The sequence below is a fragment of the Tenrec ecaudatus genome, chromosome 4 (genome assembly GCF_050624435.1).
Source record: "Tenrec ecaudatus isolate mTenEca1 chromosome 4, mTenEca1.hap1, whole genome shotgun sequence".
In the NCBI taxonomy this organism is placed as follows: domain Eukaryota; kingdom Metazoa; phylum Chordata; class Mammalia; order Afrosoricida; family Tenrecidae; genus Tenrec; species Tenrec ecaudatus.
The window spans coordinates 25,773,092-25,842,337 of record NC_134533.1 but is presented as its reverse complement, the minus strand read 5'-3'; the positions used below and the strand labels follow the sequence as shown (position 1 = coordinate 25,842,337).

Genomic DNA, 69,246 nt, shown 5'->3' with positions numbered 1-69,246 from the left:
GACCCCAATTCTACCTTACAAATACGACTGGACCAGAGCATGTACACGGGTACAGATAAGAGCTGGAAACACAGGGAATCCAGGACAGACAAACTCCTCGGGACCAATAACAAGAGTAGCGATACCAGGAGGGTAAGGGTAAGGTGGTGGGAGAAAGGGGGAACTGATCACAATGATCTACATATAACGCCCTCCCATGGGGATGGACAACAGAAAAGTGGGTGAAGGGTGACAGCGGTCAGTGTAAGACATGAAAAAATAATAATTTATAAATTATCAAGGGTTTGAACAATGTAAGATATGAAAATAATAAACTATAACTTATCAAGGGTTCGTGAGGGAGGGTAGATGGGAGGGAAGGGGAAAGAAATGGGGAGCTGATATCAGGGGCTCAAGTGGGAAGAAAATGCTTTGAAAATGCTGATGGCAGCATGTGTGCAAATGTGCTTGACACACTGAGTGAATGTATGGATTGTGGTCAAAGATGTATGAGCCCCCAATAAAATATTTAATAAAAAAATATCAAGGGTTCATGAGGGAAGGAGGGGAGGGAAGGGAAGGGAAAAAATGAGGAGCTGATACCAAGGGCTCAAGTAGAAAGAACATGTTTTGAGAATGATGATGGCGACAAATGTACGATGTGCTTGACACATGGACGGATGTATGGATTGTGATAAGAGCGGTATGAGCCCCCAATAAAATTATTTTTTAAAGGCTGTTATGTCTGGGCTTTTGGCAGCCCATGGCTACGGTTAAGACGGAAGATCCGCTAGGGTCACTGTGCAGGGGCCGGACTGGGCTTCAAACCCACGGGAGGCAGGCTTGTGGCCAGCCAATTGAGGGAAGGGCAAGGATAGGCGCTGGGGGGTGGGAACGAGAGGGAGCCCCGCCTGGCCAAAGTAGGGGGAGATGGCTGTTTGCCCATGCCTCCCACCTCGGGGAGGGAGGATAAGGCCCCAGTGCTTCCTGTCCCCACACCCCTCTGTGGGACAACAGCCAGCCCTTTCTTTGCTCTTTGTCCCTCATCTGAGTGAGTCCTACCCTGGAGGCTGGGAGAAGATCTGCCAACCCGTTTACAGAGAGAACAAAGAGTGGGGTCAAGGCTGATCCCGGACAGCACAGAGACACTGGCTCCAGAGGAGCCAACTGGGGGAGGTGGCAGGGGGCCCTGAGAATCAAGAAGGGTGTGCACCGAGACCCCAGCCTCGGTGCTGTAGAAGGAGCCCCTCTGGATTCTAGTGTCGCTTCCTCCCAGCCCCCAGAGAAGTTGAGATGAGACCCGTCTAGGTTTCCCCCACCCCACCCCATTTTCCATCTTCATCTTTAAAGTGAGGGAGGGCATTGAAGCCCGGCGGGCACAATCATGGAAGGCTTCATGGCTACAGGGCCATCGAGCAGGCCTTTGAAGGGTGAGAAGGAGTTCTCCAGGAAAACCAAGGCTGCCCGTTCAAGGTGGCAGCAAGCACACAGGCTGTGGTCCTCCTAAACTCATTTCTTTTAATAATATTGACAATGCATGTCCCTCATTTGTTTGTTTGTTTGTTTTTTAAATCAACACTTCCCCCAAATGCAGAAGGTAAAATACAACCATGCCTAGTCCCACTGCCAAGGGATGATGTCCGTTTATCTGTCACTCCCTATGTTAAGATCCGTTTCCCTCTCACTGCCTTCCTGTCGATCCCGACTCATGCAGACCCTGCAGAGCAGAGTCGAGGTTGGTGAAGCTGTCACTCTTTACAGAAGCGATGGCCTCACCTTTCTCCCAAGGAGCAGCTAGTGGGTTTGAACCACTGACCTTGAGGTTAGCATCTCGGGGCTTTTAGCCCTTTTTAATAAGATCTAGAAGGTGACCTTTCTGTTCTTTAATATGTGGAGACTCCCAATTCTGGCCCCAACCTTGCTGGCTGAAAGTGAGGAAGACTTGAAGCACTGGCCAAGGGAGATCAAGGATTGCAGCCTTCAGTGTGGATTTCAACTCAGTGTCAGGAAGACCAAAGTCCTCACCACTGGACCAGCAGGTACCATCATGGTCAATGGGGGGAAACAAGGTTGAAGTTGTCAAGGATTCGTCTTGCTTGGATGCACAATCAGTGCTCATGGAGACAGCAGTCAAGAGATCAAAAGATGACTTGCATTAGGTAAATCTGCTGCACAAGACCTCTTGAGAGTATTGAAGAGCAAGGTTGTTACTTTGAGGACTAAGGTGCCCCAGACCCATAGTATTCTCCATTGCCTCGCATGCATGTGAAAGGTGGACGTTAAATAAGAAAGACCGTAGAAGAATTGATGCATTTGGATCGGGGTGCTGGAGAAGAATATTGAAAGTACCCTGGGCTACTAAGAGAGCCCTGGTGGTGTAGTGGTTACGCAGGGGGCCTCAATCTGAATGGTCGGCAGTTCAAAATCACTAGCAGCTCAGAGGGAGAAAGACTGGGCTTTCTACTCCCGGTAACAGTTACAGTCTCGGAAACCTGCAGGGGGTTGGTCCCTATGCGTCAGCATTGACTCACTGACAGTGGGAGACAGACTGCTAGAAGGACAACATGATCTGTGTTGGAAAAAGTACAGCCAGAGAGCTCCTCAGAGGCAAGAATTAGAAGACTTGGCCCTACATACTTAGAACATACTGTTCAGAGAGACCGGTTCGTGGAGAAGGACATCATGTTTGGTAATGTGGAGGGCCATCGTAAGAGAGGAAGGGCCGTAAGGAGATGGACAGACACGGTGGCTGCGTCCTGGGCTCGGGCACAGGAATAATTGGGAGGCCAGCACAGGGCCCGACAGTGTTCTGTTCTGTGGTGCTGAAGGCCACTGTGGGTCGGAGTCGCCTGGATGGCCCTGAACACCACACCAGGAGCAGTCTCATTCTGGGTGGGCTAGGAGAAGAACTGTCTCTGGGCATGGAGCCAGTCCCTGGCCCTGGACAGACTGACTCCGTGTTCGTGGGCCTTCGTGCACAGGCCATGGAGACGGCATGCCCCAGACAGACGGCCCCCGAGCATGAAGCAGGGACTGCCAGGCCCCAAGGGAGACTCCAGCTACAGACGAGGGTGGGGGTTGGGGTGGGGGTGGCCTTTGTGAGTATGAAGGGCCCTTGTGGGAAGCTCCAGGCACCACTGCTTCTGGGAAGCCCATGGGCCTCTCAGCTGGCGAAAGTCGCCTGGCTGCCGCCACGGAGCAGCTGAGGAGGTTTCTGGAATGGTTTCCCAAGGCGTAAGACAGGACAGGCTGGGGGTGGGGCTGGGGTCTCCATTCTGAAGGCCCCACTGTTCTTGCCAGCTCTTCAGCACCACTGACCGTGTGCCCATCCTGGTGGTCTCGGGGCAGCAGATGGCGGACCCTGCGTGGAGTGGTCTGAGAGGAGAGGCCGGCGGCACAGGGTTCCATGACATCCATGCTCAAGGCCCCACTCAGGCCCTCTCCTCCTGTACTGGGCCCATTGCCTCTACTGCCACCTGGCCCAGCCCCGCACCCCACCCTCCCACCCGCCCCCGCCCCTAGCCCACGACACTGAGGATGCCCCCAGCCGCCCCCAGGCCTCCTCACCCAGCCAGGTGGCAGGAGCAGCCTGAGCTTCCCAGGCAGCACCTCTGTTAGGCCACCATCCTGGGCCTCTAGGCCTGGAGGCCATGGGACACCTGGAGCCATCCTCCCCCAGATGGGAAGCAGGCTGGCTGTGCCGTTTCCCTCGCGGTGGAGTCGGTTGTTGGCAATCATGAAGTCGTGGGAACTTCCAGTCCTCCTGATGAGTGTTCTTACGGGCTGGGCCAGCGCTCCGGAGAGCAGGTGCCTCTGTCCATCTGCAGGGCCCCCCACCCCCAGCCTCTGTGCCTGTTCTCTACACCAGTCCCCTCACCCCCATGGGACTGCCCTCTGCCTATAGGCCGATCCCCAGCTGTGACCATGCATGTGTCCCACCCTGGCCTATGTGTGCTTGCACGCACACACACACACCCCATTCACACTCACAAGCCATACACACACACATCAGGCGCACCCATAGTCTCTCTTACACCACATCTAAATGCCACACATATCACATCCCACACTCACACACTACTCACCTTCTATACCACACTCACACAGCACACTTATACACCACACACACGCACCATACTAACACACAGCATATGCCACACTCCCATGCCTTCACCCGCCAGTCATTTATTCACACACATCACACACCACACTCTCAACAGCATACCACTCATCACACACCACACTTGCACACACCCTGTGCCGCTCACCCACCCTCGCACTCATACCACACTCACCCACTCTCACACATCCCACTGTTGCACACCCCACTGTCACCGCACACCCCACTGTCACACACATACCACACACTCATACACCCCACTGTCACACACCACACACTCATACACTCCACTGTCACACACACTCCACAACGCACACGCTCCACACTCATACACACCACATTCCAGTCACACACACACACAGACCACATTCACACACACCTATAAGCCACATTCAATCCCTCTCACTCCACCACAAACACCACACCACACTCACACAGCACACACATACACAGTATACACCACCATCTCATACACCACTCACACATACAACACACACTCATACCACACTCATTCACCAGTCACACACATCATATGCCAGTCTCACATACTGGACTTACACACTCACTGCACTTTCTCTGACACACCACACTCACATGTACCAACCATCCTCACAGGCTGCACACCGCTTCCTCCCTCATGGAGTGCGCTCGTGCATGCACTCACACACATATCCACCTCCTGCACCCATTCCTAGCTCACCCTAGGCTCTGTCACTCCACCCCCCCACCTGCTCCTGCTTCTGGCTGGAGATGTTGGTTTGTAAAGCCAGCACCAAAAGCCAGCAGCTTCCAACCCGGCCCCCAGCCCCTGGCAACACTGCTAGAGGCTCCCCTCCCCCACAATGCCCGCACCCCAGAGACCCCAGTGCTCAGACCTCCCAAATTAGACTGAATTAACAGACCATTACGTGTTCCAATTAGTGCAGCAGCAGCGGGTGACCCTGGCTGCCTGAGCCCCATAACAAGGCACAGCTCTCCTGCTCCCAGCCTGAGCCCCTGAGCCAGGAGGGCCGGAGGCAGCCAGGCTCCCTCTGCCTCTGCAGGAACCCGGAGGCCCTTCGCTCCACCCTGCACCTCCAGTCTTCAGGTGCCCCAGGAGAGGTTTCCTTTGGGCCACAGGGAGGTTGGGAGTGAATGAAGACGCTTGACACCAGAGTCCATTATGTTCCGTCGGTTATTGTGTCTGCTAGACTCTGCTGCCTGACTGTGTGCTTTCCAAATGGAGCGATGGGTCCCTGCAGGGCCCTGGGACCACCCCACCCCCCATCCCCGCCCTGAGCCAGGGGACTCACACCATCACAGGGTCAGCGCTTCTCTGTCCAGCTTCCTTGTGGGACAGTCAGGTTTTCCTATCAAAACAGCTGGCGCTTGCATTTTGAAGTAGAAAGAAAATGCATGCCCAAGCAGGTGACAAAAACCAGAGACGTGATCAGGAAGTATGCCCTGGCCATTGTCTGCTCAGAGCTGGGTCTCTGATTCGGGGGGTGTCTGGGTACTACGCATCCTCCCGTGATCACTGCAGGAAGTGCGTAGAAGGACCAAGTCCCAGAGGAAGGACTGGCTCCTTCCCAGCTCTGTGGGGTTGGGGAAGCCCAGTGCTCCTCTCCGACCCTCCCATTGCTCAGCAGCAATAGTGCCGCCCCGGTCTTCGGTGCTGAACCACAGGGCCTGCTGCTCCTCGGAGCACGGCTGTTGCCATCTTGGGATTCTTCATCACATTGTTGTTGTTGCTTTCCACACACGGCGACACCACACACCACAGAACAAACCACCGCCCGGACCCGCGCCATCCTCACCACTGTGGCTGTGTGCGAGCCCATCGTGACAGCCCCCATGTCCATCCATCTTGCCGAGGGCCTTCCTTGTTTGGGCTGTCCATCTACTTTACCATGCGTGATGTCCTTCTCCAGGGACTGGTCTCTCCTGAAACCTGTCCAAAGAACACGAGAAAACATCTCACCACCCATGCCTCTAAGGAGCACGCAGACTGTGTTCTTTTAGCAGCCGGGCTGCATCCTCTTGCCGGACTTACTCGGTCCGCATGCTGAGCAAACCATCGGGGAAGCGGGAGGCTGTGAAGGGGAAGGCAGTTCAGGACCGGAGGAGGCTTCTTGACAACCTGCGGTGTGCAGATGACACACTTGTTAGACTCGAAGCCCTGGCTGATGACCATCAAGGACCTCCACACCCAGGATGGGTGACTGTTCATCACTCTGGACCACCAAAAGAGCCACCAAGTCAACCCGACTTATATGCCCCCCAGGACAGGGTAGAACTGCCCCTGTGGGCTTCTAAGACTCTGCGAGAGCAGAAAGCCTCATCTTTCTCCCCAGTGTGGCTTTGGTTTCCAACTGCGGACCTTGGGTTACGCCCCAGTATGAAGCCCAACACCACCCCCGCTCCTCTCATAATGACCCCAGACAGGCTTTCTGAGGTTGTACATCTTAATGGAAGCAGACAGCCTCATCTTTCTCCTAAGGAGCGATTAGTGGGCTCGAACTTGTAGTTAAGCAGCCCAGCATGGAGCCACCTACTCTCCTGAAGCATCATCTGGTACAGCCAGCCCTGGGTTGTGGTAGACTCCTTCTGTTGCCAGCTGTTCGCTCGGAAATGAGTCCTTGACGGGTGGGTCTTCTCCTTAGGAGCTAGCTGCGTAGCTGGAGGGGAACAAGGAGGCCACTGACTCCGGGAACCCCGGCCCCTGTGCCCCCATGTTGCTTCCCTGGAGGTCAGCCCCTCGAGGCGCAAGTAGCTGGGTGGCAGCTCCTTCCCAAGGCAGGAAGCACTGGGGAGAAGGGCTCTCTTTGAGCGTAGCTGATGCAGGGTCGCCACGGCCACCTTCAGAGGGCGGGCGGCAAGGCAGACGCCAAAGCAGCGACAGCACAAAGGCAGCGTCAGCAAGCCAGGTAGGGTTTCTCCATGCGGTGAGCTGGCAGGGAGCCGAAGGAACCCCCACCGCAGTAGCTGCCATCTGGAGCTGCCATTCCACATTTGAGAACTCCCCCATGGATGACCACTCATTCCTGGTCCCTACGTGGATAGTGTGGTGTCTGCTGGGTATGCCCAGCCCGGGCACAGAGGGTGGGTCGTTTGAGTCACTAGACACTCCCAGCTGTGGTGGAGCAAGGCACCCCAACACCTCTGCCTTCTTGTGTCAGCTCCCAGGCACTCAGCCGGTGTCCTTCCTTTCTGTGCCGGGCCATGCTGGTGTCCACGTGGGAAACCACGTCCGTCTTGGGTGAAGTCCAGCCAGGAGGCTCCTTGGAAGCCAGGACGATGAGATTTGGTCTCACATCCTTTGGACATGTGATCGGAAGGGGCCATTCCCAAAGGCCAGTGTCCCTAACCATGTGAAGGCTGGAAATCCACGCCTTAGACCAGCTTTGCCCGGTGCTGGGGACCACGAGTGCCACGCTCACGAATCAACACTGTACAGTAAATGTGGTTGGTCGGGGCTCTCGAGGTAGTTCGATGCCTGGCAACCCCACGTACCAAAGAACACTGCCCAGTCCGGCACCAGCCTCACGACTGTGAGGTTCTAGCCCATTCCTGCAGTCCCCGTGTCCATCTATCTCATTGGGGCCTTCCTCTTGTCCACGGCCCCTCCACTTGACCAAGCATGATGTCCTTCTCCTGGGTCTGGTCCCTGCTGATAACACATCTGAAGTACGTCTTTGCTTCTAAGAGGTATTCTGCCGGAGTTTCTTCCAAGAAAGATTGATTTATTCTCCTGGCTGTGAATGAGGTGTCCTAGACAGAGACAAGCAAGGTCATCATATATTGATCAGTGGGTGAAAATGTGGAGACCAGAGACTCAATAGGAGCCTAGCCTTACCGCTCAGAAAAACACCCACGGCCTTGGGGTCAATTCCAACTCCCAGCGACCTGCATGGGGTCTGTGGGGGTGTCCACTGCACTAGCGCAGCAATGGGCGAGCATTCACAGATTCATGACTGCGCAGGGGAAGGTGACTCTGCAGGACAGGACCAGGAGCCAGGTGTCGCCAGGTGTCACCAGGTCAATCCTGCCTCCTGGAACATGAGTCATGGTGACCCCATGGGTGAAAGAAGTGTTCTGCCACCTATCCACAGGGCACTGGCTGAAGGGAACCACCTCAATCTTCTTCAGGTGAGTCTTGTATCGGAGACTCGACCTTAGAGCCTGGTGTGACCTTGTCCACAGACTCTCACTTCAGTAAGACTCAGAATGACTCGCCCGACTCCTAGTCCCTTTTGTCACACTCCGTGCCGGTCAGTGGCTGGCTGCTCCTTGGGTGCTGCATCCCAGGGCCTGCCACAGTCACATGTGGACTGTGGGATTGGCTGAGACCGAACCTGGGGTAGCCTGCCCCCACTCCCAAGCCCTTCATATACACCCCTCCCCCCACCATGAGCACTGGTGAATAGGCGGCGTCTCCTGATTCTTAATGACCAGGCCGTCAGGGGGAAATGAAACACCTGCCAGATTCTTCCTTCTCCCAGCTGGGGGCTCCCGGGACCTGTGGCTCCCAGCAGGGACTCTGCCACCCCGAGGTCAGCTTGGACAAGCCAGCTTTGTACAAGGGATCACACCTGCAGAGCCTCCAAATTAAATGTGGCCGCCGCCAACTGGGGGTCACCCTCCCAGGGCAGGGCCAGGAGATTTACAACCCACCCCCCTCCGCCCCTGCAGAATGTGTTCCAGCTGAAATTAGCGGGTAGCCTCTCCCTGGTGGTGCAGGGGTTACATGTTAACCTGGAAGCTCAGCAGTTTGAAACCACCAGTGGGTCTGTGGGAGAAAGAGGAGGCTTTTTCTGTTCCTGTAAAGAGTTACAGTCCGGGGAAACCCACAAGGGATCGCCCTACCCTGTCCGATGGGGCCTCTAGAAGTCAGCATCTATTTGATGGCAGTGAGGGAGCTTCTCCAGGGAGAGAGAGAGAGTGTGTGTGTTCAGAGTGGGGAGAGCAGCAGGCAGCGGTAGAGACCCAACAGTGAGCGGGTGAGGGACAGAGGGAGAGCCTAACACACAGACCACAGGCAGAAATGGGAGCTGGCCACATGCGGCTCGCTGGGAACATTTATCCAGCCCGCTGGTGTTTTTGCCCCGTTTTGTTTTTTACTTCAAAATAAGATATGTGCAGTGTACACAGGAATTGTTCAGAGTTTTTTTTAAACTATAGTCTGACCCTCCAATGGGTCTGAGGGACAGTGAACTAGCCCCCTGTTTAAAAAGTTTGAGGACCCCTGGTTAAGGGTTTCCCTCACATCTACTGAACCTCCACCCCACCAAGCACGGAGTCCTTTTCTAGCCATTGATCTTTCCTGATGACCTGTCCTAACTCAAAGAGCTAACTCTAACCCTAACCCTAACCCTAACCCTAGTCCTAGCCCTAACCCTAACCCTCATCATCCTTGCCTCTAAGGATCATTCTGGTTGTATTTCTTCTAAATTTGGTTTGTCCAGTCTTTTAGCAGTCTGTGGCATATGCACCATGATCAAAGGCATCTTGTCTTTTGCTTTATATACATGGGAATTGAGGTAAAGGTACGAATTTCTCCCACACGAAGCTGGCCTGAAGGAGTCCTGGGGGCACAGTGGTTATATGCTGCTGACCTTGTGGGCATACGGTCAGCAGTTAAGACCAGCATCCTCTCTGCTCCTGGAGAGAAAGATGGGACTTTCTCTCCTGCAGAGTGGCAGTTTGAGAAACACTTGGGGGGAGTTCTACCCTATCCTAGGGAGTCTCTATGAGTCAGCACCAACACAACGGCAGTGAAATTGAGTTTAAAGATGTCCCAAAGTCCCTCTCCCAGTCCCCTTCCCAGCAACGCTTGTGCCTGCCACTCAGGGATTCACTTCCCTGGTCCCTGGCACCCTGGGTGCCCTGTGCCCCATGGAGAGGCTGGCTTGCACTCAAGTAGGGACGTGACCTTCCTTGCCAAGCTCAGACGCAGCCCCTGATAGTAGCTGCCATGGAAGAGTGACAGTCCCCAAGAGCTGTTCTTCTCAAAGGCGGGAAGCCTCCCTCCCCTTGGCTCCCCAGAGCTCATTTCACAAGGGCGTCTGACAACCCACCCACTTCATGGTGCTGGAAGGCTCAGCTTGGGCAGGATTTACGTTTTTAAGTGATGAGGGCGGCTCATCAAAGATTCTGAGTGCCAATTCCATGTCCAGAAGAATAATACCTGAGTCCTCTCCAGCCAGGCGTGGAGTTGCAGTGCCCAGAGGGTGCTGCCCTACCCACGGCCAGCCATGAAACTCACACCCGCTGGCCTGGGGTGCATGTGCCCATGGCGTGGCTTCCAAATGACCCTCAGGCTTCTAGAGAGTTTTCTGAGGGCCCTTGCGCCCCGGGATCTCACTCAGCATCATGGTTACAGCAAGTGAGAAGAGCCAAACTCCGCACCCCTTCAGCCCTGGTGCATCTGAAGCCCTTGAGCCCTCTCCATGCTGCCTCCCAAAGATGTCTATTGGGGGGGGGGGTGCATCGCTTCCCCGGCACCCAGAGGTTGGGTACTAGCAGAACAAGGACTAGCACCTGCCCACCCCACACGTCCTTATAATGCTCTTTCCAGTGGGCTTCCCATTCCAGAGTGTTCCGTGGTTGACCCCACCCCCAACTTCAGGGCATCATGTACATCCTTAGTGCCCGGTGACTGGAACAGGACTCTGGGTTCAAAAGCCAACTTAATCACTGTGTGACTTCAGACCACTTGCCACCCCGTGCCTCAGTTTCCCCACCTGTAAGTGGGCCCAGCCGTGATGGCCACTGCCCAGATGGCTGTGAGTAGTCACTGAGTTCAAAGAGGCACAGTGCCTGGCACGGCTACAGTTACACTATTCTCAGAGACACTGTCCCCACCCACCCCCACTCTTCCCCCAGGGGTGCCACTTCTTGCCAGCGCCCCAGCCAGCCGCCTCTCAGAGCCAGATCTGCCCACCCTGCCTGCCAGCCTCTTTGCTCTTGGCACTGCTGCTGGGCCTCAGCAGAGCAGGGGACTCAGAGGGCACGGCCCTGGCTTGCCGTATGCGCCGGAGAGGCCATTTGTCATCCGTTGCTGTCTCGGGGCAGGGGTGGAGGCCTTTAGCAAACAGGCCGACCAAGACTGCCCAGATGGGTCTCAGCCCAGCTGTTGTACATGCCAGACTCTGCAGGGTCCTTCTCCGAGCGTCCAGCCCTCCGTAACCCTGCAGCCACCTCCTGCTATCACGTGCGCCCACCAGGAGCCATGGTCCGGGAGAGCCTGCCAGGCCTCTTCCTATGTTCTCACAGGGCAGCAGGGCCAGACCTGTGGGAGATTGGCTCCAGCTCCCCTAGTGATGCCCTCTGGAAAGCGTTTCCTGGGCCCAGAGCCTCACCTCCTCGACTCCCCAGGGCTCTCCCTCCAGCCCAGCTCCTGCCCCCCTGGGGGTTGGACTAGTCACCAGGATCCCAGCCTTTGATGATCTCTTGGTTTTAAGGCATTTGCTCATTTTCTAGACATCCTCATCCTCTTTCTCTCCCTCCTCACCCCTCAAGCAATTCTTCGATGTCATCGTCTCAAGCAACCAGAGTTCTGGAAGTCCTCTGCTCCCGCTTTGACACGCCCCCCCCCATCCCCCACGCTCTCAGACAGGCGGTTCCTTCTAGCCCGCCTGCTCCACTGCCCTCCGCTGGGGATTGCCAACATTTAATTTATTTTCTCTTATTCTTGTTAAGAACATAGGAGCTCCGGTGGTGGAGTAGTTGTGCTTTGGGCTGCTCATTGCGAGGTTGGCAGTTTGAAATCACCGGCCGCTCTGAGGGAGAAACTTGGGGCTTTCTATTCCCATAGAGTTGCGGTCTCAGAAGCCGCCAGCGGCGGTTCTACCCTGTACTAGAGGGTCGCTATGAGTCGGATCGACTCCGTGGCAGTGAGCCTGTTTTCTCGGTTGGTTCTACTCCCATCAAGAGTTACAGTCTCGGAAGCTCCCAGGGGCATGTCGGCCCTGTTCTGTGGGGACATGAGTCAGGTTGACTCGGTGGCAGTGCGTTTGGCTGTGGTTGGTGTGGAGAATGTACACCTGTAGAAGACAGGTAACAATTTGACAACTTAGTGAGCTTGGGGGCGGTCACCCTCCCCTTCCAAGTTACCACCCCCGGCCCCCGTGAGCGTGAACTGGTTGTCCCTAAGGTCCCAGCATCCATTCGATGCCACGACAATGGAGCTCAAAAGCATTTCCTGTCCCTAGGGATGCGCAGCCCATCCCTGTGACGCCTGCCCCCACGCTGAGCGGAAGTGCTGTCCTGGTCCTCCTGGTCAAGACCAGGCTTCTGCGGCTCAGAGAGGGGCTGTACTTGGCAGCAGCTGCACAGCCTGCCTCGAAGAAGCTCAGGGACACCAGACGCCGTCTCTCCTCTCCTCTGCCCTGCAAATGGGGAAATGCATTTACTTCTAACTCTCTGCTTCTGCTCAGGGCTGCCGCATTGAGCCCCAGGTGGACCCCTACATAGTCCTCAAGGCCCAGGGATGGTGAACTCCCTCCCTTGGGCCCAGTCCTGCCTGATCTCGACTCATCGCCCTTTCAGGGAAAAAATGCCAGTCCTGCAGTAGATCTCACTCACTGCCACGGAGCCAGTGCCGACTCACAGGGGCCCTAGAGGACCGGCTGGAACTTGAGTTTCCAGGACTGTAACTCTTTATGGGAGTAGCGAGCTCCCTTGTTCTCCCGCGGAGCGGCTGGAGGCTTTGAACGGCTGGCAGTAAGCAGCCCAACATATAACCACTATGCCACCCGGGCTCCTCTGAGCTAGCTCAGTGCTTCAAAAACCCCATGTGTCCCCTGCATGCCCCTGCCCCTTCCTTTGGGTGCCCCTTTAGGGCTCGGCTCTGAGCCCAAGCCAAGCAGACAGAGGTGCCCCAGAAGATAGGGCTGGCGGTCTCCTTTCTAGGCTGGGCCACAGTCTTGAAGACCCTGTGGGGAGGTTCGACTCTGAGCATGTGGGGTCAGGATCCACTCAGCAGCAGTTACCAACACCAGCAACCACATCCCGCTGGGCCCCAGTCCCACAGGATGAGCAAGATGGGGGGTTTGTCTCCCTGAGACAGGTGGAGAAACTAAGATCCAGGGGAGCTGAGCTGTTATCAGCATTATCAACAGCCACCACTGTCTTCCCAAACAGACACCAAGCTCACGCATCATCGAGCCCATGCAGACCCACAGCAACCCAGTGAGAGAGGGTAGAACCGCCCTGCGGGTTCCTGAGAGGAGAAAGCCTCATCTTTCTCCCGTGGTTTTGAACCGCCGACCTTGTTGGTTGGCAGCCAAGTGCTTAACCACTATACCACCAGAGAAAGAGAGGTCCCCCCGGGACACGTTTTAAGTCCTGAGTCCATGCTCGTATCTGCGGTTTCCTGGAGGGATTCCCAGCATCCTCCTTGGCCTGGAAATCAATGATGTTTGGGTGGGATCGTGATGGGGCTTTAGTGAGGGATGAAACCCTGTCTGAGTCCTTGTGTCTGAGCTGCATGCCTGTCTCCTTCTAAGGCCAACCTTTCCCTACCCGCCCTGACACCCACCTTCCATGATGCCCCGAGGAGCAGCTGGAATGGTTTTTGTAGAGGAAGGAAGGGAAACAACGCCCCCAACCCCCGGCCCTGCCTGCCTGTCTGTCTGTCTAGGCAAGCCCAGACCCTAGACTTTTGATGCATTTCCTCCCAGACTTTGCTTCCGCAGGCAGGGTCCTGGTCACCGTCTCAGAGTCCTGTTGTTGGCCCACCATAACCTGAGCTCCCCATACCTAGAGCCCGGCCCCTCATGGGAGGGGGTGTGGCCTTCCTTAATGTGGGCCAGGTGACTGGAATCCATCCCAGTTGCCCCTTGAAGACCTCCTCTGTCTCCAATATTTATGGCCAAGCAAATGTGGGGGGGGGGGCAGGGGGGTGGGACAGCATTCCTGGGCTTGGTTTCTGCTCCTGATGGCAGTCTCCGGGCCTTGGCACAAAAAACGCCCTAAAAAGTAGATGATGCCTCACCGGTCGGTCTCTGGGGCTCTCACCCTTGGGTGAGGAGCTTCCTCGGAGCCCAAGTCCCTTGGGCTCTGAGAGGCTGTCCTTCCACTAGACCTCACCCGGGCAGGGGGAGCAGCGAGCCAGGTGACCCATCCATCCATCCCCAGAAGGGAACTTCAGAGAGGAGACAGCACGCAATTGATGGGACTTTGACAAACAGCCGATGCAGTTGAAGGCATGGTGAAGTCAGCCGTAAATTCCCAGGCAAAGGTGGTGCCCCCACCGTGAAGACCCTCAGACTCAAGTTACAAACAACGGACAGCTCTAATAGCTCACTGCCATCGAGTCAGTTCTGACTCACAGCGACCCGATAGGACAAGGCAGAACTGATCCCTGTGGTTTCTGAGACTGAAACTCTTCATGGGAGTAGACAGCCTCCTCTGTCTCCCAGGGAGCGGTTCATGGTTTCGAAGTGCTGATCTTGCAGTTAGCAGCCTAAGACGTAACCACTGCACCACCAGGGCTCCCAGACAGGTCTAATGAGAGAACAAGAAACCCCGTAGAACAGCCAACAGTTTGCGTCTCAAAGGTCAGTGCCTGCTCCCCGAGCAAGTTCAGGTTCAGAGGGCAGGAAGGCCCAGTAAGGGCACATGGACACCAGCAACTCAGGGAGGCCGTGAGTGGGTGCTTTGTACACGGCGGTGCGGCAGTCCACGGCAGGAGAGAAAGGGTTTATGAACTGTTGGTGGAAAGCGGGTGTGCTCCGCATTCCTTGGATTGCAGCCGCAGCTTCCTGTGGCCTCTCCCCCCATCTCCATGGTTCAGTCTCTCTTTCATAAGGACAGCGCTCAGATTGAATTCAGACCACCCTCATCCATATGACCGTCTGCTCCTTTGACCAGTACTGTACTCAAAGACTCTATTTCCAGTCAAGGTCATGGTCACAAGGACAGGGCATGTCAGTCGATCGGTGTTGTCCAGTCTGTTCCCCATGTACAATGGAGCTAAACACTGCCTGGCCCCGTACCAGTCTCACACATGTCATTCTGCCGGAGCCCCCTGTTGCGGCCACTGTGTCCATCCACCTCATGGGAGGTCTTCCTCTTTGTCACTGCCCCTACTTTACCAAGCCTGGTGTCCTTCTCCAGGGACTGGGCTCTTCTCACAACTTGTCCAGAGTGCGGGCAACGAAACCTCACCGTCCTTGCTGCTAAGCTGCACTCTGCCTGGGTTGTTTCTGTTTTCGTTCCCAAGGCCGAGGTGAGGCGCCCTCTGACAGCAGCCCTTCCTGGTGTTTTAAGTCACCTTCAGCAGCCCCGCAATGCGCAGGCATCCATGTCTGCTGGTCCTCCCCTCCCTCCTTCACAGTCTCGCTGTCCCCGCATCGGAGGGGATGGGAAATGCCACGGCTTGGGCCAGGCACATCTTAGCCCTCGGAGTGACTGCTCTCCCACATCCCTTGAAAGGAGGAAGGGGGGAGCACGTAATCACAGCAGCTCTGCCCAGTGCAAAATGACGTTTGCTTTCTCGCGGGGGAGGGGGGCTGCTTCCAAGAGCGCTCACCGTGGCTCCGTGTGAAATGAGCCCCTGACATCAGTCTTCCCGCTGGTCGCACGAAGACGCTCACTGGCCCAGTCGGGAGGACGTGGGCTGTCTTCCCGTTGAGTTGTGACCCCAGCCAGGGCTGCAGGCTTTGCTCTCCATCAGCAAGGGCGCCTGGTCCTCCTCACTCTCAGCCAGCAGGCTTGCATCGTCTACACGCCCCAGGTTGTCAATGAGTCTCCCTCCAACCCGATGCTGACAGGCCAGCTCCTGTGAGGACTTGCTCAGCATAGAGACTGGATACGCACCCCTCTCCTAGGCCCTAGTTCTCTTGGGTCCGTGCACGGGTTCTTTATGAGCACTGGGGTTGGAGCCAGATCTTTCTGCCGGCCACCAGGGGATCCGTGACAGCAGCCATGGTTTACAAAGTGGGCTTCCTTCATCCACTCACCAAAGAGGAATTTGTTCTGGTGGGCACGCCCCTGCCCCCACTCCCAGTCTGGGAGTCCTGTGTCTCACCCACAACCTCGGGTCCCCACATGCTATTTGACCTTGTTGTGTACTAACCAACACAGGTCCTATGCACCCGTGTGGCCCCTGAAGCCACCCTGGTGGCTGTCCTCTCCTGGCCAACCTCCCTGTGGGGCGTGCGGTGGCAGCCCTGGCTGGAGGCTCATGCTGACTCTGGCCCGTGCCCTCTCCCTCCTAGTTCCCAGGCTCCCTTAATACCCATGAAGCCATTAAATATTTAAATCCAAGCTGTGTGGTGGGCCAAGTTGCCCCAGCAACAGCTCAGCATGTTGGGGATGGATTTGCATATCTTTCCCTGGTGTGTCCTGCTTATAGTTCCAGGCCCCCGGGGTGGGGGGCAACCCAGCCAGCCCACACCACTGCCATTCGACTGTGCCAACTCAGAGTGACCCTGTGGCACCCGAGTGCACATAGGATCAGCACCATGTGTACCTGGGCAAGGCAGCTGGTAGTGGGGCCATGGGTCCATGTCAATGTGGGGTGGGATCAGAGATCCAGTCTGGTAGAAACTGCTGGGAATTAGGCGATGGAGCCTGAGGCTGGCTGGGGACTGTAGGGGGACAGTGGGTGGCAGAGTTGGTGTCCTATCAGTGTTGGGGTGGACAGGCATCATTTCCCGTTTGCCTAGAGAAAGATGGGATGAGATTCTCTGCTCCTGTAAAGAGTTACAGTCTTGGAAACCCGTAGCGGCAGTTCTGCTCAGTTCTATAAGGTCACTATGAGTCTGAAACAGCTCAGTGGCCGTGAACGAGTGGAGAGGAAGGTGAAGCTTTCTGCTCCCATAACGACTTAAACTCTCAGAAAGCCGAGCGCGCAGTGTTGCCCTGTCCCATAGGGTCGCCCTGAGTCAGAATCAACCGGATGGTAGTGGGTTGGGTTTGGGCTTGGGCCCAGAGCCCTAACCCCCCAGCGAGGCCCCAGAGGTCTTCTCAGTCTGAGTCTCTGGACCTGGTGCCGGGGTTCTCTGAGGAAAGGCTCTGGGGTCCCCCGCCTTGAGCCCACAGAGTTCAGATCTCAGGGTGGTGTCCAGGGATCTGGGTTCAACACCCCCCTGAGGGGTTCCAACACTGCTCTCCCCAAGCAGACAGCGCCCACAGTCACCCACAGAGGCTCCTCCCAGGTGCAGCCTCTCCCGCTGGGGGTCTCACCAGCCTTTTCACTGCCCCCACGCCCACTGCTCCACAGGCACAGGTTCCGCCTTTTGGCAGGGGTGGGGCTGAGGAGGACGGGTGACCTCTGTCTGGGGATACATGGGAATTGTTGGGGGGTGAGTTGCTCTGAGGCACAGATGGGGTGGGGGAGACTGACATCATTTCTAAAGCCAGAGTTCTCATCCCAGGCTCTACACACACCCCAGAACTCCTGGGGAGCAGGGAGCTTGCAGGGTGGGGAATGAAGTCTTTGACATCACTAATGGCTAACCGAAATTGAGCATTTTTTCTCCACGATGGAAAGAGGGTGTGTGTGTGTGTGTGTTTGTGTGTGTGTGTGTGTGTGTGTGTATGTGTGTGTGGTTGGTTTAGCAGTGCTAGAGGCTTTGGATGGATAGAGATCCACAGACATGGTCCCATCCCCTGAGAAGTGCTGTCGTTAGTCACCTGAACCATCCTGGCTTGTGGATGTGAGGACGGAGTTTCCGCAGGCCACATGCTGTCCCCTTCCTGAGTGCTCGCTGTTGCTAACAGCAAAGCAAGTTTCCACAAGAGGGGCAGGGGCTGTTGTCCCAGAGGCCTTTGCAAACAGGCCGTCTGAGCTCAGCATCCAGAGGCAAAAGCTGGACCCGTGGGCCTCTACCTGGGGTATGTCCAGTCCAGGTTCATGGTGGGAGTGGGGCAGGAATTATGGTGAGGGTCCCTCTGGGGAACAGTGTCCATGCCTCTGAGGACAGCCAGGGCCCAAAAGCACACATTTGGCTGCTAACTGCAAGGTCAGCAGTTCGAAACCACCGGCCACTCCACGGGAGAGAGGTAAGACTTTCTACTCCTGTAAAAAGTTACCGTCTTGAAAACCCAAGGGGGCAGTTCTACCCTAACAAGTCACTATGGATGGAAACCGATGAGATGGCAGGGAGTGAGTGAATGACAACCCCCGGGAGCCTCAGTTTCCCTAACAGTAAAGGGAAAACCCACCCCCAGGGGCTGGTGGAGACCGTCAATAAGGTAACCCATGTAGACATGCTTCCAAAGTCCTTGTCACTTCAGAGCTTTGTCTGAGTGGACTGCCGGCTAAGAGGTTGGACACCAGGCACTAGGCCTGCCCCCCACCTGCCTCCCACATTGCCCCCTGGACCATCACAGCCCTTGGGTAGGAGGCTATAATTGAGGCTCCAGCTGCCTCCAGTACAAGCTCTGCCCAGGGTGCCCACCCCCTAGGAGCCTAATTAGATGGTGTTCCTCGCAGCCGTGCCCACGTCTCTGCATCATAACGTCGCTGGCAGGTCAGGATTTGGGGGCAAATGCTGGTAGATGACTCTGCTGACGGGCCAGCAGGCACGGTGGCAGCTTTGTGCCCTGATGGCAAGGCCGCTGCTGCTTCTCCAGGCCCAGCTCTGTGCCCGGACACCTGGGGGGACCCTGCTCCATCCCTCAGGTCTGGGGTGCCTTAGCCCTCTGCGCCTCTGTTCTCCTTTCAATTAAAGGGAGCAGCGAACCTAGGCTATACATTATCATTGTTCTTCTGGCGGTTCGATCGTGACCGTAAGGAAACACTCCTAACCCCATGTCTCTCATGATCACAGGGCTCTGTTAGCTGGCCCCTCCCCTGCCCTGGCCCCAGCCCTCCCTGCCACTGACACCCAGACCTTGGTGTCTGGTTCTGCCCGGATGCCCCAGTGCTGTGTTAACACAGCTATTGACACTCCAACAGGAGCACTGGGCTTGCTGGCTCCCGCTAGACTGTGAATAAAGTTTCTGGTGGCGCCACAGTTAAGCCGTCAGGGGTGCCTCGGAAGACAGGCCTGGCCATCCCCTTCCGACAGATCACAGCCTTGGAAACACAAAGGAGCGGTTCTACTCTGGACTCCTGGGTGACTATGAGTCAGGGCTTAGTTGATAGCAGCCCACTCTGAGTGGTGGAGCTCTGGTGGTGTAGTGGTTACAGGTTGGGCTGTGATCCACATGATCAGCAGTTTAAAACCACTAAGAGCTCTGCTGGTAAAAGCCTAGGCTTTCTACTCCCATAAGCAGAGTTTCAGAAACCCACAGGGGCCACTGGGAGTCAGCATTGCCTTGATGGTTCTGTGTGAGTAAGTGGTTGAAGGGACAGTGGACCAGCCCAGGCTGAGAGGTGGAGGGACACTGGGACCTGGGTCAGGTTGAGTGTAGAGGGACAGTAGGGCCTGGCCAGGCTGGATGGTGGAGGGACAGTGGGGCCAGCCCAGGCTGAGTGGTGGAAAGAGAGTAGAGCAGGGGCCAGGCTGAGCAGTGGAGGGACAGTGGGGTCGAGCCTAGGCTGAGCAGTGGAGGGACAGTGGGGCCAGGGCCAGGCTGACACCAGCAGCTCTCGGTGAACAGAGGAGGGAGTGGAAAGTTCCACCTCCGCCCTGCTGTCTCCCTTGGTCCTCACTGTGAGGAGGCTGGGAACAAGGTCTGAGACAGGGGCGGGGTGGTGGTGGTGTGGCTGGCCCAGGCCTCCTCTTGGCCCTAGACCCCAGTGCCCTCACTGGCTGGGTGCCAGCCGCTCACCTCTGAGCACAGCCTGACACTGGCTCCCCCTGCCCATTTGTCTGGCTCTCTCTCCGCAAGGCCTGCCCAGGGCCTGGGGCAGTGGAGGTAGCGGTGATTTATGGTCTGTGCTATTCTTCTCTATCACAGGGCCCCTGTCAGGCCCCTTGGTACTGCAGATGGGGCTGTGCGCCCTGCCATCTGGGGCGGTGGGGAGGGGTGGGATGAATAAAGCTGTCTGGCCCTGGCTGGGGCCTGCTGAGAGACCCCTGAGGCTCTGCGTGACCCCCGCTCTGCCTCTGCCCCTCTCTGGGCCTCAAGGCTCCCATCTGTCAAAGGATGGGCAGGACGGGGGTCAGCTCCCAGGATCCTTGCACCAGGGAGACATCTAGAGGCTTACAGGACTCAGCCTGGTCTCCTATCCTGTCGTGCTTGGGGACAGGTGGCTTCTCTTCCCACACCCCCACCCCCATGTATGAGAGATGGCAGAAGAAATGCTTATCAGAGTCTGGCCCGTGGCAGATGTTTTGGCCACCTGGTTCCCTGTCTTTCCCGCCCATGGTGTTCTAAATTCTCACAATCACTTTTGGCTTCCAAACAGACCATCCCCTTTGCCAGGGGAAAACCCTGCCATCTGGGGGAGGGTCTGGTCTCGGGGGAGGTGCCCCTGGCTCCTGGGCCTTCTCTGCCACATGATGATGGGCGGTGGGGGCAAGCCAGGTTGTCCTCTCCCAGCTGCCCCTGAGGGCAGGTCCTCCTGGTACCAGAAAAACAAGAGGAGCCAAGCTTTGGGCTGGAGGCACGAAGGGGTGTGGAGGGTAGAGGTGGTAGAGGGTGGGGGAGGGGAGTATTCTATGGGGCCGCCAAGTCCCTCACCCAGAGCTAGTTGGCCTCCAACACTCAGGGAAACTGAGACGCTGGTAGGGGACTGGTCATGCTGGGGAGCAGAGGTGGGAAGGCACGGGATGACAGGGAGAGGAGGAATCCAGTAGCCGCCTCCTAATTGCCCTGGGCCTAGAGCAGGATGTGGGTACAGCCCCTGGCCGAGACCTTGGGGCTCCCACTCCAAGGCTGTAGGGACCCCAGCTCTCAGGAAGGTGTCTGAATCAGCGCCACCCCTAGACAAAGCTCCAGCCCCAAGTTCCTTGGACTTCGCCTGAACCCAGGGGCTTCTCCCTCAGCCCACTGGGCTCCACCTTGCTGGGAGCGTTCTACCCAGGGCAGAGAGGAGTCCATGGGGTTCTCCTCACCCCAGGGCAGATGACAGGGGAACCCTCACTGTGTGGGAGATGGAGCCTGGTACCTATGCATCCCCTCCCTGGCTCCCTCCCAGCTGAGTTCTCATCTGAAGGTGAAAAATGGGTTGGGCCTCTTGGGATGACTGCTCCCCAACACACACACACACACACACACACAAGGTTCCAAGCTCACCTTTCAGGTTGTGGTCAATTGGGTCCCATACACGACCACAATGTCTAAACAGCTCTCGTACACAGGGAAGCGGAACTGTTCACTTGTAAGACGACTGACTTCAAGAGGTGATGGTTTGGGTTCAAGGTTGCTCTCTCAAGGTTATCATTTCATAGAGTCTGGAGTCCATGAAAATGTGATCGGGGTTGATCTTTCAGAAGCTGATTATCAGACCTTTGTTTCAAGGTGCCTGTGGGTGGACGCTGGTCTCTTGGCTGTCAGCCAAGGGGCTAACCCTTTGCTCCACCCGATGGGCCTCTACCCAACAGTGAACCATGCTTAGTGTCTCCATTGCCTGGCACATAGGAGATGCTCAATATATGTCTCCTGAGTAAGGAGGGGGGTAGATATGGGAGTGGTTGGGTGGCTGGGTGAGTGGTTGGGTACTTGAGTAGATGAGTGAGTCTGTGAGTGGGTGGATAGGTGGATGGCTGGATGGATGGCTGGATGATAGATGGGTAGATGAAGAGGTGGGTGGTTGTGAGTGATTCGGAGTTGGGTGAATGGATGCATGAGCGGCTGAGTGGGTACAAGGAATCTTCACCCACCACCCCTTCACTAATCTGATAAGTAGAAATCTGGACAGACTCGGAGAACCTCCCCTTCCCTCCTTGTGGAATACCCATGCTCCCCTGGGCTCTGCAGTTACCTGGGCTGTGATGGAGCAGGAATCACCACACCACCTGTGCATGTTTGGCTTCTAGATCCAACCTCCATTCTGATGCTGGGAGCTGAACGTCCTGGTAATCTTTATGCAAAGCTAAGGAATTCTTTCCGGGATCAAATGTCTCTCTCCTGGGAAGTGGGGTTTCTGGGGAAAGGGTAAAGAGCCCTGGGACATCGTGTTACATGTTGGGCTGCCATGAGCAAGGTGAGCAGTTCAAAACCACCAGGCACTCTGAGGGAGGAAAAGGAGGCTTTCCATCCATAAGGAATTACAGTTTCAGAATCCCACAGGGGCAGTTTTACTTTCTCTCACAGGGTTACTATGGGTCAGAATCAATGGCAGCGAGTTTGGCAGGCTTTTTTTGAGGAGGGGGGTGGGGTGCAAAGGAGTGAGAGTTTGACCAAACAGACCCTAGTGACTCTTTTCCAGCTGAGCCATTCTTTCTGGGAACCCCGTAGCATCCAGATGTGTGTGCCACTCACCTCCACTGCTCCCTCCTAGCTCACCAGCCCCATCCAACAGCACAGCTTCCAGAAAGCCCATGCCCAATGGTGCAAATGTCTTACAGAAGCTGCAGTTCCCACTCAGCCCCAGAGAGGGCACCCAGGAACTACCAGCTGGGCAGAAGGTGGGCACCCCTGGCAGGCCGTCCCAGGCAGCATGGCCCCAGGTGCAGGGAGCTTTTCATTAGCACTAATGGGTCCCGGCCCAGCGAGACACTCGGGCTGACTGTGCGTCAGCGGAACGGGTTTTCATAAACAGCGTCTACATGGGGCTGCCCCGGTGGACTCCCTGTAGCCACTGGGCATTTTATAGGACATGCTGGGCCAATAAAAGAATATCCGAGAACCCCTCTGACCCATAGACCCCACGCTGCTGAGGCTCAACGAACCGCCCAGGTGAAAAGCAGACAATTGCCATCCTGTGTGTGGGCCCCTCCAGCCAGCCCGCTGAATCCACCCCTGCCAGCGTCTTTCTGGGCCTGTCTCTGGCTTCCTGAGTCATGGCTAGCTCCGTCTGTCTCCCCGCCTGCCTCCATCTTCCCACCCCTCCTGACCCTGCCTCATTTTACCCCCCTGGCCCGTGAGGCCCCTCTGACCTCATTTGACTGCACTCCAAGGACCTGTGCTCACTTCCTGTCCAGGTCGCACGCCGGAGGTTTCCTCGAAACGGCAGAGGCTTCGTCATGCTGCTGTACACTTGATCTCCCAAACCATGACTCACGCCATCCAGTCGATGTGGGCTCAGGGGACCCTACAGGACAGGGCACAGCTGCCCCATGGGTGCCCAAGACTGTAACCCAGCAGCCCACTGGAGGAAGAGGGGATTTAAAGGAAATGGACATTCAGGTCCCCGTGAGCTTTCTGAAGCCCCCTCCTCTGTCCGTAGGCTGGTTGTGGAGGTCCCAAGGCTGAGTCCTTGTCTCTGAGGTCAAATTCCAGCCGGTGCGACCCCCCCCACACACACACAGCCCCCACCCATCTGCCAGGAGATGTTCTCCCGCTGCCATGGGGCTGAGGAGGTTTCAGTAGAGCCTCCGGCCTAACATGCACTAGGAAGAAAGACTTGGTGATCTACTTCTGATAATAAGCCAGTGAAGAGTCCGTCACAAGGTCAGAAGTTCGAAACCAGCAACTGCTTCTCAGAGAGAGACATGGCCCTCTACTGCCACAAGGAGTTACCACCTCAGAAACCCACAGGGGCAGTGCTACAGCGTCCTCTGGGGTCGCTGTGAGCCAGAATCGAGCTAATGGCAGTAAGCTGGGTGGGGTTTTGGGGGTTGTTTTTCCAGCAATGTCCCCCCCCCAACTCCCCTCCCCCGGCCTCACGGTCAATTTGCTCCCCTAGAGAGAGATCTTAAAGAGCACCATGATGACAGCCCCCCAAACCTCTCACCCACAGCCATCGAGTCAATTCTGACTGCTAGTGAGCCAAGGAGGCAGAGCAGGACTGCACCTGTAGGGGTCTGCAGCTGGGGGTCTGTCTAGCAGCAGAGAGTCTCGTCTTTCAATGAAGAGCCCACTCCAACCCCAGGGCTCAAGGCCAGGGTTCTCTGCTGGTCAACCCAAACTGTGGCTTGGTGGAAAGAAGGCTTCCGCGGACATTTTGCATTTACAGTTTAAAGATGGTCTCAGGGCCATCAGTTTGGGGTTTCATCCAACCACCGTGGGGGTTCATCCTGAAGCCCTGGGGCCCATGACAGTGGGGCCTTCTGTTTGGCATTTTCAATGGCTACTAATTCATCTGAATAGAAGCCTCCCGGCAGCCTTTGAGAATAGATGTAGCAGCAGCCTGATGTGAGCAGGAAAAAAAACCCCAACTCCCCCATGCCCAACCCGCTCCCTGAACCCTTGGCTCTGAGCCCTGTCATAGAGGGTCTAAACCACCTGCTGGTGGAGCTAGCTGCCGCCCACCCCCTGGGGTGAGGCTGGGGAAGGGGGACAGGGATCGTTTCTTTGCGGGGGCCGCAGCAGGGCACCTGAGGCCGCCTTGCTCTTCCACAGGTGGAGAACCATGGAAGGTGACTGTCTGAGCTGCATGAAGTATCTGATGTTCGTCTTCAACTTCTTCATATTTGTGAGTATTCCTGGGGTGTGGGGCTGCACTGGAACAGAGCTAGGAGCAGATCTGTCCAGCAAGGGTGTCATGACGGGGAGCCCCTGTCCCCAAGTTCACCCTTTGACACCCCCCCCCCACACACATCCCATCATAGGAGAGGGTCTCTGCACACACAGACCCAGGCTGGCTCATCCCCCTGGCAATGGGGGGGGGGGCTCAGTTTCAGCCCCTGTTTTGGGATCTGACCCCCAATGGGGAGAAGGGAGGGGGGTCCCTAATGGAGCCACACACAGCCCTGGGCAATGGACACAGCAGTCAGAGGGGCTGAGCCAGCAAAGCCTCCTGCTGTGATTAGAACCACCTCTAGCACTGGGAGACCTGGGTTCAAATCCCAGCGCTGCCTCTTACCACCTATGAGATTTGAAAGTCGTTGCCTGTCCCCGAACTTCGGTGTCTATGTCCCTTAAATAACGAAGAAGCTTCAAAAAGTTCTTGGAAAAATTCCCCAATCGTTCAATTCCATTTCCCCACCAACTTTCTGAAGTCCCCGTGTATCAACCTGAGCAGGTTATTTGGAAAACCCCGCAGGTTTAGGTGACCAAGTGCCTGGAATGTGGCTGCCCCTCAGTAGCCTAGCTTCTTCTACATCTTTCTCCCAAGGGGCAGTTGGCAGGTTTGAACCGCTGAACTTGGCAGTTTGCAGTAGAGTGCCCGTGCCAGGGAGGGCTCTTTGCTCCTCTGAGGGCACAGAGGGGTTTCAAACACCTCTTCGGATCACCAGGAGCTCTGGTGGTGTAGTGGGCTATGCTGCAAGGTCAGCAGTTCAAAACCACCAACGGCTCCCCCAGAGAAAGAGGAGGCTCTCTACCCTGGTAAAGAGTTCCAGTCTCAGAAACTCATAGGGCAGGCTGCTCTGCACTGCAGGATCACTGTGAGTCGGCGCAGACTTGACAGCAGGGAGCTTGTTTTGGTCTTGAGCCTCCGGGTGGTACAAAGAGTAAACTCAGTTCACAGGGAGGCCCACCCATGGGGACCCTGGCAGAAAAGCCTGGCAATCCCTCCCAGCTGCCACGCAGTTCACCCAGCTCCATGCGTGTCAGGGCACATTTGTGGCCATAGGGTCTTTAAGGCCTGGTTTTCCAGAGGTAGATCACTGGGTCTAGTTCAGCCTAGTCCTGCTTCGGTCTTGCTGTGTGATTTCAGCAAGCCGTTTGCCCTCTCTGGGCCTCTGTGTAGAGCGAGAGGGTTTGGACAAGAGGGTGTCACAATCCTCCCGCTCTGGCGCGTCCAGTGAATGTAGACATGGCCCGGGAGTGCCCCAGGCCCGCAGCTGCCCAGGGTCAGAGACGGGAGGTGGCAGTGTGGGTTCCACATGAGGGCAGAGGAACTGGATGCATTTGAAGTGATGGCAGGCCCAGCTGGGGCGGGGGCTCATGCTGTGGTGGGGACTGAGGGGCACAGCGTGCTGTCTGGGAGTGTGTGACCTCAGCTCTGCCTCTTTCTTCTCCCTCCTCCAACTGGCCCGGGGGAGCAGCTGGGCGGAGCTTGCCTGCTGGGCGTCGGCATCTGGGTCATGGTGGACCCCACTGGCTTCCGGGAGATCGTGGCCACCAACCCCCTGCTCATCACGGGCACCTACATCCTCCTGGCCATGGGAGGCCTGCTTTTTCTGCTCGGCTTCCTGGGCTGCTGCGGGGCTGTGCGAGAGAACAAGTGTCTGCTGCTGTTTGTGAGTATAGAGGTGGGGCCGTGAGGGGCAAGTGGGGCAGGGGTGCGGTTGTCGTGGGGGGCTGCTGACCTGCAGACCCTGCAAGCCCTCCTTCCACTCAGTCAACTTCCATCAGCGCCACCAGAGGGGTGAGATCAGAGAGGGTCAGCGACTTGCCCAGAGTCCCACAGGGAGTCGGAGAGGAAGGCAGAGGTAGAACCTTCACAGCCACAGGCCACTCAGGAGCCTCACTGGTCCCTTCCTTGGGTTCTGGGTTCTTGAAATGACGTCCCTTCCATTCTCCCGCTTGTCGCTGCATCCCTCCAGTTCGGCCAGGGCCCCTGATCTCATGGACACCTCACTGGTCTCTAAACTCTGGAGAGCTCACACTGAGGCCTGAAACAAGACCCCCTCACCTCCAAGAATGACACAGTCACCAACCTTGGCCTTTTGGGACCCCGTCTTTGAAGTCAGATTCAGCACAGGATCTATGCCTGCAATTTGGGCGAGCTGCCTCTAGGTGGCACTGGAGTGGCCTTATCCCTCCGGTCCGAAGCACCAGGCTTCTCCAAAGCAGGGTGGACCAAGAGGACGCTTTTCTACTGATTAGCATTTCAGAGCTTGGATAGGCTGACACGGCGGCTGCAAGCGTGGCCGTGGCTGTGAAGACAGCACAGGGCCAGTCTTTCCTTCAACTCAACAGCACCTGGCACATTATATAACCCTCGAGTAAGATAGGTGAAAGAGCCCTGCCTAGGGGTTATGCATTGGGCTTGCTAACCAGAAGGTCAGCAGTTCAAAGCCACCAGCCTCTGTGTGGGAGAAAGACGAGGCTTTGTACTCCTGTAAAGAGACGCAGTCTTGGAAACCCACAGGGTCGCTATGAGTCGGCATCCACTCAGTAGGTTAGTGATAAGAGAGCTCAGATGACTAGCTGGCAGGGGAAGGGGGGGGGGGCACATCACTTCATAGATTTCCAATGGAGGTGATATGGTTTACGGCTCTTTGTTTGTTACTTTAGGGATCCTTGGTGCCTATTACAATGGGCCCGGGCCCAGGGATGCACCAGAGACCAAGCAGATGGTCACCTCTCTCATGGACAGACAGCTGGAGGCCTGGGTTTCAGTGTGGCCCCTGCCCCGTCCCCTAACTGTGTGACTCTGACCTAGCATGTTTCTCTCTCTCCGAACGTTTGCATCTGAAGCTCGGCTCTCAGTGGCACTGAGGCGGTGGCGGTGGGGATTCTCGTTCTCCGTGGTCTTTGGTGGGTGGGTCTTTCCTCCCCTGAGACGTCCTGTGGGAGGGACTCCGGGTAGAGCCCAGGCCCCCTCAGAAGCAAGTTAAAAGCAGTCAGGCATAGAGACATGTGTGGGTGCCTGGGAGAGCTTGCAGGTGCTCCTGGGGCTGGGTCTGGGGGTGGGTGGTAGCTGGAGGGTAGTGCTCAGCTAGAGGCCTGATGGCAATGCTTTCCAGTAGTGTTTGGCAGGCAGAGATTCCGCGAAATGCCCCTCCTGAGATGGAACCCCGCTGTTTGCATAGCGTCACAGCCTGCTTCTCCGTGCCCACCTTCCAGAGGGACGTGAAACCGACTACCACCTGTGTGACATAGGAGCCCAGGCCCTCTGCTCATCCCCAGTGGAAAGAGGGGCAAAGGAACCCTGTGCGCGTGCACCCCCTGGTGGCACCACCTGACCAGTGGAGTCCAGTGGGACCTTAGGAAGGGGCTGGATGTGGGTCCCGGGGCGCACAGATAGCCTACCACCCTCCTCACCTCGTTCCTCCGGGGCGCATTCATTGTTAATGGACTGGTCTGGAAGCCAAGACAGGAAGCCAGGCAGGCACTCTTGGCTGGAAGCAGGCTAGGGGCCACGCCTGGCCTCCCCTCGCCAACCACTTAAGTCCTCTCGAGCTAAGTGACTCCCTCCAAGCCTGCCAGCTGGGCAAGCACACCGAGACCCAGTGCACAGAGATTCGCCCCAAGTCACTGGGAGGGAGTCATGACAGCCGCCACGCTGGGGTCTTGTCTCCTAATCATATGCTTTCCCAGCCTCTCCGGGGGCCTCCTTTCTCTCTGTTGCTGCTGTATCCATCTGATGATCTCTGCCACTCTCTTCTCTCTCTACCTCTGTGTCTCTGTCCCTGCCTTGCTATCTCTGCCTTTCTCTTGATTGTTCACAGTTGCTCTGACCCCAGTTCTCTCTCTCGCTCTCTCTGTCCCTGCCTTGCTCTCCTGTCTTTGCTCTCCTCCCCACCTTCCCCTGTCATCCCTTCTCCTATTGTGTCGGGGGCCTGCTGGGGAGGCTGGTGTGGGTCAGAGTCGGGGGACACTGGGACTCAGGACTGGTCCAGGCTCTGCTAACCAGAATTAGACTCTGACGGCCTCCAAGTTACATGCAAAATGCTACGAGAGAGAGAGAGAGAGAGAGAGAGAGAGAGAGAGAGAGAGAGAGAGAGAGAGAGAGAGAGAGAGAGAGAGTAGGGAAAGGCACCAGAGCTTCTAAGTTTTCAAAACTCTGTATGACCTAAAAACCAAGCAGAACCATATCTCTCTTCTAACTGGACCTCTCGGTGTGGAGTATCAAGTCTCACTCTTGATGGTCCGGTCCTTCTGGAAGCTCAAGATTGCCTCCTAGACCTGCTTGGAGAGAGGGGCGAAGAGAGAGTGGCTTTACTCACTTTAGGAACCTGGAGAAAGGAGGTCTGGTGATGGGGGTTAACTGGGCACTCTCTGCCCTGAGGCTGAAAACCCCACATGGTCTTGGGGCCCCTTTGCCTAAGGAAGAATGAGCCTAATGACCAAATTGGCTAACAATCAATTTCTCTAAGGGCACTCTTTCGGTCAACTTTTCATTTCCACATGCACTCGGACGGTTTCAACCTATAAGTTCAATCAAATCGACTGCGGCTGTGGAAAGACGCCATGCATGGAGAAGGGCCATCAGCTGAGCTTCAGTTCCTCATGTGCAAATTCAGGTTGAGGCTGAAGAGACTTACACCTGGTCCATGAAAGCCAATGTATGACCTTGAGAACATGCCACCTGGGTTTAGAGAGCATCTCAAGAAAAAATAGATTTGCCGCAGGGAACACTGGTGACCAAAGGCAAAGCAGTCATGGATGACATCCAGAGCAGCACACATAAAGAAAGCCAAAGGCCATTAAAGAGGCAAAAGGGAAAAGATATAGAGATATAAATATATATCAGAAGAGACTGTCACTTGCTCTTGAAGGGAGGGTGGCTAACGGGAATGGAAGATGGAGTAAGAGACCTGAACAGAAGATTCCAAAGGATCGCTCCAAACTCGCTGCCATCAAACCAGGTATGATGGGCCAGGGTGGCACTGCCCCTGCTGGTGTCTGAGACTTTGATCTTCCCAGGAGTAGAGTGCCCATCGTTCTCCTGTGGAGCCGCTGGTGGCAAGGTCGAATTGCAGCTCCATTTCTCACCCACTAGGCTAGCAGAGTTTAAGTGAAGGATGGAAATGAAATGTGCAAAGACCTGGAATTAGAAAACCCAGAGGGAACAGCACGCTCAGCCATTTCTCAAGCTGAACAAACAAAAATTTGAAGAAAAAAAGTCAAATCTCAAGTTGCGCTACTGAAGGGATTCTATAGGCAAAAAAAATTGAACAATACAAGGGGTATCAAAAGAAGATGGAAGGAATACACTGAGGCACTGTGAAGAAAAAGAAAAGTAACAATTGTTCAATCATTTCAAAAGGTAGCGTGTGATCAAGAAACAAAGGCACTGAAGGAAGAAGTCCAAGCTTCACTAAAGGCATCAGCCAAGCACAAGGCTCCAGGAATGGACAGAGTACCAACTGGTTCATGTTTCAACACATGGCTGCAATGCTGGAAGCACCCCTTCATCTATGTCAAGAAATTTTGAAGGCAGCTACTTGACCATATTTGTGCCCTTTCTGAAGAAAGGCATCCAACAGAATTGTCGCTGTTACATAATCCACTGTCAGCTTGGGTGAAGGGCTGGAGTCTAGCCTGTCCATCAGGTCATAGCCAATGAGGCCTCCCTTGGTGTGGGCTAGCCTTCTCCTAAGGATTCCGGAAACTCCTGTCTTCCTCCCTGGAGTCAGAACACACATGCTCTATGCTATACATTCCTGTTGACAAGCCCATGGAGACACACTGATGGAGCCAGAGCCCTGGAGCTGGAGGAGCTGCGTGGAGACTCACACCAACGCTGAGATGCTTCCACTGCCACTGGGTCTACAAGACTTTCTATCCACCGGCCTGTGATCTTCCTGCATTCAGCACCATTGCATGTGCTGTGTGAGTCTAAAGAGGAATTTATGGACTAGACTCGGACATATGGACTAACGTTAGACTTATGGACTTGGCTGGGATGTTGTCTTCATGTAAAATTACTCTGTAGTATAAAGTTTTCTCTTATACATATATGAGTGTCAATAAATTTGTTTCTCTAGTCAACCTGGACTAACAGAAGAATTCAGAAAGTTTCTAAAATTGCCATTAATATCACATGCAAGTAAGATTATGATGAGGATAATTCAGAACTGATTGCAGCAGGCCATAAACGGGGAGCTGCCGGAAATTCAACCTGGATTCAGAAGACGGGGGATCACGGCTGAGGCCGGATGGCTCTCAGCTGAAAGCAGAGAACACCAGACAGATGTGGGGTGCTTTCACCGTGTGCAAAGCATTTGACTGTGTATACGTTAACAAACTCTGCATAAGCTCGTGAGAAAGGGGAACACTTCACTGTGCTCGTTCAGAACAAGGGGATACGAAGTGGTTTCTAATCAGGACGGGTGTGTAGCAGGCTTGTATCTGCTCCTGCATAATTACTCAATCTGCGCCTTGAGCAACTGACCTGGACTAAGCTGGACCGCATGAGAACGGTCCTTCTATGTCAGCAGTTCTCAACCTTCCAAATGCCTCCACCCTTAATACAGTGCTTCTCAACCTGTGGGTCAAGACCCCTTTGGCGGTCAAATAACCCTTTCACAGGGGTTGCCTAAGACCATCGGAAAACACTTAGAAACTGAGACGCCACGCCTCTATCCGGCTCCAGGCGGGTCTGTCCACATGCCGGTGCACCCACATGTGGGGTCACCACAACATGAGGAACTTTGTTAAAGGGTCGCGGCATTAGGAAGGCTGAGAACCACTGCTTTAATACATGTCCCCAGAGCAGCAGTTCTCCACCTTCCTGATGTCGTGACCCTGTCATACAGTTCCTCATATTGTGGTGACCCCACCATAAAATGCTTTTCGTTGCTACTTCATCACTGTCATTTTGTGACTGTTATGAATCATAATGTAAATATCTGATAAACAGGATATATTTTCATTGTTACAAACTGAACATCATTAAAGCATAGCAATTAATCACAAAACAATATGTAATTATATATTGTGGAATATTTATTTCTGATGACAAATAAATGAAATTTTGTCTTGAAGCTTGGTGTAGCATGGGCAACAGCCTTAATATGGCAACAGTAAACTACATTGCTACATTTTGCAACAGTATACGGAAGAAGTCAACCTCAGGGCGGAAGTTGAGATCACTTCTTTCTTACCAGCGCAGCCTATCTGCATGTGGGCAGACTGCCTGGAGATGATGGAGGAGCGGTGTCTTGGTTCCTAAGACCATCAGAAATATGTGTTTTCCAATGGTCGTGGGTGACCACTGTGAAAGGGTTGTTTTGTCACACACACACACACACACACACACACACACACACACACCCCTCAAGGGGGTCACGACCCACAGGTTGAGAACCACTTCTCTAGAGTACTGAAAGGCAAAGATGCCCCTTAAGGGTGACGGCACCCCTGCCCAAGCCACGGTATTTTCAACCGCCTCATATGCATGCAAAAGCTGGGCCACAGATACGGAAGACCCAAGCAGGAGGAATGGATTTGAATCATCGTGTTGGTGAGGAACACTGACAGTACCGTGGACGGCCAGAAGGACAGACAAATCTTGGAAGCCAGGATGCTCCTAAGAAGCGAGGATGCGAGCCTTTCCACAAGTACTCTGGACTTGTTACCAGGAGGGGCCCGTCCGTCCCTGGACAAGCGCGTCCTGCTTGGTGAAGTCGAAGGGCATCGGAAAAGAGGAACACCCTGGACAAGCTGGATGGGCACCGTGGCTGCGCCCATGGGCTCAGACCTACGAACCGTCGTGAGGATGGCGCAGGAGCGGGCTGGAGGTCTTTCCTGCCGCTGGGCACAGAGTCGCTGTGAGTCCAAAAGGACCGGACAGCAGGCGCGTGCCAACCACTGACTGTTGGAACCCAGTCGTGCCCGCTTCCTTTTGGGCTCACCTTTGAATGTTTCAAGGGTGTTTTGTTTTTTTTTTGTCTTTAAGCCAATTCATCCAAAGCTTCTAATTTCTTAAAAGTGTTCTAACACGGGCATGCTCAGAAGGAAGCGTGCGATAAAAGGAGACGTGTGCGTTTCAGAGATCAATGCGCTGAAGTGCACGTGGCGAATGTGAATTTGGTACCGTTGGTTAGAAAGGGGAACCGCGCGTAGATGTGCCCACAGGTGGGCGGGTTTAGCAAGGAGACCTGGAAAACACACCCAGGGAGCCCGGAGCACGGCCGAGCCCCGAGCGCATTCTTCCCTCTTTGGCAACACGGTGAAGTCCGTCTTCCGCAGGTCCTACCTTGCGGGTAGGGGGTGGGGGTGGAGGTGGTGGTGGAGGGGGTGGGGGTGGCGCTACACAAACCCAGTGGGGGAGCCCCTGGTTCTGAGTCGCGGCGACTCCGTTGGGTCCTTATAACTGCGCCAGAATGTCTTCACTGGCTGACTTTTCAGAAGTCGCCAGGCCTTTCTTTGGAGCTGCCTCTGAGTAGACTCCAACTGCGGCTGGTTTTCAGCAGCGCGCTCACCCCTCGGCACCACTCAGAACTCCGCTCCAGCCGAGCAGCTCCAGGATGTCTTTCCCCCTGGAGAAGGAGTGGGCAGAGGCTGTTCGTGGGCACGCAGACCCTCCCCCAGAAGGTAGCACTGAGAGGCAGGGTCTGTGGGCCCTTCCTCTGAGGAGACCCGTTTTCCTGCCCACCAGCTACCAGCTTTCTTTCCTTAAAGCTTCAAACTGCTGACCGTGCCGCCCCGTACATACTCACTCCACCCGAGGGCTCCCTGGCCCAATAAAAATCCGTTCAGAGAAGGGAGCTGTGTTGGAGGTTTTCTTGCCTGTGATCTTCATGGGAGCAGATCACCAGGCCTTTCTTAGCGGTGCCCCTGGATGGGTTTGAACCACCAATAAACCATTAGATTCCTGGTGGAGGGCAATCCGCTTGCCCCATCCAGAGAGCTCTGTAGATGGTGGCCGGGCTCCCTTTTCTAGAAAGCGTCCATTGCCAACACCGGTCTCCTGGAGGCCACCACGCTTGCTTTTGATCCTGATCCCCCATCTGGGCAGCCCTGGGGGCCGTGCCAGCCTGTGCTGAACCCCTCACCCACACTCTCTCAGTCAGCCCCGCCCTGCCAACCCAGATCGCCCTGAGAACTGCCTGTTTGTTCGGGGCGCCCAGGCACAGTCAGCAGCTCCAGCCAGCTCGCTGCTGCTGTTCGGAGGATGGAAAGCATCCTCAGGGTTGCTCGCTGCCAGCCTGAGGACCTGGCAGCGGCTCCACCGCGGGGGCCAGAGGGCAGGGGTGCCTTGTGAGATGGAGCGAGCCGGATGGCCATCCGTCACTGGCCAAATGGAAATGCCAGCAGCCCTGCCAGGGGCTCCGTCACTGTTGTGCAGGGAGAAGTGGAAAACGAAGCCCAGGCCTGCCAGGCCCTGTGGGCTGGGCAGCTCTGAGGTCCGTGGACCCTGAAAGCCAGTCTCCACTTGGGCACCAGGGATGACGTCAGTGTACACGTCAGGTGGCCACCCCCTGTTGTCACACAGGCTTTGTCACACCCACCAGCGAACCTGGATAATAAACCAAAACTGGTTCCTGAGCCAACAACCCCCGCCCCATGCTGCCCACCTCCACCAGGGCCCAACATGTCGCCGAATGTCACTGCTTCCAGCTGTTGCCAAGCTGCTGTGACCGCAGCACCCCATGTCCTAAAGAAAGCTCCCTACCCACTGCCCTGCCCTGTGCCATGCTTTCAGCCTGGCTGTGCTCAAGCCCGTTGTTACAGTTGTTGTGTCCGGGAGGGATGTGTCTTGGGGAGACATGCCCTTGATCACTGGCCCTCTGCCGCACCAGCCACCAGGCCCTTTCCCAGCCTACCAGCCTGCCCCGATCCTCCGTCTCAAGTCAGCAGGGGAGGTCCCGCCACCCTTGCAGCCGTGGAGCACGCTGACTATGTTCCTTCTAGGACTGGTCCTCCTAGCAGCCCATGATGTAGCAGGATAGCAAGATCCCTACCATTCATTCACTCATTCATTCATTCATCTCATCATGGCGATAGCTGTTGCCCAGGGCAGTGGGGTGCCAGAGACTATGGACCTGCAGTCCCGGTGCTCAAACTAGGGGTCTAGTGGGGATGCTTCCCTCTGCTGGGGAAGTCCGGAGATGCGTCCCCCAGGAAGGTGGGAGGAGCCCCACTCCTGGGCTGGAGTTCTGAGGAGGTGGGGTGGAGCAGGGAGAATGGGAAGGTCATCCAGCAGAGGGACATGGCGCATAAAGGTTCCGGTTACCTGGGGGGCGAGTGGGGCTGAGGGGGCTGTGAAGGTGTTGGACCCTGGCCCTCCAGTGTTCAGATTCTGGTGGACACGTGTCCCCCTCAATACTGCTCTTTCACTATCGCTGGAGATAAGTGTCACCTCCCATTCCTTGTGGGAAGGAGAGGCTCAGAGACAGGAGGTTAGGCAGGCCCAGCAAGTCTAGCAGTCTGCTCAACACCAGCTGTCCAGGTCCCTGAGCTGGTAGCACCTGCCTGACTGGCAGTTAATATAGAATTGACCCTGCCCTATGGTAACTCTGTGCCACAACAGAAGGAAAGCTTGCCCACCCTGGGCCATCCCCATGATCAGGGGCTGAAGAGACCACTGCAGCCCACTGGGTTTTCAGAAACAGATTGTTAGACCTTTCTTTCTAGTCCATCTTAGTCTGGAAGCTCCCCATGAAACCTGCCCAGAATCCTAGGAACACACAAGCCTCAAATGACCAGTCGGTGTCCAAGTGTGCTAACCAATGGCCATCAGGTTGATTGATGCTGATACGTGGGGACCCTCAGTGTGGCCCCGTAGAGCTGCACCCTGTAGTGGCCTCAGTGCTGACTCTTTCAGAAAGAGATCACCAGGCCTTTCTTCCGCAGTTCCTCTGGGTGACTTCAGACTTCCTACTTCCAGACTTGTAGTTACCAACCAAACTCTAACTTTCTGCAGAACCTGGGAACTGCAGGACAGCCTCAGTGCCCCCTAAATGTGAGGGAGAGGGGCCCTGAACTGGCTGGTGAGGCCTACAATGCCCACAGCCTTTACTCTCCCACTGCAGGGCAGGCCTGCTCCGGGGTTGGTGGAGCGGCGGGAGGGAGGCGTGTGCATCAGCAGTGTCCATCCAGACTCCCCGGGAGAGTTGGCCACATTGTGCACTGCACAGGGAGCCCTGTCTAAAAGGCACCATGTACAAGATGGCGTAGGTCCGTGGTTCCCTTTTCCACACATCTGTTCCACCCCTCTGGGCGTCAGGAATGGTGGGTTTGTTATGAGAAGCGTCTAGTGGACGATGGTGGAGTGTTTTGTTTGTACGCAATCAGTATTTTATGTCAGTTTGCATGACTGACATGGGGTGCCATGAAACACCACCTGGCGAGCAGCCGCCCTGTCCCCCTGCAGCAAGCCCTGCCTGTCCTAAGACACCCCCACCCCCACCACTTCTTCTCTTGGCAGTTCTTCCTGTTCATCCTGCTCATCTTCCTGGCGGAGCTCTCAGCGGCCATCCTGGCCTTTCTCTTCAGAGAAAATGTACGTACTGGGCTCCCTCTCAGACCCTGGCTGGCTTTCCCCACCCTGTCAGTCAGGGCTACCCACCCCCGGTCTGGGGAGGGGGGAAGTGCCCTGCATCAAGCTGCCCAGTCTCAGCTCATCTCTCTCTATCCCCAGCTCACACGTGAATTTTTCACAAAAGAACTCACCAAGCACTACCAAGGCAACAATGATACAGACGTCTTCTCGGCCACCTGGAACTCGGTCATGATCACAGTGAGTGGGACCTGCCCCCTGGCCCTGTGAGCTGTCAGCAATGACCCCCATGTAGCCAACATCTGACAGCCTCTACATCTGCCACAGTTCCTGTGCTCGTGGCAGACATCAATAATCAATCAGGGCACTCCACCGAGCCCAGAGCTGACCTCAGAATCATCAGCACCCAGACAGCATTCTGAGCAGCCACTGCCAAAGGATCACAGTTAAATATCAAGATGAAACCTGTTTGCTCTCCCAAACCAATGTCATGATCTGGATGCTAATTGTCATAACAAACAAAACCATTTATCACTGAATTGAGTCAGATTCATGAGGAGGCCCCTGTGTGTGAGGTTTCCAATGGCTGATATCTTTCAGAAGTAGATTGTCAGGGCTTTTGTCCCGGGCTACACTGAGTGAACTGTCCACCAATTAGGGTGGCAGCCACACTTGCACTCCTTGCAGTGGCCAGAGGCTTCAGTCATGATCTCAGCATCTGTCTCCTGAGTACATCTATCAAGGAGTTCTGGTGGTATAGCAGGCCACACATGGAACGACCAGGCCAGTGGGCAGCTGTTCCAAAAGAGAACGTTGAGGCGATTTGCTCCTGGGAAGATTTAAAATCCCAGAAACCCACAGGGGCCGTTCCAGTCTGTCCTCTAGGGTCAGCATGAGTCAGGAGTGACTCGATGGCAGTTAGCACTAGCAGTGAGGACCAGCAGTGAGCACTAACAGTGAGCACCAGCAGTGAGCACTAACAGTGAGCACCAGCAATGAGCACTAACAGTGAGCACCAGCAGTGAGCACCAACAGTGAGGACCATCAGTGAGGACTAGCAGTAAGGACCAGCAGTGAGGACCATCAGTGAGGACCAGCAGTGAGGACTAGCAGTAAGGACCAGCAGTGAGGACCATCAGTGAGGACCATCAGTGAGGACTAGCAGTGAGGACCATCAGTGAGGACCAGCAGTGAGGACTAGCAGTGAGGACCAGCAGTGAGGCCCAGCAGTGAGCACCAGCAGTGAGCACCAGCAGTGAAGACCAGCAGTGAGGACCAGCAGTGAGCACCAGCAGTGAGGACCAGCAGTGAGCACTAACAGTGAGCACCAGCAGTGAGCACCAACAGTGAGCACCAGCAGTGAGCACCAGCAGTGAGTACCAGCAGTGAGCACCAGCAGTGAGGACCAGCAGTGAGAACCAGCAGTGAGGACCAGCAGTGAGGACCATCAGTGAGCACCAGCAATGAGGACCAGCAGTGAGAACCAGCAGTGAGGACCAGCAGTGAGGACCAGCAGTGAGGACTAGATGTGAGCACTAGCATTGAGCACTAACAGTGAGCACTAGTAGTCACAAAATTGGGCTCAGAGAGGTTGACTAGTTTTCCTGCAGTCACACACCAAACCGGAAACTAAACTCCCTGCCATCAGGTGATGCCACCTCACAGCGACCCTGCAGAACAGGATAGCACTGCCCTTGTGTGTTTCTGAGACTAACTCTGTACAGGAGTAGAAAGCCCCATCTTTCTCCCGAGGAATGGCTGGTGCTTTTGAACTGTTGACCTTGCAGTTAGCAGGTACCATGATGTCTCCTGAAGAGTCAGTCTCTCAATCTCAATCTCTCTCTCTCTTTCACTCACACACACACACACACACACACACACACACACACACACACACACACCACAACCACTGAGACCAGTGAACTTGAACTGCTAACCTTGGGGTTAGCAGTCCAATGCTTACTAGATAGCACCACCAGGGCTCTTAATTGATCAGCCCCCACCCCAAGGGAACCTTTGACCCCAGGCTGCCCAGCCTGGCCTCTGCACTTCCCACTGGCCGTGTCTCTGCTCCCCTCTTAGTTTGGTTGCTGTGGGGTCAACGGGCCTGAAGACTTTGAGTTTGCGTCCGTGTTTCGACTCCTGACTTTGGACAGTGATGAGGTTCCAGAGGCCTGCTGCCGGAGGGAGCCCCAGACTCGGGACGGACTCCTGCTGAGCAGGGAAGAGTGCCTCCTGGGGAGGGACCTATTCCTGAACAAGCAGGTAGGGGAGCTGGGCCTGAGGGCCAGAGCCACTGGGCCCCAGGGATCTCGAACAGCAAGGTTGCGTGTCTCTGGGACAGGGTCTGGTGGATGCCATCAACTCCCATGGCATGCATCCAAGCAGTACAGGCCTGGCACTGTGGGAGGAGTGGGCATTGGGGCTGGAACTAGAGGTGAATAATTATCTGACACTCCCTGGACTTCTGATAATGCCACTTAAGAGGCACCAAAGATGCCCAGCTCTGCCCACCACTGAAGAAGTGCACAATTGGTTCCAGACAGGGAAAAGTGGGTGCCCTCTGTGCCCAGGGAGCAGCGTCTCCTTGACCTGACCTTCCAAGGTCAAGGGAGTGCCTAGACTTGCTTTCTCTTGCTACCCAATGGCCGTGTCTGCCTTGGAAGAAACCTAGCTCTTTCTGTGGGTGCTCTTTCTGTGGCTTTGGGCTTTTCCCCCACCCCACCCCCCACTCTGTGGGCCTGTGTCCTGTACCAGATCCCTTCCTCCCACTGGCCAGTCCCCCTGAGCCCCAGTATATATGTGAGAGGCCAGACCGGAGGAGGGAGAGAGGGGAGGAGATTGAACAGAACTGGTACCTTGGGCCAGTCCCTGAATTAGGCTTGTAATTGGGGGGAGGGGTCCTGGGAGGTCACAGTTACACAGGGAGCAACAGGGGCAGACCAGGCCACTCTCCTTAGGAGACTCGCAGTCCAGTTAAAGCAGACCATACACAAGCAGCAGACACGAAAGCCAGCGTGTCCCTTTATGTGTCTATCACTACTATGAAGAAGGTGAACCTAGAGGCCTGGCTAGAGTGCAGTTGGGGTAAGGATTAAATAACATTGATCTCGGGAGCCCCGAGTCAAGCTCTTGGCCCAGGGCCCAGCACCCTCCTGCCTGTGCCCGTGGAGATGTCTCAGAACCCAGGCCAGGGGCCCCTCCACTGCTGGACTCAGACCCGAAGGCACTTCCTGCTGCCAAGCCTGACAGGTGGAGTCCTCGAGGCCAGAGGGCCAAGAAGTGGGCACGGAGTCCAAGGGTGTCCTTCCTCTGAAAGGCAAAGCCCCCCAACCCTATGTCTGGCCAGACCCCCAAGGCCTTTCCTCTGGCCCCCTGCCCCTCCTGCTCCATCATCAGCTTGATCCAGGAGCCGGCTGACATATGCTTTAGGATCCCTTTGGTGTCTGTCCCTGACTGGGCCTGCTGAGAGACCCCTGAGGCTCTGGGTGACACTGCTCTGCCTCTGCCCTTCTCTGGGCCTCAGGGCTCAGGAGAAATGCTTATCGGAGTCTTGCCCGTGGCAGATGTTTTGTCCACCTGGTTCCTGTTAGGTCCCAGGCTCTCCCATGTGAAGCAGTGAGCCTGCATTTGGGACCATTCAGGGGAGAGCTGTTTGCCTTAGGATCCCTTGGCCCTTCAGGACATGATGCTGACCTTTGGCCCCTGACCCCAGACAACCTCTGCTCCTCCCTTTCCAGGGCTGTTACACGGTGATCCTCAACACCTTTGAAACCTACGTCTACCTGGCCGGAGCACTCACCATCGGGGTGCTGGCCATTGAGGTAAGTGCAGGTCACTCCATACTGCTGCTCCCCACCCTTAACGAGGGGCCCAGGACAGTCTCCCTGGGCTTGCAGTCCCCCCTCTTTCTGGATTTTCCTAGCCCCATTCCCCATGGTGGGGAAGATGAGTGTCCAGCTCTGAGAGTCCCTGCGGGGCCCGCACACCCCTCTCGTGGGAGGGACTACAGCCTATGATTCCAGATTAGGCCCTTGCATCAGGGCCTATGGGGACTCCTTAACCTCAGAATGGGGGGGGGGCTCTTTACCAAGGGCGCCCCCCAAACCAAAACTAATGTCCATTAAGCTGAGACCTTCATGTGCCCAAGGCTTTAAATCTTTACAGGAACAGAGAGACCCCTCTTTCTCTCGCAGTTCAGACTGACGTTTTGGTTAGCAGCCAAACACATAACCCACTACACTACCAGAGCTCCATATCCTGACCCACAGCAACCCCATAGCAACAGGGTTTCCTGGGAAAGACTCCACGTCTTTATGGGAGCAGACAGCCTCATAATTCCTCCAAGGAGAAGCTGGTGGGTTTGAACCACTAACTCTGTGGATAGCAATCCAGCACCAATCCACAGTGCTACTGAGGCTCCCTAAAGGCACTTAAAACAAACAGAAGGCGGCCAGTGGCAGCCCTTTCGAAGCCACCACTAGGTGGAGATGCAGCCAAGGGGAGGGAGAGAAGGTGGCGCTGCAAGCTTGCCCCCATCTCAAGTGAGGGGCTGGCCAGTCCTGGACCTTCAGGGAGATCAGTCGGGCAGACTGAGGAGTCCCTCTGTCCTGCCCTGCAGGGCTGCCTTGTGATTCGACCTGCTTGGGTTCTTAGTGTGTCCATGGCCCTGCTTCCTGTAGGTTTGGGCAGGGCACTGGCTGTGCCCAGCTCCCTGCTGGCCTCTTTGGGTTTGCTCCTCTGCAGGATGGCACAAATCACCCTGCCTCTGGGTATTGTGGGGAACCACCGATGGCCGGGACAGGTAGTTCAGTCAGCATTTCTGAGTGATGGGTCCACCAGGCCCCCATCCACAAAGCCCTGACCCCACTGGCCAACCACTAAGGAGGCAGACTCCTTCCTCAAAGACTGGGCCTTGCGCCCCATCACCTACCCAACCCCTGCCCTACTGACTCTCCTGTTAGTTTGGCCACAAGCCTGTGGTCTAGGAACTGATTCTTGTCCTGGCAAGGCCACCGCTGACCACAGAGGTATCAGTCCTGGTCAGAGACAGAGCACCTATGCAGAGCTTCTCTGCTCCGGACCCCAAGGCTTTCAGGCAGGTCCTCCCTCCAAAATGGTGGTGCTCAGAAACTCCCTGACTGGCCGTCACAGCTCCAGTGGCGTTTTACTAAACGCCTGCGCGTAGCAGCTATCTCATCCTGTGAGGAGCCCCAGTGGCCCACTGGTTACAGCTGGGCTACTCACTGCAAGGTCAACAGTTCAAAACCACCAGCCCCTCCACCCACGGAAGAAAGACAGGGGTTTCTACTCCCATAAAGAGTGACTGTCTCAGAAACCCACAGGGTCGGGTCTACCCTGTCCTATGGGATCACTGTGCGTCGGCATCGTCTCGATGGCAGTGAGTTTGGTTTTAGCTTTATCAACATGTTGTTTAACTGACATGTCACCACCCCATGGGAGCCCAAGAAGGAGAGTACAGGGGCTCTGAGCCTTGGCCCCGAGGTCAGGGTTCAGTGGACTCAGACCCCAGCTCCCCGGGTGGCTGGGTGACTTGAGGCTAGCCCCCTGGCCTCTGTGCTGCCCTATTCTCCTCTGGAAAATTCCCATGAGAGCACCCAGACAGGCACCCACCAATTCCTCGGTCCATTCTCAGGCCAGAGCAGGCTTCAAACGGGTCCTCACCAGCTCAGTCCTGGCCAGCAAAGCACAATGAGAAACAGATCTGGGTTTTTTAATGTGGGTGAAGAGATGCGATGACTGCAATGGGGAAGACAACAGTCAGATCCTGGGAACGAGAGGCTCGGGGAGGCCCCGCGACAGCCCTTCAGGCGTCCGGTCTGGTGTGGGAGATCGGCAGGGAGCCCTGGTGGAGCCGTGGCGGAGACGAAAGTGGGCAGGCTGGTGGTTGACTCCCGTGGAGACGGACAGCCCCGGAGATGGACGTCAGGGGGGCAGCCCCACTCTGTCCCGCAGACTCACCCGGAGTCAGAACTGGCGCCATGGCAATGAGTGGTGGGGGCACGCGTTCCAATCAGCCTGTCTGGCTGCCACCGCTGAGTCGGGCACCCTAGTTTCTGGCTCTCTGGCTCACGAGGCCTGGCTGCTAGGCAACATGTAAGCCGCCCTCTTTCCTCAGAAAGCGAACCGGTTCCGAGCAGGGCCTGGGCTTGCCATTTTCCCATTCCAGTCGGCGACCTGGCTCACCTGCATTTCACCAACATGGGGGCCTTCTGACTTTGCTTCTTCCACCATAACTGAACCAGAAGGGCTGTTTCAGAGTCCAGGGGCAGAGCCACACAGGCCTCACGGGGGGTCCCAGCATGTCCAAAGGCCTTGTTCCTTCCACAACCCAACATACCGGGGCGGCAGCTGGGTGGGGGCTGGCCCCAGGGGAGAATGCCGGGCAAGTTGGCAGAATGATATAAATGGGGAGGCGGCACCCCCTCTCCTGGATGGGACACCCCACCCCACCTCACGCCTCCTAACCCCAGGCCACTGAGCACTGTGGCTTCCCCTGACACCAATTTCTGTTCCCCTCACAGCTGTTCGCCATGATCTTTGCCATGTGCCTCTTCCGGGGCATCCAGTAGAGATGGACTGGCCTCCGACACTGCCCAGAACCACGCCCTCCCCTTCCCGAGCTCCTGCCATCCTGGCCCCAGGAGGAGAGGGGGGAAGGATGGAGATAGCTATTTTTTTAACAAAACAAAATGAAGACAGAAACATGGACTGACGGACCCGGACCCCCACCCCCACCCCACCTGGACTCTGTTTGGGGGCTTCCGAGGGGCCCCAGCGCCTGTACCCAGGAGGCAGTCTGCACAAGACCAGGAGAGCACTGCTTCAGGGCCCCTCCTGGGCCTGCAGGATGCAGTCGGCCTCCGCTCTCGAAGCCTCAGGCTCGGAGCCAACAGTGAGTGAGTGGTCAGCGAGACGCAACAGCAGAGCCCCGAGAGATGTCCTCAGCGCCCATGTCCCCAAGGAGAGGGGTGCCACCCATGTCCTCGAGGAGCCAGAACCCACAGGATGGTTCCTGGCCCTTCTGCTGGGGCCCAGAGGGGCTGTGAACGCAGCCTCCAAGGACAGTCCAACTGCCAGGCACCTTGCTTGTCCTATCTGTTGGACCAAATGACCTTAAAGGCCCAGAGAGGGGCAGCAACTGGGCATCGTCACACAGCACATGCGTGGCAGTTCCAAACTAAACCTGTCGCTCCTTCAAGGGCTCTGTTGGTCCCAGCAGATCTGCTGGCCACACCCGTCCGTCCCCAGCATCCTGGTGGAGGGTGGAGCCGGCTGGCCTGAAAGCGCCTCCTCCTGACTCTATAGCAGAGACAATTCTGGGCTGCCCACCCCACCCACCCACCCCCGGTGCTTTTTCCCTCCTGCCTCCTGAAGCCCCCACATGTGCACAAGTCACAGGGCGTTTCTAGTTCCCACCCCTTCCCTTTCCGCCACTCCCTACCTGGCTCCCGAGGCTGGAAGGAGCCCCGAGACCATACACCGAAGTTCCCTGCCAAGACTCCTCTAACCACCTGCTTCCACACCTCTAAGGACAGAGAGCTCACTACCTCCCCAGGCAGCCCCCCTGCCTTTGGACCACCCACTATAGCACCAGCTCAGTACATGGAAGCTTCTGGTTGTCTGGGGTTCTCTCATGGAGTCGCACATATACCTTGCTTGTTCACCTTTGCAGCAGAATTAAGGTCAGCCATTGGCTCCCCCGCAGCCCTCATCTCCAGCCTGAAGGACCCCAATTCTATTTCCCACCGCAATTTCCATCGCCGGCTGTGAGATCGCTCAGCAGTGTAAACGAATAGCGGTGGGTGCTACATTCCTTCGCCATGCCTGTGTTCATGCCCACGTAGCAGGAGTTACACACACACGGGCCTAAGCTTATGTTGGCCCCTGGATTTTATGGGCCCCTCGATCCCGATTACTCAGGAATGGTTGCCAGGTGCTGTGCCAAGGATACTGAGGTTTGGGCTCAATGGGACGGGGTGCTGAAACCCCTATTAGCAATGCCTCCCAGACGAGCTAAGCTTGATTAGGGGTGCCTGCCAAGCCTGGTCAGATTGACTAGTGATATCTGCCTGGGAGTGTGAATTTGATTAGTGATGCCTGTCACTGGTGTGGCAATGGCATGACAGGTTAGGATCTGCACAGGCTCCACTCCTAGGAGGAGCCTGTTCTCTCTCCCCCAGGATCCTGTGCCACTTTCCAACTCCCCTCATAGATTCCAGAAATGGAGCAAGGTCAGTGCTGCAGCCTAGTCAGTATTCCTGTCTGCCACACTCTTCTGAGAGGCTGCCAGCAACCCTGTACCAGCTGTAAAAGATGCAGCTTAGCCACTTCCCACCTTCTCCCATGCCCTGCTCTCCCCACCAGTATTTACCCCCTTACTCTCCAAGTGGAGTTTTCACAAGCTGTCCCTGTAGTACAGTGCCCTGGTGACTGTCCTCTGAGCTCCCTAGAGGACAGGTGTCCTAGGGATCCAGGAGGAGCCACACTGGTGTTTCACCTCCAGCCTGGAGCAGTAAGGCCATTGTCTTCCAGTTTGATTAGTGATGTCTGCCACAGGGGTGGGAACTAGCAGCAACAGCACTGTACCAGCACCTAGCTCCACCATCTCATTCCAAAGGGCTTTCCTTGGAGCTGCCAAGGGACTCTTGAGTCTAAGGCCCATCTCCTCTGCCCCTGGCCACACGTCTCTGGTAGCTCCCAGGTCAAGGCCACTCATCTCTCAGCTAAACTCACCATTGAATGAATTCCAACTCAAAATGAGCCTGTAGGGCAGAGTAGAACTGTCCCCTTGAGTTTCTGAGACTAAAGTTACAGAAGTAGAAATTAACTTATGTGTCTATCAGAGTGGCTGGTGGGTTCGAAAGGCTGACCTTGTAACTCACTGTAGTGGACTTCAACCTTGAAGCTCAGCCCTCATCAGACACAAGTCTCTAGAGTACAAGACCATCAGGCCTCAGGCCAAGCAGATCCAGGTGCAGCCCATGGTGGGGTCTCGGTGGCAGCTGATGGCGAAGGGGATGTGATGGCTTCTCTCCTCCCCCCACCCCCAAGAATTAGCCCACAATTGAGAGTTCTGACCCGAATAGACAAGGACCAGGACTACCTGGTACTTGTCATCACACTCCCAACTCTGTACTAAGAACCACTTTCCCGTTCTGAAGCCAGTGAGCCGTAGATAAGGGAAGCCGCATCCCAAGAGCAGGGTGGGCGCAAGCCCCCACGCCCAGCCCAGGTCCTGGTGCGCTATTTCCAGAAGCTTCCTTAACCCTTCCCTGTGAGTCTTGTCAAAGGTCTATTTTGATAACTGTATACGGTTCTTGCAGTAGATAGTTAATTTATCACGTCTCCCCCCGAAGTTCTCCCCCTTTTTATATTCTATCAAGAGGAGTTGTCGTCATATAAAACAGGACACCCACACAGCTGGTTTTGAATTATTTTTTGTTGGTTTTTTTTTTTGTGTGTGTGTATGAGTTTCTTACGAAGAGAGACTGGAACGAAGAATAAATAGTGACTATGAAGAAGGCAGTCTTAATCTGGGGTGGGGCAGCCGGGATAAGGCAGGAGCATGGCTCGAGGAGGCGGGGGTCAGGTCACAGCGGTGGGCTATAGGCATGGTATTCCAGGGCATCCCAAGCCTGAAAGCGAGCTGTACCCCACATGGCCCCTCCGTCACTGCCTATGTCCCACCAAGCCTTACCTCCACACCAACATCCCTAAAAAGCCCCGCCCCGCCGGCTCCACTACAGTGTTGAACCAAGCAACTCGCTTCCTGAGTGCTGCTGGGCCAGTGGCCAGACAGCCCTTCTACACAGAGAGATTGCAGGCTTAGCTGGTTCGACCCCAGCAGATGCCCAGTGCAAAACTGACTCCAAAGCTAGCGTGTCCACCTCCCTAGAGCCGCAGTGGTTCCGTGGTCGAATCTTCCTCTTCCACGTAGAAAACATGGGTTCGCGTCTCAGCCAATGGGCCTCCTGCACAGCCACCAGTTGGCAGGGGGAGCCTGCCGTTGCTGAGGCTGAACAGGCCAAGCAGAGCTTGAAGACTGAGAAGGGCTAAAAGGGCTGGTGGTCTCCTTCCATGGGGGAGAAGGGAGATTCAGCCACGAGGACCCCCATGGTCCACAACACACTCCACAGGGCCACGGAACCAGCAGGGGCGAGGGTCTGCCTCCTCACACGGAATCTGCCTGCCATCCATTCTGCTTCTGGGAATCAATCGCCCGTGACCTCTGAAGGCCTGGCTCGGGCGGAGACTCCAGCCAGGGTTCCTGCCCATCAGATGTCCTCCACCTACACCCATAGGTGGTGGCAGGATCTCAGGCAGTCCAGGCATGGCAGCAGGGGTGAGGATTTGTGGTAGTGCCAGAGATGGGTGTCAGGAAAACAAGGCCCCTCTCCAGTCCAGCTCAGCAGAGCCTGGGGCAGCCCTTGGACCTCCTCCCCAGCTGGGCAAGCAGGGTGTCACCCTGTTGGTCACAGGTTGTGTGATTGGGTATGTGGCTGCAGGGCAAGTTCCCAGGAAGCCATGCAAAGACCTGCTGGGGTGGCAGCCAGGCTCAGGAAAGGCAGGAATGGGCTTGAGGCTGCTGCTGGCCACTATGCCCACCTCCTCCTGGGCAGGAGGGAAGGCAAGCGCAGGAGGCAGGGGCCAAGGAGGATGCCTGGGCAGGTGGACCTGCAGGAAGGGGCAGGGCAGGGGGTCTTCAGCTCTCGGGGAACCAGTTGTCAGCTGCAGGCTCAAGTGGGACCTGGGCGGGGTCATGACCATCAGGTGCTGGAGGATATGCCAAAGAAAAGAAGATAGCCTCCACCTGGCATCACCTCCGTCCATCTGTCTGGGACAGCCTGCCAAACTCAAGGGACTCCTAGGGCACTGGGAGCTGAGTGGCCAGAGCCAAGGAGATTTCCCACTGGGCCAGGCTGGGGGGTGGAAACAGGGCCAGGCTCCTCTGCTCTACCTGCCCAGGGCCGGGCAGCCAGGAGACGTGTGTTCAGGTAAAGAGCACAGGTGAAAGGTGGGCAGGGGGCTTGCCGGGGTTTTCGGCAAGGGCAGGTGCCAAGTTCACTAGACCAGCCAGGAAAGGAAAGGTGGCAGTCCCTGGTACCTTTCTCAAAAGATACAAAGTTTCTCCAGCAGGACCTCTGCTTCTGCCCTCAACCCCATGGGCGCCAGCCCTCCAGTCCATGTCTGTCACGGGCCTCGGAGGCCAGGAGACTTGAGACAGGCAAGGAGGTATCCTCACATGTGGGGGTGGAGAACAAGGATGCGGGTTTCCTCCCTCCCCACACCGGCACCTCAAATCTAAATTCCCAGCACTCTGCAACGTACAGGGTGCCCTGGGCTCCGGGAGGGAGGCCGCACCCCTCACCACCAGGCTGGTCCCACCCCTGTCTCAGGTTCCCCCTGCCCGGTCCCCTAGACTTTCTTGGGTCTCCGGCCGACTTGGTAGTAGTAGTAAATGCTGATGCCCACAAAGAGGAGGCGGCTGGCCAGGAGCAGCAGGACGCCCAGGGACACGAGACCCGTCTCGGCCAATGAGGCGGTGACCACTGTGGGAGAAAGGTGACCACGTCAGACAAGAGGCAGATCAAGTCCAGGCCACACCCCTCTCCCAGCCCCAAGTAGCTCTCTTCTGATGCCTCCCCACTGGGAGGGGTCGGGGTACGCAATTGCGTGGACATGCGCGGTGGGTCGCAGGAATTGCAACGGCGAACTCATCAACCACACTCACCCAGGAACTGAATGCCGAAGTAGCAGGCTTCAGTCAGCAGCGTCCACCGGATGATGGCTTTCTCAGCCGTGTACAGAGCGTTCCACATGATCAGGGAGATGCCTGGGGAGGGGGGCAGAGAGTGCGTGGGGCTCCCCTTCCTCTTCCCTTGCCCCCACGACGGCAGGAGCACCAGTGGCCCCACCTCCTTGCAGGTGACTCGGCTTCAAATCAGACCACCCCCGTGACCTCTGCCTCACCCCCTCCCCACTCAACTCCCTCCTGCTCCTGGCATTCCCCACTTACTCAGGGACCCGGGCCAGGGCAAGTCGCTTGCCCACGCCGGGCCTCTGTCTCTGTCTGTAAAATGGGGATTTGGAGTTGCAGCCAGTATGCCCATCCCAGGCGGGCATAATCTATTTGTGAACGGTTATCTGGACCTACCGTTGTTAGGCGGAGCCCTGGTGGCCTGAGGGGTTAGTGGCAAGGTAGGTGGTTCAAAACCACCAGCCGTTCCTCCGAGCTTTACTCTAGGAACAAGAGGACGCTTCCTCCGGTAAGTGCCGACAGAGTTCGGCTCGGAAGCCCGCAGGGGCAGTGAGGTCCACCTGTCCTATCGGGTTGCTAGGAGTCAGAAGCCACTCTGGCGGCAGTGAGACCACTGTGACGCTTTTCCCCGGGGCTCCTGGCAACAGGGAGCCCAAGCCCAACAAGGACTCCCCTGGGCGGCAGGGGCACAGAGCCCATCTTCTCACTGAAGCAGCAGCAGGGGAGTCCCTCGAGCAGCTGCCCAGCACATGCTCACCGTGGGCACTAGCAGTGTGCCCCAGGCACAGGCACACCAGCAAGCCCAGTCCCTCCACCCGCTCTCCCACTGAAGGGCAAGGGCTGGAAGCTTCCTCAGTCCCCGCCCGCCCCCAGGATAGCTGAGCTTGCCCTTAAAGGCTGAGCAGAAGCCCAGTCAGGACAAGACTGGAGGGACCCTGTACAAAGGCCTTGGAGAACAGGACAGCCTGTCCCCAGGTGTGGCTGGAGTCCGGCTCTCGAGGGGAGCTGAGTTTCAAAGGCTCCCATGCAGCTTCCCAGCAGGCCCTGGTGCAGCTCAGCATAGAAGGCAACAAATGCTTCAAAGAGGCTGGGTGGGTCTGCATTCAGCCAGTGGCTAGGGTGACGATGGAGTGGGGTGGGGGCTGTGGACAGCCCAGGGTCAGTCCGCCTTCTCATCTCGGCTGGGAGGCCCAGGGGCGTGTGTTTTGGGGAGCGGTGTTCACTTCTATACCCAGTTCCCAGGATAGCACCCTACCCACAGACATGATGGCAGCAGCGGAGTTCCAATCCCCTGGGTGAATTCTGCCGGTGACCACAAGATGGCAGGGCATGCCCAGAGACAAAGCCAAATGAGGGCCCATGGGGAGGTGGGGGGTACAGCAGCCTCCAAAGTGGGAGGGAGGGGAGGTTTACTCCCAGATCAGATAGAGGCTCCTAGGTGGGGTCCCCTCAGCTGCCCATCCCCTCCCCCAGTCACACTCACTGAGGAGGGCGCCGCCATAGAGGCGGATGGGAGTCTTGTTGGTCACCTCGGCTCCATCAAAGACAGCATCGTAGAGCTGGTCGGGTAGGGCAAGGGCCTAGGACAGCAGGACAGGTGCTCAGAGGTCACGCTCTAGGGCTCTGTCTTAGGTCAGGGCTCAGAAGGACCAGGGGGCTCCAGGTGGGACATGGGGGGGGGGCAGGGACAGTCAGGGGCCCGGGGAAGGGGCAGGGACTCACCGTGATGGCAATGCCAGAGAAGAGGACAGCGGACACAAACTGCCAGACCCTGCAGGGGGGGTGGGGGGGAGAGGAGGGTCATAGCCAGGCCCTGCATGCGATACCACCCAAGCCCGTCCCAAGGACCCACCCTGCTCCAGCCAAGTTCCCCAGACGGTTGGTTTGGGGAAGCTTATGAGACAGGATGGAATCAAGGGGCCAGACTACCCAGGCACAAGCGATTCTGCAGCTCCCATCCCCCCCACACCACCTTGGGGAGCCCCCAAACACACACAAGCGCTCACCTGAGCCCCAGAGGCTCCCGGACTGTAAATTTAATTTCATTGCCCAAGACTTGGCTGATCTGTGGACACAGAGGAGCTGGACTCAGCCTCAACTGCCCTGACCGCTCACAGCCTCTGCACCCCACCCCAACCACACCTGGCATGGCTCAGCTGAATTCACACCTCGTTCACACCTCTTGGCTCTCTCTAACCCTGAAGTTTCAAAGTGGCTAGGTGCCGGGGGCTCTGCCAGCTAACTGGTGTGGCTGTAGGCAAGGCCCACCGACTTCTCTGAGCCTCCGAAATGGGGCACAAGTTTGTATCCACACTTCCTGAAGAAAGGAGATGGCGCGGCCCTGCCACGCTGGGCAAACACTCAATTAATTGTCTAACCATCTTGGGTTTCCATTCGGAATGCTACTCCCCCGGCTAGGCTTCTAGGCCAAGGAACTGCATCCCCAGGCTCCTGCAGCAATACAGGCCCAGCGACATCCCCAGTCCTGCCGGCTGTGGCTGGGCCAGCTGCCCTGCTTGGGGCCGGGGCTGACCCTTCCTCCAGGGGGGCCCACCTTGGAGCGGTGCACCTCACCATCGTCGTCTTCCCCGCCCACACCCAGGATCTTCCGCGTCTTCAGGCGGCTCACGAGGTCCGTCTGGCTGTGCTTCTTCATCAGGGGTGGGGGTTGCTTGGCCGCCATCTTGTCCAGAGGAGCTGGGGGGAGGCGTCAGCCTCAGGTTGCCGGTCCTGTCCCGCTCCTAGCCCTCAGGAGTGAGGGTCTTAATAGCCGGGAGAAGCCAGAGCCCACCACAGGGTCTACTGGGGCTTTTCTTCAGCCTGAGTCCTGGTGAGGGGTAGGGGGCAGGTGGGCATCCACGGACCCAGACTGAGCATTCAGGTCTTTCTCCACCCTGCTGGGTGCCCTGTCCTGCTGCAGCTTCCTCATCTGGGAAACAGATCCGGGCAGGGACCCCCCAAGGCCTTTCCAATTGTGGGTGACAGCTGGAAGGACCGTGGGGGTTGGAAACAGGGTGTGGTCACTACAGCCTGGGTCAGCCAGGGCTCAGAGTGGAACAAATGTACCCAGACTGGGGCCCAGGAGGGAGGGGTATCTAGTTCTGAAGTACAGGCCCCCCACTGACCTTGAACTTAGATACCGCCCCACCTGCCACCCAGAAAGGCCTTCTCTCCCTGCCCCTCCCAACTCCCCGACACCTTCCTTCAACCTGCCAGAAAGAAGGGAGAGGGATGGGCCCCGGCTAAGCTCAGCAGGAGGGAAGGTGGCCCCGAGAGCTAACAGGGGCTGTGGGCAGTCCAAGTGGCCTTCCCAAGCCTGGCCCCTCCCCTGCTGCTAACCCACGTCACCCACCAGTGTGGGGCCCATGCCGGCAGCCCCCCAGGTCAGGAACACCTACCGTGTCAAGCCCCGACTCAGGCGAGGTGAGCGGAGAGCCTTGTCTTCGATCCGCACAAAATCTCTGCGAGATGGATGTACACTCAGAAAAGGGCGGGCAGAACAGAAGGCGGGCAGCCACCGCGCTAGCAGAGCACCTCCCGCCGCTCCAGACTTGGGATAAGGGTTCAGGCAGTAAAGGGCTATGCGTTGGCTGCTACCCACCCAAAAAGGTTCAAGGTTCAACCCCACACAGGGACTCCAGCAAAGGGACAGCAGTCCCCGGTCATCTGCTCTGGAAGACTCCCTGGGCCAGCTCCACCGGTCCTGTAGGGTCACTGTGAGCCTGACCAGACCACCGGTCCATGCTGACTCACAGCGACCCTATAGCACAGGGTAGTACTGCCCCGGAGGGTTTCTGAGACTGTAAGTCTTTACAGGAGTAGAAAGCCTCGTCTTTCTCCCACAGAGCAGCTGGTGGTTTCCAACTGCTGACCTCATGGTTAGAGGCCCAACTCATAACCACCACAACAGCAGGGCTCCCTGCAAAACACACCAGGAAGCATTAGCTAACCTGTGGAAGAGGACCCAGTTTATGTTAAAAGTCATGGGTCCAGTTGGATCTAGTGACTATGAAGTCCCACCAAAAGGCCTGGCTCTGGCCAACCCTACTCGCCCTGATCTTACTTCCATATGTGGAAAACAGGGAAACTCGTCCCCTGCCCTCCCCCACCATCCTGGGGGGTCCTGAAGCCCCTAAATGGCAGCACAGAGGCACCCAATCAGCACCACTGCTGATGTCCTCCCCTTGGGGCACCCCGTAGCCAGGGATGCCAGGCGTGGGGGTAGGTGGGGCTCTGCCCACAGCCAGGGTTTGACTGGCTCTGCCAGGGCCTGGGGGAGCCGTCACAACACTTCAGCTGCTTGCCACCCCCTTCTCCAGAGTCCAAACAGAGGCCCTCATTAGCCGCTGCCACCCCACGGCTGCCCACCCACAAGCGCCAGCATGCAGCTGCTGAGAGCAACAGGAAACCTCCCCACCCTCCCCTCCTGACCAGCAGCCAGGGAGCCAGGGGCCCTGCCACCCGCCCCCTCCCTCTCGGGGATTCCCCTCCGGGCTTTGGATGTTTTAATTTGCATACAGTAAACTGGGCTTATTTTGGTTTCCAGCTCTATGAATTCAGCCTCCGGTATTTAGAACAAACAACAACAATGAAAATTAAAAACAACAACAAACACTCACTGCCATCAAGTCAATTCCAACCCATGGTAACTTACTATAGGGTTTGTGAGGCAGCTGGCTGTTTCCCAAGGAGCAGCTGAGCCTAAGTTCAAGTAAGGATCGCGTCCAAAGAACCCTACAGAGCAGTTCCGCCAGCCCCCCCAAACACTCGCCCCGCAAGCCCCTGGTTGATCCGTGCCTGTGAGTCTGGGGAAACCTTTCTTTTCTTTCAATTACGTTATGTAAATGAAGTGGTTTAACAGACTGTGCATCCGTCCCAATGCCTTTGAACGCCTTCCGACTTGGCCTGTGCGTCAGGAGTCTGCTTGGGGCAGTTCTGCAAACAGCTGCTAGAAACACGTGCGCCCAGGTTGGCCTGCGATGCTAAGTCTCCATTTCTCCAAGGCAATCCTACCCAGGAGTGGGAACGCTGGGACACCAGGCTTGGTCAAGGAGGAGGGCACGGAACGTGAAGAGGACCCCCCACAGGGTGCCCTGACACAGTGGCTGCAACCGCAATCAACCGGCACAGACCCGAGAAAATGGCGAGGGTGCTGCAGGACTGGCAGTGTCCCGTGTGTTGTCGGAGGGTCGCTGTGCATCGGACAACACGTGGCAGGAGGACAGGATGCCAGAGCAGCTGTACCATCTTGCACCCCTCAGCGTGGCTGGGCATTCCCGTTCCTCCACGTCCTGTCAACACTTCACAGGGTCAGTTGTTTGGCTGCTGCAGACAGGTGCCCTGGTCTGTGAAAGCCGAGTTGGGGGTGCTGCCTGATTCCGTCTTACTTTGCCCCTCCCTGGCTCTGCAAGGTGGGACAAATCAACCCAATGGCTTCGAGCCTGTTTCTCCATCTGAGAAACGAAGCCGCAATTCTCATCCATTGGAGAGCTTGATGGCAGTGTCATGACTGAGCTGCAGATGACCAGGTCATCGGTTCACACCCAGCAGTCGCTCCACAGGAGAAAGGTGAGGCGGTCTGCTCCCATAGAGATTTTAAAAGCCTTGGAAGCGCCAACAGGCAGTTCCACCGGCCGTGTAAGGTGGGGATGAGTCACAAACTGGTGAGTGTAGGCTGGGTTTGGGTGGGTCTGGGGGTGAATTCAAGGATAACCCTGGTCAGGGCGCAGAGAGGGGCAAGAGCACGTGTGAATGAAGAAGCTGCATCTATGACGACCTATGGGTACCAGCACTGAGGGGAGGGCAGGGGGGGCAGGGGCTCTCCATGTAAAGCCTGGGTGGACAAGGGAAGGGAATCTGCTAAAAAGACATCAGATCAAGTTACCTTTCTGTTCTGGATCCAAGTGTTCCCAACGTGGAAATCACGACCCTGGCTTTCCCCCCAAGGACCCCTGGCAGCACAGGCATGACAGAAGAAAGGGTCATTCATGCCCATCTGGCAGTGCCAAGGAAGAAAGGTCTGGCAACCTGCATCCATAATTTAAGGAACACACTCTAGGGATGGGGGTGGGGGGTGGCCAGGAAAGGGACGTGGTAGCACCTAACCCCGCAAACCACTTCTCCACCAGGGCTGCCTAAGGGACAACATGTGGATGGAAGGCCACAACCACACTCCACTATCACCGAGTGGATGTCGACTCACGGTGACACTGCAGAACAGGGTAGACTGGCCCCCTGGGTTTCTGAGACCGAAATGCTTTATGGCGGTAGAAAGCCTCGTCTTTCTCCCAGGGAGCCGCTGGTGGCTTTGAACTGCTCATCTTGTGCCAAGCAGCCCAAGGCATGACCACATCATCACCGGGGCTCCTCACACGGCGGACAGAACAGGCTCTATATAAAGTGCCAGCTACAAGCTGAAGTCTAGTGGTCGAGAGCTTGCCTGCTGATCCAGGCTCCCTGGGTCTGAATCTGGACCCCTTGCGGCACAGTGGGTGGCTGCTAGCCACAAGGTCAGTAGTTTGAGCCTACCAGCTATTTCCCAGGAGAGAGAAGAGGCTGTCTGCTCCCGTAAAGATGCCAAGCCTTGGAACCCACCCCACAAGGGCAGCTCTGCTCTGCCCTAGAGGGTCCATGGAGTAGAAACAGACCCGATGCCAGTGGGTTGGGTCTGAATTTGGGTTCGAATCCTGGATGGGCCACATCTTAGCTGTGTGCCTGTGGGCAGATGACACACTCAGGCTGTGCTTCAGTCCCCGGGAAAATGTGGGGTGTAAGGAAGGCAGGCGTGCCCTCCGTGAGCCCCCGGAAAGTACACCATGCTTGGGCGCCAACACCCGTCCTCCTCCAGCCACTACCACATGGCGGTGGATGTGGAGTAAAGGCAGGGGAGCGTCCCAAGCAGTGTCTGCTGACTTCCTCGGGCTGTCCCAACCCAGAGGATTGAGAGCTGTGGCTACTGTTGCTGTCCTTAGGTGTCCGGTCGGGTCCAACACCCCACGCCCACCCCGACCCCAGCACACACAGACGCACACAAACACACACATCACAGGCCTGGGCCCCTCCTCCCCCCGCACCACAGTCTACCGGATGCAGACGAGGAGTGTCCGGTCCTGAGACCCAGGAGTGGATGGAAGGCTGGGCTTTATCCAGGACAGCCAACCAGGTCCCAGGGCAGGGGCTCCCCAGGGAGAGTGGAGTCTGCAACCTCACTTCCCCCACCTTACCAGGAGGAGGATCCCCACCATAGATTCCCAAACAGATTTGGCCTACTATCCCCTTATAGGGGGGAAAAAAAAGTATTCTGTGCCACGGTAACAATTAAACACTCTAGCCCATAATCTGGGATAATGTCCATGGACCTGCCTTTGCCACCACCCGGGATCATTCCAGAGCCCCCGCCCTCCTGCCAGGGGCAGTCCTGCCCGCTTTGAACCCCCACTCCACCCTGTGTGGCCTGGCTAGATATGGGCTTTGAGGACAGCATGGGTTCCTACCCCGGCCCTGTCCTCTTACCAGCTGCTTAGCCTTGCAAGTGACCATAGCAACGGAGCCTCAGTCTCCAACCCTGGGGAGTGGGCTCCTGCACTGGTGGAGAGAGGGAGGGAGGGGCATGCAGCTGGCACCTGCCCTTCTACTTCCCTGTTTCATTCAGCCGTGCCCAGTGGAAAAAGCCTGCTTCCTCCCCTGACCCAGCTGCCTCTCCAGGGCCCCAGGGCTCCCCAGGGTGCCAGGCCAAGGAGGCTGGAGCTGGTGGGGAGGGGAGGCCACCAAGCAAGGAGAGGAGGAACGTAGTTCACAGACTCCAGGCCTCACTCTCAATTTTGCCCCGGTCTCAAGCTCCAGGAATCCCCAGTTCAGGCAGCAAATCATTGCCCTGCCCAGTCTCACCCCCACTCTAAATGCCTGCCTCCCCCAGGAGGCTCTTCTTGCCACTCCCACTGCCCCTAGTGGAATGCTTAAGGCCCATCCTCCAGGCAGCCTTCCCTGGGCACAGACCCTCTCCCTCCCTCTGGGCATCCCCAAAGGGCTTCTGTGTAGGCAGTCCCAGTCACACTGAACCTGGCACTCTTAGTCACTGCCCGGCAGCTCCCTGGTCAAGCCTGCACTGCCGGGCACACAGCAGGCACTTGATGGGCATAGGTGTTAGTAATGAGTGAGAGTCAGCTAAAGGCGCCAGGCCCCCTAATCCTACCAGCCCCTTCAACACCACAGGTCCACAGATAAGCAGGCAGTAAACTGCAGCCCAGAAGGGGACAGGAGCTTCCCAGTCACCCACAAACTGGTGGTGCTGAAGGGCAGAGGGGACCCGACAGGGAGGCAGAGGTGAGCCACCCTGATCAGTCAGTCAATCGTGGGCCTGGCTTCCACCCTCATAAAAACCCTGCTGACCTCAGGGGCTGCAAATGCTTTCCACAGAGTGCCTTGGCATACGGGGATGTCCAGGAAATAAGCGGGGGTGACCCAGGTGAGAACTAGGAGTGAAGCAGCCAAGGGGTCCAGCACATGGGACGTGTGCATAGGGGACAGGAATGGGGCCATTACCTAGCCAGCAGTCAGCCAGGCAAGGGCCAGCCCCCAGCAAATCCCAAAAGGCCCTTCCCATCCTCATGCAGCCTTCCCAGGAAGCCTGCTTTCCACAGGACTAGAGTGGGGTCCCCAACTAGGAGCAGCACCCAAGAGGGCTAGCTTAGGAACCGGGACACAGGACCTCAGGGTCCAAAGAAGCCCTCAGAGGCTGAGTCTCCCAGTGATACAAGGGGACACCCTCGGCTGAGCGCCCAGTCCTTCTCAAACAAGACCCGCCCCCCCATCCCACCCCCACCCAGCTTGCTGCAGGGCAGCTGCTGTCTCTCCCCATCCAGCATGGAGAGCTGCCTCCACAGGCATCTGGCCCAGAGCTGGGGGGAGGTGTGCTCACCTACCCAAAGCAGGTGCCTCCTCCCTAAGAATGATCACTTTACAGATGAAGAAACTGGGGCATAAGCAAGGAGTGCAAGTGTCCCTTGAAGTAAACAGCAGGTAATGGGGTTCTAATCAAGTGACCTGTGTTTTAACTGGGCATCTGAGAGGAGCAAGGCTAGACACAGGTGTTTGGTGAGCTGGATCCTCAAGATGAGCTGAGATCTAAGTCATGCTCTCCATATTGCCCAAAAATGGTGGGGGCAGGGGGGGGGCGTGCAGGGGAAGCTGCCTGTATTGTGTATTTTAAGGGATGGCCCCAAAGTGGGTGGCCAGTATCGCAACTCCTCCCCAAGGTCCAGCCTCTGGGCTGTGACTCCAGCAGGACCTGGAAGGGCTGCAGGAATCCCCCAGCTTTGGTTAACCCCTAACCCCTAGGGGCACTAGGGGGAGCACAGGGAGAGATGGAGCCTGGGAGAGGAGAAGAAGGGAAGGGAGGGAAAGGGAGGGGAGGGGAGGAGAGAGGCTGGAGAGGGCTGCTGCTCCCAGCAGGTGGGCTTAGCACCAGGCAGGAGGTCTTAGAGCTTCCAGCATGCACCCTAACGCACCCACCGGCTGCCCCAAGTCAATTAAGTCAATTTTAACTGACAGCAGCCCTCTGCACAGGACAAGCAGGAGAAGGAAGATTCTCAGAGAGCAGACAGCCTCGTCTTCCTTCCCAGGAGCCGTGTGTGTGTGTGTGTGTGTGTGTGTGTGTGTGTGTGTGTGTGTGTGTGTAGAGGGGGGGGTTCTGCACCACCGCTGACTTCAAGGGTAGCCGTCCAGCACTTAACTCGGTGCACCACCATGGATCCTTAGGTAGGCAAATGCGGGATCAAGGGCAGAGATTTGGGTTTAAAGGGACCTGTGATCACATCTCAACGCTGCCCTTCTGACCCTCCACCCCGTGGCACAAAAGTCAAGCCTGGCCATCTCTTCTCCAGACAGGGGCAGCCTGTGAGGGTGTGTCCCATTCCAGAAGGCGAAGGAGCAGGGCTCTGGGCTACCTGCCTCTGGGAGCACGGGGTCCCTTCAAAAGTAAATGGGGTGTGGGTGTGGAGAGAGCTGAGGGCAGGGGTGAGTGGGGTGTGTGTGTAGGGGGGCACCTCAGGACACCTGGCTGGGCAGGGACAGAAGCCACCTCCTCCATTGCAGCTGCCCCTGTGGGTGTTTTCTGCCAGTGTCCTAGGAGGGGTAATTAGCTTACAGGCGGACCTGATTAGTCAGACCCCAAGCCAGGCAGCCAGGGCTGTGTCATCATATGTCCCTCTCATCAGCCTGCTCACCGTCTACTAGCTGTCACCGGGGAGGGTGACAAACAGTAGAACCAGCGTCTGCCGGGGAGCTGAGGGGCAGGCTGTCACTCTATTCCCCATGGCCAGGCCAGTAACAGGGGCTCCACGGCCATTCCCCCCTCCCCGTAACCTGAAGAAACTCCAACGGAGAGGGGGAGGTGGGGCTGGGAGCTGGTCGCAGGTGGCTGCCCTGTGTTCCCGAGGCACTGGCCAGTGACGCCAAGCTCAGAGGGCAATGTCCCACGTTCCTCATCTAGAAAAACCCAGGGGGTGTGGTCTCCACGGCCCCGCCCCGTTCCGGTACGTGCGCTTGGCGGCGAGGCCCCGCCCCTAGTGGCTTCCAAGCCCCGCCCCCCACTAGCCACCACGGAGGAGCTGTGCGCTTGGCAGCCCCTGCTGATGACTCACCGCTCCTGCTGCTCTCCTTTGCTAGTTCTCCATCTCTCTCCCCAAGGCACTCACTTTGCAGAAAAGCAAAGCCCAAACTTTCATCACAAACACCCATCCATCTCTAGGGCTTTAGAGGCAAAACGTAAACATTCGGAGACGTCAGGAAGTGGGGTCCTGTCCCCGCCCGGCCTGGCTCCCCTCCACCAGGGTCTGAAGCTGCCTTCAGAAGCCTGGCCAGGGGTGGGGTCCAAGCACTACCCACAAGACCTGCGTGTTACCCACAGAAAACTTGTCCCTCAGGACTAGACCAGACTCCCCCTGGGCCCGGGACTGGGTCAGAGAGCTTAAGGTCAGCTGGCGTTGTCATTGAGTCGGCAGGATCCCATGGGGCCAGGGCTCTTGTGAGAGCTTAGCCTTCCATGAACCCCAGGGGGAAGTTTGAGGGGGGCCGAAAGGGAGGGAGTGGCATTTTCTTAAAGGAATGCAGGCTGCTATCCAGCCAGCATTTTCGAAACCAGTGGGGACTCGTGTCCTGGATAGGGTGGCGGAGGCAGACGGAAGGGTGGCTGGACTTTTCCCAGGATGAGGACCAGTCAGATGCCAAGTCCTGCCTCTGCCCCAAGACTTAGGAGTGAAAAGTCTTTGGGAATAAAAAGCTGGCCAGCAGCTCCCTTACTGATTGGTAAAGGCATGGGTAAGGCTCAAATGGGTCTAGCTTCAACTCAGGTTCTACCACTAATTAGAAGCCCAGGTGGCACAACTGTTAAGCACTGGCTGCTAACTGAAAAGTCTTTGGGAAGAAAGAGCTGGCCATCAGCCGCAACCTTACTCATTAACGAAAGCCCAGCCACCGCCACTGAACCTAGTCCAACTCTGGGCCCCGTCTGGTTTCCCAAGCTCTCTCTCTTTGCAGGGGCAGGTGGCCTGCCCTGCCCAGGAACCACTGGTGGATTTGAACCACAGACCTTGAGGTTATCAGTTCAATGCCTACCCAATAGCACCACCTGGGCTCTTCCCCTTAACAATAGCAACCTGGAAACCCCTCCGGGGTAGTTCTACCCCATCACAGATTCAACTCGAAGGCCCACAGCCACCACCACCACTTACTATCCGCCTGGCCTTGGACCAGGGACTGTCTCTCTCTGGACCTCAATTCCCTCAGCTGCTAAGTGGGTCTGATGAGGACACCCTACCTCACCAGTGAGCACCCTGAAACCACCCAGAAGCAGGCCTGCTTTGTAGTAACGCTCTGTGAGAATGGCGACTCTTCTTTTCAGACTGGGGGGAGTGCCATGTTGCCTCAGTTTCCCACTTAACCTCTCTGTACCAAGATGGTGTCAGAAGTGGGCCGATGTAGGAAAGAAGTGGAAAGAGGAAGCAAGAAAGATGCTGCCAGCCTCCACAGGCATTACCACCCTAGGTGGGCCTGCAGAGGGGGCTAGGAATGGGTTCCAGGAAATAAAATGCCCCTGGGGTACAGCCAGTGTTGTTGAATGGATGATCAAGAAGCAAGGTGCCTGGAAGGTGCCAGGGCCACCTGTCAGAACATCAGGCACCTGCATGGCCATGTGTCCTGGAGCTGTGTGTCCCAGGAGCACTTAAATGCCATCTCTGATCACCTTCTGCTTTTACCTGTAAAATATCAGGCAGCCATTCCAACTGTCTCCTTGCCACCCCCTCGGCCAGCCAGCTTCTTCCATGTTCTTCACATAGGCCAGGCACTCCAATCAGGGGGGCCCATTGCCCCCCCCAGAAGCTCACTCCTACCTCCCTCAAGTCTGGCCTAAAAGTCACCTCCGAGAGGCCTCCCTGCCCGCCCAACGTACCCACCCCTGGACATTGGGCCAGGAAGACAAGATCATTTTGCCTGGGTCTGGGGCTGGCACTTTGCTCAACAAATCATTTGGGGCACCCAAACCCACTGCCACTGAGCTGATTCCAACTCATAGCGACTGACCTCATATAAGGTTTCCAAGGCTGTTGATCCTTCTCTAGAGGGGCAGCTAGTAGGTTTGAACTGCCGACCTTATGGTCAACAGGCCAACCCTTACCAGGCAGCCCTCCCAAGGCTCTCTTTATTTGTAGGACAGCACTCATTGTTCCCTCCGAGGGAAAAAAATTACAAATTTAAAAAACAAAACCCAAATTCACTGCCATCAAGTCGATGTTGACTCACAGTGACCCCATAGCACAGGGTAGAACTGCCCCTGTGAGTTTCTGAGACTATGACTATAACTTTTTTTTTATAGCTAGGCTCTTTTCATTTATTTATTTATTTACTTTAATCATTTTATTAAGGGCTCATGCACTCTATTTTTTTTTTTTTTTGGAGACTGTAACTCTTAATAGTAACTTCTCCAACAGAGTGGCTGGTTGTCTTGAACTGCAGACCCTGGGGCTAGCAGCCCACTAGGTAACCAAGACAGGCTCCTCAGAGAAAAAACAGCCTGGGTCTAAGTGAAAATCAAAGGCTATTGTTAATCCCACTTCATCTGTCCCCTGGCCCCCTGGGGGCAGGCCCTTTCCTTTCTCATTAGGTGCTAACTAGAAATGCCACACAGGGTTTCCCAGGTGACAGGATTCCAGCTCTTCCCTGAAGCTGCAGATTGAATTTGAGTCACCCCTACGCTGTCCATTAGTTTGGCTTTGGTCCACCAGGGATCCTGCAGCAAAGGTAGGACTCTCAGAAAGTCAGAGGGAAGGAAAAGCTGGGGGAGGGGGGGAGCAGCAGGGCCTGGGGACACTTGGCCAGCCCATAGGTAGTGACAACCAAGTCTTGGTAAAAGGGGCTCTGGGTCTCAGCCCTCCATCGCACATCAAATACCCATGCAGCAGGTATCCTGTGGGTACCATGAGCCGGGGCTACTGGGTGCCCTCATGCTTGAGCAGGATCTGGGCAGCCCGTTTTACAGGTGGGATGCCAGGCCTGAAGAATTGGCTGGATTTTATTTACTAACTCAGACTATAGAATGCCTCCCCCCCCCCCGCCCACCCCCGCTGAGTTTGTGAGTAGTGAGCACCGCTGTGTGGTTAACCGGGTGTACAGTGCCCCCTCCCGGCTCTTCAACAAAACACCCCCGAGTCCCTAGGAGCTGTGGACCCCTCTCCCCAGGCCTCCAGGAGGGGAGGGCCAAGGAGCCGCACAGCCGGGCTGGGCACCCCTGCAGCTGGGCACCCTCGAAGGCTGGCACCGCTCAGAAAAGTTTGCCGGAACCCAACCAGGAAGTGCGGGCACGGTTAGGCGAACTTGGCCGAGGGCGCAGAGTTTGGGTGGCGTTTGGGGCTTCAGGGCCTCCACCCCGCTCCCATCTTTCCCAAAGGAAAACCGGCTGGAGGACAGGACCCGGGCCGGGAGAAATAAGGAGTCCCAGAGTTAGTGCCAGGCCTCGCGCGGCGCGCCGGACGTAAGCTGGCGGTTGGGAGGGTCCCTAGAGGATCCTGGTCACTCGGGGCAGTGGGGACATTCTGTCCATGGCAGCCTTCCTGCGTCCGGAGGGACCCCCGCGCGGCCCGCTCCTATGCGCGCGCGGAGGGAGGGCGGCAGGTCTCGGTCCACCTGTGCCCCCGCCCGGGAGTCGAGCACGGTGGCGATTTCGTCCAGCTTCTCCGCAGTTTCCGCGCAGGGGTCTCCCCCGGACCTGCCCCTCCCCCTCCCCAATCAGTTCTCCATCTCGGGGCTCCGGAGACTCCGGCACTTTGTGAGGCCGGAGCGGCAGAGCTGGGGTCCCGGGGAGCGAGCAGTCTTCCCGCCCAGCACCCCTGCCCGACGGGCCCTGGAGCCGGCAGGTCCAGTCGGACTCGGGGCGGCGGGGACTCCGTGCGGGGGCGGCGTGGGGCTCGGGCTCGCAAGTTTGTGCCACGCACTCCGCGGGCTCGGGCACAAAGACAGGGGCGGCACTGGGGGTGACGGGGGGCGGGAGGGGGCCGAGAACTGCGCGGCGCGGACAAAAGCGGAGCGGAAGGGGAGCGAAACTGCTTTCCGCTCGCAAGCAGCGAGCGCCAGCCGGAGAAGCGGAGGCCCAGGGTGGGGACCTCCAGTCCCGAAAGGAGGGAGTGGCGGAGAGGAGAGGGAAACCGAGTCCGAGGACCGGGCTGCCAGGGGAGAGCGCGGGGAGAAAGCGGAGCTGCGGGGCGGCGCCCGGGAGGAGACCCCCTGGAGTCCCGGCGGATGGGGGGGGGGTCGGAAGGTGCGGGGTGGGCGGGTGGGAGGCGGCTCGCACGCCCGCGGCCCCCGCCAAGCCCGCAGTCTCGGCGGCCGTGGGGAGCCCCGCCGAGCTGCACTGCGCAGCACCGGGCGGCGGGGAAAGTGCGGGGCCCGGGAGTAGAACTTACGTGCCTAGTGCGTGCTGGCGCCGGCGCGGCTCGGGGCTGGCGGGGCGGCCGGGCGGCCGGGGCGGGCGCCTCGCATCGCGCCGCGGCGCGGGGCAGGGTCGGGCCGGGCTGGACTGCGCGCGGCGCCCTGCGAGGCCGGGGTCTACCCGAGTCTGGCGGCCCGCGCTGGTCCCTCCTCCCGGTGCCGCGCACAAGCCAATGGCGCGCCGTCCCCTCCCACGCGCCCGCTGCCTCGCCCCCGAGGGTGGCCGCGGGGCGGGGGTGGGGCTGGGGACCGGGCTTCCGGGCTCCCCCACCGAGGCTTTCCTGGAGACCGCCTGCGGAGGGCGCGCGCGCACCCGAGAGAAGGGGCTCGGAATCAGAACGGGGGTGGGGGGGGGGGGCGGGCGCGGGGGAATCCTGGCGCTCCCCACGCCGCCCACGAAGATCTTGGCGAATTCAGAGGTGGAGCTACATCCACCCTCACAGGTTGGCACACCATTACCTTCAAGTCTCCGAGGTATCCTGGGGCTGAAAGGGCTGCTTTGGGTGGAACCGGTACCCAAGGAAGTTACTAGGCCAGCGACCATGTGCCCAGGGCGAGGAACCAGTATGAATTTGCCTAGTTCTCATAACGGACTAGGTCGTCGAGACGGTCCCATTTTACAGAGGATGGTAGTGGTCGTTCGTGTAGGGCTCTGTATCCGCTTGGCCGTTAACCAAAGGTTAGCTACTTCTGAAGAATTCGCAGCTGAACACCCTGTGAGACGCCCTGATGGCCTCCTGAGTTAGTTACCTGATGGGCTCCTAATTTAAAGGCTGGCAGTTCGAAACCCAAGTGGAGGAGAAGGATCAGGCAGAACCACAGTCCCTGAACCCACAGGGACAGTTCCGGCTTGCCCTATGGGGACGCTGTGAGCTGACATCAACAGCAGAGCATTGACATTGTTTTTGGTGTTTTAAAAAGCCCTGTGGTTGCAATTCGACTTTGACACATACTAGCCCTGAGTCAGAGTTGAGCCCGCAGAGCTGGTGGGCCGCCCATGTTGGATCCCAACAAACCTTGGGATTTATAGCCCATGTTTAGCCCCGCCCCTTTATCTACCTTCCACCACCCCCAAATCCAGCCTGAAATGAATTATTGCCGTAAATCACACCGTCACTGGACTAAGAGTTCATCAGGGACTCCAGGACACCCAGGGACCGGGGGACACACTTCGAAGACCTTTACCTCTGCACTTCCTGGGCAGAGTGGTAAAGGGGCTGGGGGAGGGGTGTCCATGGGAGCCTGCGAACCTGAAGGCGGTGTCAGAAGACCCAGACTCCTATCTACAAATCCCCAAACAAGAAACCAAAGCCCCAGCCATAGAATCGATTCTGTCACATAGCCACCCAGTACAGGGTTTCTGAGACTGTAAATCTTTACAGGGGCAGGCAGCTTCCATTTGCGTGCATAAGACTGGGCAAGGCCATCCCATCACCTTTCTGGAAAAGGGCAACCTTGGCTGGACCATCATTGCCTGGCAATGCTGGGTGCCGGGCGTCAGGGATAGAAAGGACCCAGGCCCTGCTCTTCACCAGCCTCCTGGAAGACTAGCATTCAAGGAGAGTCCACCGCAGCAGCCGGAACAGCTCAAATAACCAGCAAAGCCCAGAGCAAGTGTGGGGGGCAGGAAAGGGCTTTTCTGAGAATGCGCTGGTCTGTATTCTGCATTCCTCTCCGCGCACACCCTGCCCACCCCTCACCCAAGCAGGCATTTGTTCTCTCTCTTCTTGTATGTTTGTAAAACAATATGCATCAATTCCTGGAACATTCCTCAGACTGCAATCAATGGCAACTTCTTTTGAGCCACCGAATCTCTACACTGAGTGTAATGAGGCTCTCCTTGCTGGGCCGTTGTGAGGCTTACGATTCATCCACGTCATGGCATCCCTGATGCCAGGAGGGCCCTTGGTAACTGGGAGATGTCATTATGTACAGTGCAGAGAACCAGGTGGTAGCTGAGAGGGCCAGAGAAGGGGTGAGAGGTCAGACTGCACTAACTCGCTGTGTGACCCTCTGCAGTGCCGGGTTAGGAGACAGCAACCTCAATTTTTTTTAAAAATGGGAATATTCAAATGCCTGTGAGGGTTGAGTGAGGTGGTATTCCACTTCAAGCTTTGGGAACTAGAAATACAGATTCTCCATGTTTCCATTGTCATTCTCAGTGCCATTGTGAAGTGCCCAGAAGGGTGGGGGTGGGTATGGAGCCCAGAGCTGGGGGAGGGAGGGTCATTCCCCCCAGCCTCCCACCACCGCCTGGGAGCAGCTGGGCTCCATCTGCCCATCTGCCTCCGCAGGGGCGGCAGAGCTCCTTTGTGTGCCCCTGTGAGTGAGGGTGAGCATGCTGCTTATGAGCCTGGGCAGGGGGGAGCGGGGGAGGGGAGGGTGTTGGAGTGAGCACAGGCACTGGCCTGGATGTGTGGCCAGAAATTACCTGGGGATCGCAAATCTTGGGGGAAGGACACAGGTGCCATCGAATTTCCAAGATGCTGGTAGTGAGTCTGGTGCCACTCCCAGCTGGCACTCAGGAGAGGTGCCAGGGACAGAGGTGTCAGCAGGTAGCCCCTGCCCTTCCAGGGAGGAGGGAAAGATGCAGGAAGCCAGCTAAGTTGAATCCTTAGGGATGAAAACAGACCGCAGATTCTGACCACGAGCAATGATCTCACTGCTCTGAGCCTCCCACCCTTCATCTGTAAAATAGGGATACTCCACCTAGAGATCACTGGCAGGTTCACCAAGTGGATTCCTGGGAAGCCCTGGGCAGATTCAGGGGAAGCTGTTGTTGCTGTGAGAAGCAGGAGGCTTCCTGGACAGCCTCTTGTGCTTTATAAACTGAAAGATAGCCAGGTGGGGGCCGCCAAGCCGTGGTAAGGTCACAGCTGCCCCAAGAGCACCAGTTTGGCCCTGGGTTCCCCTCACTTCCCCCAGGACTTTCTTCAGGTGAACTTGTCAGGCGAGATGCCCTTTGGACGTGGGAGCTACAGAACTCCCATGCAGGCCACTACCCCCCTTCCTGGCCCTGCTCCCATGCTTCCTGCCAGAGGAGACTGGGCTAGGTGTCTCCCCTGCCCTCCCACCTGCAGTGAATCAGCGTCCACAAGGCCATTGTCACAGCTCCAGGATCATAGAAGGGCAAGCAGCTCCCCGCCTGTGGAAGAGATGACTGGTGGTGTGGCTTGGCAGAAAAACCATCAGGCTTCCCCAGTGGAGAGCCAGCCATCCACCCCCTCCCTGGGAGGAGACCCACGCTGGGGTCTCGGCTAAGAGCAAAACCTAAGAATTAGAGCATCCTGGATTTGGGTTCAAGGCCTTCAAAAACTAAACTCACTGCCATCGTTCGGGGATTAGCTTCTCCTGAGAACATGCCCAAAGTACATGAGACACGTCTCGCCCCCCTCCCTTCTAGGGAGCCTTCCAGCTGTACTCCCTGCAAGACAGATTTGTTTGTTCTTCTGGCAGTCCGTGGCACTTTCAATATTCTCGCCAGCGCCATCTTTCAAATGCACCAATGTGTCTGTCCCAGGTCTTCCTTATTCATTGTCCAGCTTCCGCATGCATACGAGGCAATGGAGAATGCCACAGCCTGGGGAGGGCGCACCTACATCCCCAGTAGAGAGAGGAATCTCCCAGTGACACCTACACTGGGCACTTACAGGACTCAATGAAATTTCAGTGCCTATCAGTCTTGAGCTCAGGGTCCAGCTTACAGGAGAAGCTCACTACTCCGTGCTCACTGACCAGAGGAAGAAACCCAGGAACACATGAAAGTAGTGTGAGGGATGAGGAGGCACAGTGCGGGCAGTGGGGCAGAAAGCTGGTGGCCGCCAGTGTCCACCAGCCCAGCAGAGAGTGTTGGGGGGATGCTGAGGGCCTGGGTCCAGGATGCCTTTGAGATCATAAGAACCTGGACGGACGGCCCTCTTGTCCACACAGCTGCTCAAATGAAACCCTTGGTCCCCGTTCAGATTCTCTCAAAGTGTGGCTTCCTGACCCAGACAAGAATCTCTCTTGGCAGAGGAAGAAGGAGGGGGCGGGGCTGATGGGCCTTTGACTGGATGAACCCTTAGGGCAGTGGTTCTCAGACTTCCTCATGCCGTGACCCTTTCATCCAGTTCCTCATGTGGTGAGCCCCCAACCATAAAATGATTTTCGTTGCTACATTGAAACTGTCATTTTGCTACTGTTATGAATCATCATGTAAATATCTGATAGGATGTATTTTCATTGTTACAAATTGAACATCATTAAAGCATAGTGATTAATCACAAAATCTATGTAATGATAGATTGTGAAATATTTATTTCTCATGACAAATCAATGGAATTGTGTCTTGAAGCATGGTGTAGCATGGGTAACAGTCTTCACGCTGGGCACTCAGATGTGGACGTATCTGCATGTGAGTGGACCCGCCTGGAGATGGATATATGTGGTTTCCGATGGTTTTAGACAACCCCTGTGAAAGGGTCATTGACCCCCAACAGGGTTGCGACCCACAGGTTGAGAACCACTGTCTTAGGGCCTCTGTTCTCAGTGGCCAGAGGGCTAGCTCTGGCGGTGGCCAGCAGGTCTCCTGCTTCCTCCCCCTGAGGATGCGGGGTGGTTTCTGTTGTTAGATGCCGTCCAGTGGGATCCAGCTCAAGGCAGCCCTTTGTACAACAGAAGTGAGTCACTGTGCCGGCCTCACAACCCATCCCTGCAGCCACTGAGCCACTCAGTCACCTCAAGGGGCTTCCTATTTGTTTGTTGACCCCCCCTAGAAATAATACATCTCAATCCATAGCAACCCCTAACTCTGGTCTGGGGGGCTTGGCTTTGATTGAATCATAGCATGGTTAGCCCTCGGGCATGGAGGGGGCAACTGAAACACATTGAGTCTCCCTACTTGTGCCAGGCCCTGAGGTCTGGCTTCCTTGGAGCCCAGGCTGACTGGCCAGAGCCCCAGATGATGCTGGCCACACTGCTGAATGCAGCTGGGATGCTGACCCTCGTACCCCAAACTCTCATCAATCTCACCATCCAGGTTTGGGGGTGAGGAGCCGTGGACACACCCACCGGTGTTTGTCTGTCCCATCCAAAGTGTAGTTGACTGAGCAGAAGTGAGTGGTGGAAAGGCCAGCCCCACCTCGGACTCATGGGGGCAAGTGAGGGTACGGGTGCTAGCTAGGATCAGCAAGTCCACCACATGATCATGGAGTTGGCCAATCAGGTCATAGATGGTACAAAGCAGATTCCCAGATGGCCTCCTTTCAGCCCCCAGGTTAAATTTCCAGCCCATTTTACAGGCCAGCCTAACAAGATCCTTACCCCCAGCAACAACCAGCTAGGGAGTGGAAGGGGTGGGCCAAGCACCTACAGGAATATTTTGTTTGCATTCTCTGGGCCAGACTGCAGATCCTGGTAGTTGGGTGGGGAGGGGCACAGAGCCCAGGGTTCAGAGAGGAGTCCTCCAGAAGCCTGCAGATGGAAGGGGGAGGGGGCAAGCTTCCCAGGCTTCCTTCCCAGGCGCTCCAACCCATATCTGCATAAATAAAGCCCAACCTGGCACTTTGAGTGATCGGTTTATTAACAGGCGGTGCATGGCCGCTGCTGAGGAGGATGGTGGTAACAAAGGCGGCCCTGGGCCATGCTCCGCTCAGAGGCAGCGTTATGTAATTGCTCCGAGGGAGGCGAGGCGAGGCGAGGCAAGCGGCAGGCTGGAGCCCCAGCGCCCTGGGCGGCGAGCTAATGGCTGAGCCAGGGTGCTGGCACCCAGGCGGTGTGCGCCGCCTCCAGCAGGCAGGGCGGCTGGTGGAGGAAGCACCTGTGGGAGAGTCCGCACCCTGCCTCACCATGCTTGCTCTTCCCATGGCCCCGCGGGCAGCCCCAAGCCGGGTTAACTCCTGCATGGCCAGGGTCGCAACCTTCCTCTTTGGGCACAGAGCCCCATTTCTGTTAGATCTGGAATCCTTGGAGACCCTGACTTATTCCTGGCCCACCCTGACCCTGAGTGTCGGGAGACAGACCTAAAGGACCACCATCCTGAGTGCCTAGTGGGCACCAGGCATGTGCATGGCTTTTATATCAAACCCTGCCACCTGTGTGAGGCAGCTGTGTTAGTCTGGGTAGACTAGAGAAACAAATCCATAGACATTCATATGTGTGTCAGAGACAACTGTATATACAAGAACAATTGAATCTTGAGACAACACCCCAGGCCAGTCCAGATCAAATGCTTAAGTCCAGCATTAGCTCATATTATCAGACACCAGTCTGTCATTTCCTCTTCAGACTCACACACCACATGCAATGATGCCGAATGCAGGACGATCACAGGCCAATGGGTAGAAAATCTTTGGATCCAGTGGTGGTGTAAACATCTCAGCGCTGGCAGGGGTCTCCATGTGGTTCCTCCAGCTCCAA

The 69,246-nt window shown here is 56.7% G+C and overlaps 2 protein-coding genes across 3 annotated transcripts; one reads left to right on the top strand and one right to left on the bottom strand.

The window, feature by feature from the left end:
* Nucleotides 1-24,430: 24,430 nt before the first annotated feature.
* Nucleotides 24,431-45,617, top strand: TSPAN18 (tetraspanin 18). The gene is made up of 7 exons (XM_075545844.1): nucleotides 24,431-24,500; nucleotides 26,017-26,211; nucleotides 36,018-36,092; nucleotides 36,231-36,329; nucleotides 38,172-38,354; nucleotides 39,830-39,913; nucleotides 42,635-45,617. Exons 1-7 carry the CDS (start codon nucleotides 24,438-24,440, stop codon nucleotides 42,680-42,682), a joined length of 747 nt encoding a protein of 248 aa, XP_075401959.1. The 5' UTR covers nucleotides 24,431-24,437; the 3' UTR covers nucleotides 42,683-45,617.
* On the bottom strand, nucleotides 45,542-62,969 carry TP53I11 (tumor protein p53 inducible protein 11). Of its 2 annotated transcripts, none has more exons than XM_075545846.1 (8): nucleotides 62,826-62,969; nucleotides 51,270-51,332; nucleotides 50,426-50,568; nucleotides 49,878-49,936; nucleotides 49,594-49,642; nucleotides 49,355-49,451; nucleotides 47,845-47,946; nucleotides 45,542-47,662 (listed from the first exon to the last, which is right to left on the bottom strand). In XM_075545846.1, the coding sequence occupies exons 3-8, from the start codon at nucleotides 50,552-50,554 to the stop codon at nucleotides 47,529-47,531; spliced, it is 570 nt and encodes a 189-aa protein (XP_075401961.1). In that variant the 5' UTR covers nucleotides 50,555-50,568; nucleotides 51,270-51,332; nucleotides 62,826-62,969; the 3' UTR covers nucleotides 45,542-47,528. The 2 variants fall into 2 exon arrangements, with proteins under 2 accessions (XP_075401961.1, XP_075401960.1); XM_075545845.1 differs by having other exon boundaries at nucleotides 50,426-50,698; nucleotides 62,826-62,968.
* Nucleotides 62,970-69,246: the final 6,277 nt, after the last annotated feature.

Excerpts from the sequence above, each read along its gene's own strand:
- TSPAN18 (XM_075545844.1), top strand. The coding sequence starts at position 24,438 with ATGGAAGGTGACTGTCTGAGCTGCATGAAGTATCTGATGTTCGTCTTC. Across the intron at positions 38,355-39,829 it reads ACCTATTCCTGAACAAGCAG|GGCTGTTACACGGTGATCCT; the intron begins GTAGGGGAGCTG and ends CTCCCTTTCCAG. Across the intron at positions 39,914-42,634 it reads TCGGGGTGCTGGCCATTGAG|CTGTTCGCCATGATCTTTGC; the intron begins GTAAGTGCAGGT and ends TTCCCCTCACAG.
- TP53I11 (XM_075545846.1), bottom strand. The coding sequence starts at position 50,554 with ATGGCGGCCAAGCAACCCCCACCCCTGATGAAGAAGCACAGCCAGACG. Across the intron at positions 49,937-50,425 it reads GTGAGGTGCACCGCTCCAAG|ATCAGCCAAGTCTTGGGCAA; the intron begins GTGGGCCCCCCT and ends CTGTGTCCACAG. Across the intron at positions 47,947-49,354 it reads CTATGGCGGCGCCCTCCTCA|GCATCTCCCTGATCATGTGG; the intron begins GTGAGTGTGACT and ends CCCCCTCCCCAG.